The sequence below is a fragment of the Nyctereutes procyonoides genome, unplaced genomic scaffold (genome assembly GCF_905146905.1).
Source record: "Nyctereutes procyonoides isolate TBG_1078 unplaced genomic scaffold, NYPRO_anot_genome, whole genome shotgun sequence".
Classification (NCBI taxonomy): domain Eukaryota; kingdom Metazoa; phylum Chordata; class Mammalia; order Carnivora; family Canidae; genus Nyctereutes; species Nyctereutes procyonoides.
Window position 1 is genome coordinate 25,385,605 of NW_026575121.1, and position 72,089 is coordinate 25,457,693.

Below are 72,089 nucleotides of genomic sequence, written 5' to 3' on the forward strand. Positions count from 1 at the left end.
CATCCTTTACGTGATAATAGGAGGAAATTCACAACCACCTACCCACCCACACACACCCTGATCCTCAAAGATAATCCTCATTAAAGACACTAAACATTATATTATATGGACACAATGGACACAATCCATTATATTAATGGATTCCAAAGTGTAGTATGTAGACTTCACGCACATTGATTTTGGACTTGGACATGTAACTTGCTTTGATCAATGAGGTATTACAATTGTGATACGATCAGACACTTGACAAGTACTTGTATGTTGGGCCTTGTGTCCTTTCCTTCCTACTGGGGACTTCTCTGTCATAGTTTAAAACAAAAAAGGGTTATGTCAGAGGATCAAGAGGATGTATGTAGAAAGATCCCAGACATCTCCGAGCAAGCAGAGGCCTCAATTGGTGAACCACAGAATCATGAGCAAATAAGTCCTTGTTTTTCAAGCTGCTGAGTTAAATAATATATTATACTAGAGTAGATCAGACCACATACTGAGTGACAAAAGCAACAGCAGTGCACACAGGAGGATTCCTTTGCTATTCGACCAATATTTGGGGGTGCTAGAGGTACCTTAAGGGGTGCTAGGAAATGACAGTTAAAAATAATTTCAAAAATGCTAAAAGAGGGGGAGCCCGGGGGGCTCAGCGGTTTAGCGCTGCCTTCAGCCTAGGATCTGATCCTGGGGACCCGGGATAGAGTCCCACATCAGGCTCCCTGCATGGAGCCTGCTTCTCCCTCTGCCTGTGTCTCTGCCTCTCTCTTTCTCTGTGTCTCTCATGAATAAATAAATAAAATCTTTAAAAAATGCTAAAAGAATTCAGATTATTTGCCTAATCAATTTTTTTAATTTATTATATTTTATTATTATTCTGAGAGAAAGCACGAGCAGTCAGGAAGGGAGTAGGAGGAAAGAACAGAGGGAGAGGGAGAAGCAGACTGACCACTGAGCAGGAAGCCCAGTACAGGGCTTGATCCCAGGACCCTGAGATCATGACCTAAGCCGAAGATGTTTAACCCACTGAGCAACCCAGGCACCCCTATTTCCCTATTCAACCTATAGAGATATTGACATTAGAAGCTTTTTTTTATCCCAGAAGTCAGTTATGACTTTTTGCTTTTCAGTGATTTAGGTTAGCTTTGATAGCCTCAGGTTTATTTATTTTTTTAATTTTTATTTATTTATGATAGTCAGAGAGAGAGAGAGAGAGAGAGAGAGAGAGAGGCAGAGACACAGGCAGAGGGAGAAGCAGGCTCCATGCACCAGGAGCCGGACGTGGGATTTGATCCCGGGTCTCCAGGATCGTACCCTAGGCCAAAGGCAGGCGCTAAACTGCTGCGCCACCCAGGGGTCCCTAGCCTCAGGTTTAAAACCTGGGAGAATCCAGTCAACTATTCCATTTTGAAATTGCATGTAGCTTGTACTTCCATGTACTACTCTTTGAAGATGTCCTCATCGCCCATGTGTGCCACCTGAGCTTGCTTCCATCTAGATGCAAAATCTAGTCCCTTCTTTTTTATCTGTACAAAGTCCACATATTCCAACCATTATCTAATTTTAATATCTTTAGTAAATACCTGGGGGTCATAGGGAAAAATTATACTTAGGAGAACAAAATCTTTAAGAATCAAGGTGGTTCCACTGCTTCATTTCATTTCCCCTCTTTTTCCCATTCTTTCTCTCTTTTTTTCCTGGTAAGTACCAAATACCTCTCTTCCTCTAATCCCCCAGGATCTCACTTTCAGTTGCCAAACACTTATAAACCTTCTGTAACCATATTATCCTTATACAAGAAATCCAGTGACAGTTATTATTATGAACATTTTCTTTCTTATTTCATAAGCCCAGAAACTAGTTTAAAACTATTCTTGTCACCTCAAACTAAAAATAGCTGTTGCTAGAGAAAATCATTTAGCAAAGGAAAATAAATAAAAAGACTGGGGTAAAGATATGAATCCCAGAGGCCAGAGTCATAGATGCTCAAAGAAAGAAAATGGAAAAAAAAAAAAAACAAGATCTATGTTTATCTCCCTTCTAGATATGAGTTACCTAAATGTATGGATATGGGTCTGTACTGGACAGAAGTACATTAAAATTTCGTCAACTCGGCTTTTTAAAATCTCTATTCTTCTGGTTCATTTATAGAAGTCCTTGATGCTCCTATGTGTTTTTATTAGGACAGTCAATCAAGGCAAATAACACATGGACAAATAATCCAGACTGAGCCAATCAGAGATTTCCCTGGGATAAGAGACCCAGGCTGAGCTAATCAGAACTCCCTGGAGCTCTTCTCTAAAGCCAGCCAGTAAGACTGTCCCTTAATTTGAGAAGGTGAACTTAACATGCATAAGTTTGGGCTCTGCAGCCATCTTTTACATTCCATGGTGATGGACTTACTTTGGCAAGGAAGAATGAGGCCAGCATGCAAAGAGCAGAAATAAGGAAAGCTGAAATTTAGAAAAGCAACAAAGTACAAGTGTGTTGGGGCGGCAGGGACAGGGGCTGGTCGTGATTTGTGTATTTGGATTTCCTAAGTGTGTAATCCAGTGGAATGTCTTTTGTAAAGACTAGAAAAGTTTGTTTCTATAACTTACTGACAAAAGAGTACTGACTCTTATGGCCATAAACAGTTCATGTTTAACGAACTGAATCAAGGAGAGAGTCTCTGAGCAAGGAAAAAGAAATTTAAAAGGTCTTTCTACTGAGTGCAGTACCTAGGAAACAGACTTCCAATATATATGGAGCACTCCAGGCTTAGAAAACACGACCTGATGATTTATGTAACACTAGTCGTTTGTAAACTCACATACACCTCAAGGCAGAATTTGTGTAACTGGTGCTGCTTCCAAGTCACCCAGTATCAGGCAGGTTCGCCCTCATTTAGAACTACAGGTCTCCACCGAATTTTCTAAAAACAAATTTAGGAAACAACGCTGTGGCATCAGGCTTGGGTTAATTAATATTTGAATGAAAACTAGGAGGGTAGCCCTGGTGGCTCAGTGATATAGCACTGCCTTCAGCCCAGGGCGTGATCCTGGAGACCTGGGATCGAGTCCCACGTTGGGCTCCCTGCATGGAGCCTGCTTCTCCCTCTGCCTGTGTCTCTGCCTCTGTGTGTGTGTGTGTGTGTGTGTGTGTGTGTGTATCTCTCATGAATAAATAAATAAAATCTTAAAAGAAAAAAACTAGGAGCAGTAACTTTTGATAGTTTTAAAAATCAGTATGTTTCCGGGTGCCTGGGGGGCTCAGTCAATTAAGCATTTGCCTTCCACTCAGGTAGTTATTTTGGGGTCCCTGCCAGTGAGGAATCTGGGGCTCCCTGCCAGTGGGGAATCTGTTTTCCTCTCTCTCTCCTCTGCCCCATCTCCTTCTTGTACTTTTTCTTTCTCTGAAATAAATAAAATCTCTAAAAAAATAAAAATAATGTCTCTCTATTGAACCCTATTCCCAACCCATTTTTCCCTAATTTTGTAAAACCTTATTTTCCTGTATCGACTGCTAACATTTACAGAAATCGCCACATGAAATAGCATTTGCTGTACCAACAAACAATCCCAACTTTTCAGTGGCTTGTAACAGCAAACATTCACTTTTTGCTCATGTCACACTAGAGCTGTGCTTTTTAGGAGACTGGATAGCTGCTGTTGGGTTTGGATGGGCTCCACCAGGCTTGACTGGACTTGGCTGGATGTGGCTGTACTCTCCTGAGCTCTCCTGGTCTTGGTTTGGCTTCATATCTGTTCACATTCCATTAGCCAAGGCAAATCAGATGACCAAGCCCAGTGCCAGTGGGATAGCATTCTGTGCCTTGAGGTAAGGCACTGCTAAGTTTCATGGCAAAGAGTGTGAGTATATAAACCTCTTCCAAAGAGGAACAGAAATGATTGGAACAATAATCTAATCGATAACATAAATTGAAAGTTTTCAGGAATTGAGACTTTACAACCACTTTTACAGACCTAAGGGTTATATCAAGAGTTGGCAACTAGAATTCTAACCAAATTTTTGATATACAGATAGAGCAAAGGAATGGGGAAGTATGAAGTAAATATGAAATAGCCGTGACATTTTAACTGGAAGATTAGACCCCATGTTCTCCGAGTCCAGGATATTCCAGATTAGTCACCAAGAGGAAATCTTTAGTTGCATTAATTCATCCATGTTTATAATCCTACGTATGCTTATAATCTGCCTTTCCCCCTACACTCTTCAATGTCTTAAACAAATCACTCTGCTCCCCTGCTATTCACTTAACACTACTGTCAGGTTCAATACAACAGTGGATTGTAAGCACAGTAAAATAAACATTTAGGAAAGCAGACATTTTAAAGCAGACAAATCACCTTCTGTGGAATCAGAACAGCCATTTTTTGCTTTGCTTGATTTTTTAAAGTGTGTTAAAATTCTTTGGAAAGAACATCAAATATTTCAAAATTTTCACTTTTGAAAGAAAGAAAAAAGTTCCTTCTAGGGATTTGAATAATTTTGAGACTTATACAAAGAGTTTTATTCACTAAATTTTCTTTTCTTCTTCTAAATTCAGATTTACTTTTAAGTGCCTGTAGGAAATGTCATAATAGTCTTCAAGTTCACTCAGATGAAACATGCAAATAAAGGCTTCCTTTCTCTCCTGATCTTATATCCCAGCCCTACTTTATTCTTCTCTTTTCTATCATTGACTCAGACTTCAATGGACAAGTTCATCAAGGATCAAACAATCCAGCTGTTGTTTTCAACTTTTGCTATTTTAATGTTTATTTTCCAAATCGTTCCCTATTTTTCTACTAAAAATATACTGCCAAATCATTATTTTTTTTGGAGCAACTCTAATGCTTTCTGTTGCTAGATATCTGATCCAAATCCAATATTTTTCTTGGCAGTTGGTGAACATAATAATAAGTAGAGATGTTTTTTTCTTTCTACACTTAGGGCTGGGAAAAAAAAAGACACAATTCAAAATTAAAACAAATTTGAATATTGAGGTAAATTTTCACCTTAACAAAAATGCACAAACATTGCTTGGATGGAGAACATCATGTTAAAAGGAGTTTGTATGCTCTTGATGTGTATTTGCCTTGAGGTTTCTATTCAATGCATATTTTTTAATATATATATATTTTTTTAATATATATTGCAAGTGTGATTTCGGTAATGTTGTGCTTTCCACAGCTTTTTTTCTTCATCTTCAAGATATTTGTTAAAATGATAGCATGAATGTAGAAAACAAAAAGTTGAGAAGTGCTAGTAATGAAAATAAAAAGAAAATTATTTTGTTCCACTCTGCCATTTAAATCTTTGAACCTATGTTTTAATGACTCCTCATTTAATTTTCTTGGTTTTAATAATAATATTATACAATATTCTTATAGAAACTATTCATTGACTTATCAAGTTTATATCATATTTACGGCTTAAACAAGGGAAGATTTAGATCACTTAAACTATCTCCACCATCTTCTTCTACTTTCTGACAAATTTATTAATATTTTTTGGTTTCTCTGAAATGTTGATTTTTTTAAGACTTAAAAATTTTATTGTGTTCTTTCCAAAATAAAATCTCTTATCTCACTCAAGTTAAATATCTTAAAGATAGTTATAATCCTACCCTTCCTTCAATCTTTTCTCTCTTCTACTATTTCCAAACTTCTGTCCATAACCATTTGCATCTATAATATCAAGACTGGTATTGTCATTTTACTTCTTATCTATAATCAACTCTCAAGCTTTGTTTGTGACAGTGTGTCTAAAAAAGACAAGATAATCTTATTTTTAAAGAATATGTCAGTTCTATTTTCAAAGAACATGTTCAGTATACTGACATTCAACAGGTGGGCATTTTTTCTAGTGAAGTATCTGCATCTAAAGCAATGGCTCCCATTGTTAACTACTAAAAGCTCAAGAGGTTAGGAAATGCAGGACAATATTTTCGTCTGTAATTTTATTTTGAAATTAACAATAATTGCATTTTTTCATCACTGTCTTAAACATAAAGCTACTAATTAACCTGAAAATTTTAGATGAGTTTGTTATTTGGAGCCCAATACTTATTAGCTGCCTTAAATCACAAATCCTGACAATTATTGATTAGTTTTAGAAAAGTGCATTCAAAACAAACCCATGAAACATAAAGCCCTATTGCAAAATCAAGAGTTAATTGAAATTGATAGAAAATATATATTTTTGTAATATGTGAACAATGACTTGTCAGAGAGAACCAGAGCTACTGAAATGTAGTTTTCTGCCAAATTGGAAAGATAGTTTATTCTAAGTCCAAATATAAGTTGATTGTCCATATCAAAACACAATCATGATAGAGAATGCAAATATATGTTTAAGTAAACAGAGATAAATAATTCCTAGATTAACATATCAATTTTAGTAGGTATTTTTGAGCACATAAAAAGAAACAAATCTCTAAAGATATTAAAAAGCAAAGATTTTATAAAGGGAAATAAACACTGAACAGCTATTTTAGCCACAAATGTGAATAATCTGCAAGTAATAATAAAACTCATAAACCAGAGATTGATATTCAATCATTCACTCCTTCAACAAATATTCACCCCAAAAATAAAAAGTACCAATCTCTGCCGTCATGTACTTTATACTTAGTGAAGCAAAACAACTAACTATGAAATAAATAAGTAAAATATATAGTGTGTCAGGTGTAATGAAGGTTATAGAGAAAATATAAAGTGAGGAAATGAGTAGGGAGTTTTGGAGAAAGGGATGCCCTTTGAATAAGGTACTCGGAGAAGGTATTAATTAGGAAGAGACACTTGAAAAAAAAATCTTTCATGAAATGAGACACTGAATTAAGGCAGGTGAGGGAAATGCATTCAAGACAAAGGGAACAGCCAGTGTAAAGTCACTGAAGTAGATGCACATCAAACCCACTTAGAGGCAAGATTGGGATGGTGGGAATAGGGCAAGGAGAACAGCCAAATGCATACTGTGGCAGATTAGGATTTTCTCTTATTACTTCCCCAATATCTCTCATCATATTAATGTGGGCACAGTACAATCAAGAGCAATCAGAGGACATCGTAAGGATTTGATTTTCATTCTAAACAAGATAGAAAGCTCTTGGCAGTTTTGGGCAAAGGAGAAACCTGGTCTGCCTTACATATCAAAAGGTTTGCTTTGGAAGCTCTATAGAAAATAGGTAATAGGGCAAGAGAAGAACAGCATCAACAATTGGAAGATCATTGCAGTAGTCAAGTTGAGTGTTGATAACTCGCATCAGAGGAGCAGTATTCAAGGTGGTGATATGTGGTTGAATTCTGCATATATTTTGAGGTTGGAACAGCATGATTTCCTAACTGATTAAATGTGGGTTGGAAAGGAAAGCCCCAAGATGACTAAATTCATTGGAGTAGGCAGCTGTAAGAAAGGAGTTACCATATCCTTAGATGTGGGAATTTGTGGAAGAGACCTTTCATCCCTAGATCAGGTGTTATACTTTGGTTGTGTTAATACAGAGTTATCTTCTAGTAAAAAACATAGCAATAGCATGTGAGAAATTAGATATATAATTCTAGAGCTCAGGGGAGTAGTCTAGGTTGTGAGTATCAGTGTGTGAAGAGTACTTAAACTGTGAGAAATAATGAGATCACCAAGGAAATACATCTAAATAAAGGAGAAGAATATCTGAGTCATGTCATATATTCAAGGTCAGAGAAGAGTGGTTAGTAGGGAAGAATAAATGAGGAATGTGTTATATCTGGGAAACCATGGGAGTGAAAAATGTATCATGAGGAAGGAACAATCAACTCTGTCAAATACAGTTTGACTTATGGTCAGTAATATAAATTTGACCACTGGATTTAGCACCAGCATGGTTACCATGATGAGTATTTTCAGTTGAGTAGCTGGGATAAAAAAAACTTGTTTGGGATGGGTTTAAAAAGAAAATATAACAAAGGAGATTGGTTACTGAAATTATAAACATTTTTTTTGGAGAGACTTTCTTATAAAGAAGAGCAGAGAAATAGGATAGTAGCTGGGGCTAGATGGAGGGGTCAAAGATTTTGGTTTGGGGTTGAAATTTCAGTGCATTTTAATTCTGTTTGGGTCACCCAATAGAGAGGGAAAATGTAGGATGACTCAAGATCAAGATGAGAATGGATATGTCCCTAGGAAAGTCAGGAGATTGTGGGATTTGCTGCATCCGGGACACTTTCATGTGAAGGAATACTATCAAACACACAGATGAAGAATAACAGAGCTTGAACTATGAAGGGTCCAGACCTGAAGGATCCAGGTCTCTTCCACAAACTCCCACATCTAAGGAAATGGCTCATCAGAGAATTAGGTGACTCTTCAGTTCACCATAACGGTTTAGGTTCTCCTTTATAATACAGAGTGAACATATAACAAAACCCACCTTCTTATATTACTTCTAGTTGAACTTCTCATGGTTAGGTTAATATGCTAAAAAATAGGTATCCCATTGTCAATGCAAGATGTAAGTGTGGTCCTCTTAATTGATCCTCTATAAACTTATAAAACTCAACTTGTAAATGATTCTTTAAAAACTATTTTGTGTACAGTTAAATGTGTCTCATGAAATACAATAAAAGTTTGTAATCTGTGACACGACAAAAGTCATTACAGTGACATACTAGCCATGCTGTTATCATGTAACTAATGGGCTTTCTGTCCACTGATGGTCCACATAATTGAATGTTGGACAAGGAAATGAGTTTCAGCACAAGCAAATCAAGACAATTATTCCAAAGAGTGCATGTATGTGCAAAGACATGTGCATTTATGCTATTCTAGGTATTAACATGCAGAAGGCAAAAGATTCTTCTCCCAACTTTTCCCAACTTTTTGTAGTGAGGAGATATTCTAAAGATTGGAACTTTCACAGAATTGTCAGAAGAATGAAGAAACTTTCATATACATTCTCTGTGTCACTGACTGAATGGAGAATTATCTCAGAGTCAGGCAAATAGATTCTCCCTCTATGTGTGTGAATGGATTTCAATGCATACAGACAAGGACAAGTTTCCTGAATTGTAGAAGTTAGGGAAATCTCAAATTAGTACATTTTATGAGAGAATGCTGAACAGTTTTTGAAATATAAACGTAGTCTGCATTAAGAAGTTTCCAGGAAAATTTTCTTCTTTTTTTTTTAAATTTTATTTATTTATTTATTTATGAGAGACACAGGGAGAGAGGCAGAGACATAGGCAGAGGGAGAAGCACACTCCATGCAGGGAGCCCCACATGGGACTTGATCCTGAGTCTCCAGGATCAGGCCCTGGGCTGAAGGGGATGCTAAACCACTGAGCCACCTGGGCTGCCCCAGGAAAATTTTCTTACTAGGTTACTTTACCAACAAAAATCTAATTCAAGCAGGAAGACCCTGAATTATTGTCAAAATAAGCCAGTGGTGCTTTAATTATACAATTCGCCTTTCTTCTTTTTCTGCTAATTCTTAGTTAAACTCAGTATTTCATCAAACACTTGTGGAAACTTTATCTTGTGTCACATCCTGGAAATAGAAGGAATTGCTATTATTAAGCCATCTACATTTCAGGGAGGAAAGTGTGTAAATGGACTCACACTTGTGGGTGACTAACATAGTTGGGCAAAGTAGATGCTTAGAACCAGGAAGAAACAGAAAACTCTATGATCAACTAATCGACAAGGCAGGAAAGAATATACAATGGAAAAAAGACAGTCTCTTCAACAAATGGTACTGGGAAAATAGGATAGCCACATACACAAGAATTAAACTGAACCATTTTTTGTATACCATACATAAAAATAGACTCAAATGGATGAAAGACCTAAATGTGAGACAGGAATCCATCAAAATCCTAGAGGAGAACACAGGCAGCCACCTCTTTGACACTGGCCACAGCAACTTCTTGCTAGACACATCTCCAAAGGCAGGGGAAACAAAGGCAAAAGTGAACTACTGGGACCTCATCAAGATAAAAATCTTCTGCACAGCAAAGGAAAGAGTCAACAAAACCAAAAGACAAGAGACAGAATAGAAGATATTTGTAAACGTCTTATCAGATAAAGGGCTAGTATCCAAAATCTATAAAGAACTTATCAAACTCAACACCCAAAGAACAAACTATCCAGTCAAGAAATGGGAAGAAGACACAAACAGACATTCCTCCAAAGAAGACATACAAATCGCCAACAGACAAATGAAAAAATACTTCACATCACTTGGCATTAGGGAAATACAAATCAAAACCCACTTGGGATACCACCTCACATCAGTCAGAATGGCTAAAATTAACAGGTCAGGAAATGACAGATATTGGTGAGGATGTAGAGAAGGGAAACCCTCTTACACTGTTGGGAATGCAAGCTGGTGCAGCTATTCTGGAAAATAGTCTGGAGCGTTACTCAAAAACATGAAAATAGAGCTACCCTAACACCCAGCAATTGCACTACTGGGTATTCACCTCAAAGATACAAATGCAGTGATCTGAAGGGCCATCTGCATCCCCATGTTCACAGTAGCAATGTCCAGAATAGCCAAACTGTGGTAAGAGCCCAGATGTCCATCAACAGATGAATGGATAAAGTCATGGCATATATGTACACAATGGATACTACTCAGGCATCAAAAAAATGAAATCTTGCCATTTGCAACAACATGGATGGAACTAGAGGGTATTATGCTAAGCGAAATAAGTCAATCAGAGAAAGACAATTATCTCATCCATAGATCATAGGGGAAGGAAGGGATAAATAAAACAAGATGAAACCAGAGAGGGAGACAAATCATAAGAGACTCTTTTTTTTTATTTGTCTATTTATGATAGTCACACACACACACAGAGAGAGAGAGAGAGAGAGAGAGGCAGAGACACAGGCAGAGGGAGAAGCAGGCTCCATGCACCAAGAGCCCGACATGGGATTTGATCTGGTGTCTCCAGGATGGCGCCCCGGGCCAAAGGCAGGCGCCAAACCGCTGCGCCACCCGGGGATCCCTCATAAGAGACTCTTAATCACAGGAAACAAACTGAGGGTTGCTGGAGGGACAAGGAGTGGGGGGATGTGGTAACTGGGTGATGGAAGACAAGATCACATGTCAAGAAGGACATGTGATATGATGTAATGAGCACTGGGTATTATATAAGACTGATGAATCACTGAACTCTACCACTGAAACTAATAATACATTATGTTAATTAGTTGAATTTAAACATAAAAAAAGAGGAAGCAGAAAAATAAGTGTGACCTTTGAAAAACTTATGATCCGAATGAATTGCAAGTCTTGCTTTGAGAAATGCCCCAATCTTTTCCACTTCCCACTTCCAAAAAAAGCAAGGCAGGGGTGTAATCAGGTATTACTGCAGAGAACATTGCATGTATTCAAAGGAGCACCAGAATGGAAGCAGCTGATAGTGGCTTTCCATTTCTCTCATGGATACAAACCAAACTCCTGCAGTGGCTCTCCAAAGTGCCTTGGGATCTGATGTCAATTCATCTCTGACCTAAACTCCTCTCAGCCTCATTCACTCTGCTTTAGTCACTCTGGCTTCTTCCTGCCAAGTCTACCAAACACATTCCTTGGTTAGAGCCCTTGGCAATCTGCTCCTTTTTCCTGGAAGGCTCCTGTCTCAGATAATCAACATGACTCCCTTCCTCATCTGCCCCAAGGCATTGTTCAAATACCTTCTCGAAGAGTCCTTTCTGACTAGCTTTCTTTAAAGTGCAGTCTTCCCCCACCACGCTCTGGAACCCCTTACTCTATTTACATTTTAACCTACTATATCATCTTTAATATCTAAATGACTTAACCTATTATACCACTTTCTAAATTATACTTGCATTTGATGTGTTCCCTCTCATTAGACTATAAGCTCCACAAGAATAGGGCTTTCTCTTTTGCTTCTATGTTGGTGTACCAAGTGCATAGAGCAGTGCCAAACCCAGAACAGGACACAATATATTTGTTAAATAAATACCATACAAACGTTTCTTCTGCAGTCTGATGTTGGTTGGTGAGAAACACATGCTTCTCTTAGGTATGCAACCAATGCTGCTGTGAGGTGTTGTTATTTCAATCATGGTACATTTAAAAATGGTGTCAACCATGCAATACCCAGAAGTAAGGAGTCTGCCTCCAAACCTTAGCATCCTGCTATGGAAAATATGTTTTTAATACTGGTGACTAATAGTTACTCTGTTACAACAGTCAGTACCAAAGTTCATTTTTTATATTTACTATAAATATTTCCTGTCTTTGCATTAACCCATAACGGGTTTTAGGGGAGAAGACTCCCAGAAGAGCCACAGTATAATTCATACATTAAGCAGCTTTTTGAGTATCAAGTAGGTACCAAGCACCGTTTTGACGTAAGCGATAGAGTGGTGAGTAAAAAATACCTGTAAAGATCATGTTATCATGGCCTTTACATCCTGAGGGTTCTATGTTCTTTTTTGCTCTGGATTATTATATAAAAGAGATTGTCGTGCCAATATTCAAGGACAGATCTGAGATCATGCATTTGGACAGCTATGCAAAAGACAATGCATAGCAAAACCACAAGGGGGGTGAGTAATAAGCAATATAGTATTTAGTAAAAAATGAAACAATGTTTTGAGCTCAGGATTTCCTTCCATACCTGCTATTCACATCAGTACTGATCTAAGAACAGGACTTGAGCCTATAAGACAAAGGAAAGTAGAGACACCTGCTGGAGTGACAGGGTGAGGAAACAGGAAGGAGACGATGACAAAGACTATGGCATTTCGTCTAAGGTCACAGAGAGAAAACGATCAGCGATGTGAATAGACAAGAAAGTTCTGACTGCTAATCAAGTGCTTTAATAAGTGGATATTTCTAGTCCTTTTATTATAAAATATAAAAGGGTATTCAAGAACAATTTAATATTTGGAGTATTTAATTCAAAATTAGTAAGTGCTAATTGAAAATCCATTATTTTTAGCTACTAATAATTAAAGTAATTATAGGAGAGTTCAATCTCCATTACAACATATTTTTGAGGTAAAATACACTGAGAAGTTATTTTCCTCTTTCAAGAAATTAAATATCTTATATGAATTAGAAAACAAATATTTGGGCTCAAGAATCCCTATCATTTTGGATATGCTGAATTTATTTATTTTCCAGGAGATGTAACAATTAGATAAATCTATGAGGAATGGAGGATGAGGCCCCTGAGGTCATGGTGGATGTGTTTTCTCAGTTTGCCCATGCTGTGCTAAAAAGCTGTTGTCTAAGGCAAAGGCAGCAGAAGAAAATGCATTAAAAAAAAAAAAAGAAAGAAAAGGGCTCCTGTGAATTTATGAGAAGTGCATCACAAAGACAAATATTTCAGCCATGCAATTCCATTCGGCCTTTTCAGCTGTGTGTCCATAGCAAGTCAACGGCTAAATTGAAAAATCAATTCCAATTTAAATTATTGGAATAAAGAACACCAGGAGTCAGAGATAAAATGGCTTTGTTCTCTGAGATCCTTTTTAATTGGAAAGTTATTTCTTCAGGGTATTCTAATGGTTCTGAGGGAAGATTGCAAAATAAAGTTGATCGGCTGGGGGAAGGTTAATAGCTAATGTGCTTTCCTTGCTGCTCAGCAGCCTCCTGTCTTTATGACATCCCCCATCATATCTGGAAGGACTGAAGATTCTAAATCATTTGATACATGCAAGGACTGTATTTTCTCTTAGTCTTTCAAAAATCATCCTGAGGCTTGAACCTTGGCAGAGCCTTATTGCTTTTTGTAGCCTTTCCAACTGGACTCACTTTTGCTAACAAATTTCACAGGACCCATTTCTTCTTTCTTTTCTGTCATTCTTTCTTCTTCTTTTTTTTTTCTTCTTCTTTTCTATTTTTTTAAAAAATTTTCTTGATGGGGATATTTCTCTAACAATGAAATGGTAATTAATGGAAATAAAAGATACCTGAAGAAGATGCTAGCAAAGCTCTGCTTTTTAATGACAGAAAAAGAAAGAAAAAACTTTGCTGGCTTGTATTAAAGAGAAGGGAAAAGATAGTCTTAATTGATGGAGGACAAAGATAGGACAAAGGAAAAAATATAGAATATACAGAAAATGTTAATCAATACTATTATCAAAAAGGTAATATTGATTACAGTGAGAAACCAAAAGTCACATTTAGAAAGCCTCAGCCCAAAGTTTAAAAACTAAAGTTTAATTAAACATATAATAACCTTTGCTCCGCCTGTAGAAAATTGTTTGGGGCAGCTGTTGATTAAAAACCTTAAATGAGCATTTAATTTGAAATTAATAAAACAGTTATGGTATGTGTTAGGAAAAGTTACTGAGGTTTGCTTAGTATATTTAATTACTATAAAAGAGATAAATCTCGTTGCCATGTAATGAACTCAGAAGTGCAGATACAGTAAATATGTACTTACGTTCTTGTTATTAATGCATTAAATTTGTAAGAATATTTAGGAATTTAATTAGCATTTAATAAGATAGCTATAGCAAATTACAGTAGTTAGATGTTAAATGTAAATTAATATTTTTAGTATTTAATTGATATTAACTAATTAATTACTGTTTATTACATGGTGGCTAGATTTATCTTTTATGGAGTTATTAAATCTCAATTAAAATGCTCTTTTAAGAGGGCACATTCAATTAAAAATAATATTCTGTAAGAATTTCATAACTCCCTTCTCCTCAGGACTTGAAGTACATAAGTGCATCAAATCAAATAACCAAGGTGGCTTAGAAAGGAACTCAATTGGGATTATGCTTGAGTTGTTCAAGCAATTCCAGAGTTGTCCCAAGTAAGGACTTACTTATTGAAAGTCATATTTTTCTTCTATTAAAGTTTCAAGCATATATAGGCTTAGAAAGTTCCTGACTCAAAACTCTCCACAGTTGATGACACTAGGTTCAGGAATTATGCTTTGAGAAATGTGACTATGGGCTATTAAAATAAAAATGATATTTATTATTTGTTATTTCCCTCTTGGTACAACTTAATATTTCAGATACATATGGCAATTAATTGAGATCAAATTTTGCTAGAGGGAGGTTTAGTGAGATCATGAATTTAGTAAGGGGACAATAATCAAATATATTATACTTCTTCAAGAGGAAGAAAAGAAAGAGAAGGAAATTACATAAGTTGTAATTTTACCAACTTCTAGAATGTAGTATATGCTCAATAATAAATATCATCTCAATAGAATGTATTAAATCTCCCATATCTGACACCAAATACTTCCTGCAGCTACTCATATTTCTTTTGAAATCTAATCTGACACAGTATAGAGGTTAATTATCTCCACAATGGAGTAGACCTGACTCATTTTAAGCCCTGACTCTACCTTGTTCAAGGAGTGTCGCCCTTAAAACGTCCTATTACCATGCCTATAATATTAGTATTTTGTGCCTTAGTGTCTTCTGTAATTACAGATGACAGTAACCATCTGATGATTATCCTGAGTTAATAAATGTTAATTAAGTTAATAAATATAAGCCATTTTAGAACAACACCTAGCACATAGGAAGATCTCAACAAATGCTTATGTTTTTATAATCTCCAATTTCAAAGTAATAGTATTCTCTACAATTTGGAGCAGGGCAAGATACATTTTGCCCTGGCACACTAAAAAACAATTAGAAAACAAATTAGCCTATTTTTATTTAGTTTTATCTCCTTAAATAATTAATCTTAGTCATTCATTGTAAATATTTATCATCAACCATGAGTCATTTTTTGGCAAAGCTATAAGTACTATGCGATTTTAATCTTTTTTCATGAATCCATGCTTGAAAATCCTTTGTCATTTTCGTTCCTCCAATTTTCAAGTGTAATGAAGATATTAAATAAAACCTAACTTACACTGATTCTTGCCTCACTCTACTAGATATCTGGCATCTCAGCTCAATAAATAGCCATTCATCATTATTTTTTTTAGTCACTCTTAGGTCTTATGGGAATAATCTTACCTCAACTAAATGAAATTAATTTTCAGTTAATATTGCCTGACATAATTTTTGAAACACCAGCATCCCACTTCATATTGCTATATCATGTTTACCTCTAGTATGTGAGATTAGTTCATAAAATTTATTTATTCAAAAATTAACTATATCCATATATAATTATATATAATATATATTAATAATATAATGATATAATAGATATAATAGATATATATTAATAATATATATTATATATCTATACACACATAAAGTGTACGTATACACATTCATTTTCTGTTGTTAACTTTGTGAAGTAAGAAGCTTAAATTGAGGAGAAACAGATACTCATATTAGCCACATGGGGCATACCATTTACATTAGCTTAGCTTACTTTTTCTTGTTTGTAAGAAAGGCTTTAATAGAATAATCTAAAAAAAAAACAAGTTCTATATCTAGTATGCTATTGAATTATACTCAACCGAACAACAAAATTCTCTATTACTTGTGTTTGGCTTTTTTTTTTTCTATTACTTGTATTTCTCTTTTGCTTAGCGCTTCATAAAACTTTTTTTCCCCTGAAATAACAAGTAAAAGGAATAAACTTTTAATGTCAAACCATTAGCCAAAAATCTAAAGTAAATGGACGATGCTGTTTTCTGTAAGAAATAGTAATAAAGGATATTAGTATACTCACGTTTAACAGAATAAAAAGCAGTAAAGACAATGGAAGGAAAAGACAAGTCCATGGAAGTATGGTGTCTTGTTTCTTTGATTCTTCCACAGTCTCAGCTGATTCAACCTTGGTCTTTAGATGTGTAAGACTAAGCTCTGTGGCAGGAAAGAACTAAAGGAGAAATGACAGAGCATTTGACAGATGTGCAGAAAAAAATTATTTACTCAAGAGGAAAAAGAATAAAGATGAGAAGGGGGAAAAAAGCAAACATTTGATCAGAGAAGTTACTAGAGGGAAAAAAGAGGGGGAGAAATGGATACAGGATTACAAGAGTACTTTGGATGTTGAGATGTGGGTTTGAAATGGAGTGAAAGTCACAAGGGGAGAAAATTGATTTCCATCACTAATCTTTTGAATGGATCAAACCATTCAAGTTTGACAGAAAAAAAAAAACAGAACAAAAAAACAATGAGCTTGTTGCTTTGAAAATCACCTAAAGTGTCTGCAAGGAAAAGGGATTAGTAGAAAAGGAGAAACTGAAGTTACCAGTAATGACAGAAATTTCTGAAAGGGGACAAAATTGAATGTCTACTTAACATGACTTCTTGACTACATGTTCTTACTCCCATAGAATAGGAAGTAAACAGCTGCTCCTATATCTACTTCAGCTCACAGAACAGTTTGTCAACATATTATTGGATACATTCCTCAAATCTGTTCATTCTGCTCTTGCCTTTGGTAGGTATCCATTCCTCTGTTTCTATCCTCATTCTTTCCGGTATGTACAATGCATAATACTGTTATAACTGCTTCAACCTCAAATTCTCTCAATATTCTAGATCTTCACCTTAGCTCTGTTGGTTCAGTGACCCTCAAATGATATCCTCCAATTTTTAATTCAATTCTTGGATTCTGCTCATGCAAACACATCTGAGAGAATTATAAAAACACTTTCATTATGCCTTGATTTGCCAGCCACAGAAAGACTTCCATACACCATCTAACACCAGTGGTGTCAGTATCATAGAAGGAAAATGCTAGAGTAAAAAAATCCATGGCATTATTCAATCAATACCTATCACAGAGTAGCACACAATATATCATATTCATAACTGAAGATTAAAGTCTGAGTGGGTTCTCAGAAATATATTTCAGGAGGAACTGCAGAGTGCCCTTTCAATGGTACACAAAACCAGCTGCTGCCTTACTGCTTTCCCAGTGCTAACTACATGTTGCAGTACCTTGGTACCAGTTCCGCATGATTGGCATGCAACATTCATTACTGGACTCGTATTAACAAGCGGTACAGATGCACCTTTTCTCCAGGCCCCATTCTCAGAATATTGACATAATTCTAGTAGATGGAAGAGCCATCTTCTAAGTCATCAAAGAGCATGAGTCTCTCATGCTCAGTTAAACAGATTTTTAAACTAAGAAAAATATCATTTTCCCACTTTGCATTTGAATGGGATTTCCAGTCACTTATTCATTCTTATTTTGAGATTGCAACAAGGGACCAAGAGATTTCAGAGAGACAGCATTGCCCAGTGCAATGTGAAATCAGTGAGCATAGCTCAGAAAAATAGAGAATGAGTTGGACACAGCACTGGCTAAGCATACTACAAAACTATGGGGAACAAAGAACACGCCACATGGATAAGATAGAGCTGCATCTCAGATACTGAGTTTGCTGTGAGGGTTGAGAGTAGATATAAGATCTCTGACTGAATAAATAAACAATAGATAGACAGATAGATAGATGATAGATAGATAGATAGATAGATAGATAGATCGATAGATAGATAGATAAATGGCTGCTAAAACTCTGTACTTCAAGTATACATAATACCTTTCCAAGCATTTGGAGACACTGGGGAAGAGTTTTAACCTCTCTCAAATCTGAACACCCATGACAGTCTGAACAGATCACTCATTAAAGGGAAATAATTATTAAAAACCACCTTCCTTCTCACTGAGACACTAACTAGCAGGAGACAGAAAATGAGAACTTAAGGGAACTTCAATTTGAAATCTAAATTAAGCCTTAAATATCTATTTATACAATTTAAGGAAAGATGATATTTTTACCAAATCCACCTACTTTATAACTTTCCAATAACCCAATGGTTGTACAGTTTATAACTATAAAAAGGCACTGGGCAACAGTGGAGGATGAGATCTAGGTAACATCTCCATCACCAAGATCTAAAGCCTAGCCCGAGGACAATATACACAGCAGGGTAAAGAGTGGAGGTTGTTTCCCTGGATGTCTTCCTCTATTCTAAATTCTAACACACCGCAGATTATATAGAATGCATAACTGATTTGAAAATACTTGGGACAGAGGAAGAAAATGGAAAAGGTGTTTCTCTGAATTTTGTTTATAATAATGTACACTTTCAACCCAACATTTATGCAATTATTCACTCTGTTGGACTATCATTTTGTTTGGAAACCAAGTATCCAGGTACATGAATATATATCATGCTTCACTGCAGTTGTGAGGTATCAGGTAACACAAACCATCATATTAACTCTAACTAGGATAGTTATAACATTTAAAAATGTCCTTCTCAAAACTGTAAATGTCTAAGGTATAATTTTAAAATTTTTTAATTTATGTATTTATTTATTTTAATGAAGTAGAATTAAGTACAGTGTTATATCATTTTCAGGTGTAAAACATAATGATTCAACAATTCTCAGTGCTCATCATGGTAAGTGTACTCTTAATCCCCTTCATCTATTTCATCTGTCCCCCATCCACTTCCCCTCTGGCAACCACTAGCTTGTTCTCTGTATTTAAGAGTCTGTTTTTTAATTCTTTTTTTTTCTTAGGTATGATCATCTTTAATAACTTATATACTAAAATTCTGCCAGGCCATTTCATCTTTTAATCCTCTTTTAAAAATCAGTGATAAATCTTTAATATCATCTGTAAAAGATTTTCTCTAAACATGACACATACATGTAATTCATGCATTAACATTACTGAAAAACTATATGCATTCATCGATAGAATGAAATTCTTTGTCTCATATTTTCAAATACAGGATTATCACTTCTGGGGATGTATTTGATCAGAGCAGAAAAGCAGCCTGATGAGTAACATTTTGATTGATAATACATTGCAATTCATAATTGATATAATCTTAGATCTGTCAGCTCAACAAAAGGTCACTTCAAAATTTGATGGGGGCTGGAGCTCGGGATACGTTAGAAATGATATTGTATCGTGTAAAGAAGGAAGATACTGACACAAATCTACTAATTCATATTAAATTAAGAATATCTTGGAAAGCATAGTAATTAACAGCAAGTTCCTAGAACTTGACATTCTACACAAATGTCACTCCCCGGGGTATGACACAGGAATTAGAGTGTCCTTTCACTGTCAGACTGATATATACCACTGAAGGAGTGCTGGAGAAAAAGTCAGATCTTGGTGACATTTGGGATTTAAATAGTAGATTATCCCATTTATTTCTGTTTCTGTCTTAGGAAAATAATTCTAAATTTTATGCTCTTCTTTTTATATCTTGAAGATATTATGGACTCATGTATATTCCTTTGCATTAAAAAGAAACTAAAGTATTGGAAAACAGCTGAAAGTGTTTTTGCAAAGCTCTCTGGGAAATGAGGGGGAGTTAACATGGTATTTTTATCCTATTTGATTGCAATATTTCATCTTGTGGGAAGGAAAAAATTTTCCCCCTGAATTAGCACCAACACTGTCCAAATAAGCCTTCAACCTTTTTCCAATATAAAACTACATCCACTTGAATATAGAAAGAGCATCAATCATCAGCCAGCCCCAATAGTCACATCAAAAACCAGCCTCGAAAATGAAGGTTGGATCTGTTACAACTAGCTGTTAATACCTAAATTCCGGTGATCATACTCAATGTTTATCATTCTCAATCTTCTTTCTCTCACACATATACTATTAGTGAAGAACTCTTGACTACACACACACACACACACACACACAAATACATACATACATACATACACTGTGTTTGAAGCAAACATGAAGATAAGGAAGTCATTGCTCTAAGAGATTATCTCCACTGAATTTATTGGGACTCACACACCATATTTGCACTGCTCACTGCCAAAACAAGGGCCTCTCTATAATCCCTAACTCATAATCCATCCCATAATTCTTTGTGCATCTGTTTCTTTGGCCTAAGCTCTCCATGCTCACCTCCCTCTTGAATACTCCTACTATATTTCTTGACCTCTAGATCTGTGTGCTTCATACTCTTCCCCACTTTAAAACTCTTCTCTGAACACTGTTGTGTTATCAAAAATAAAACTGGCTTTACTGCATGCTTCTTAAATGAAAGTTTTCTTTACATTTGTTCTGAAAGTGGCATTAGTGACATTTTTTTCTATTCATTGTCCCAGACCACTAAGTCTCAAGTTTTGTGAAAATTCTTGTTCTTTTGAAATTTATTAGGCACTTCACAGTATCCCTCTTCTTGCTGCTATCATCTATGGACTATGTTATTTACTTCTAATTCACTGAAGATAATTATAGTTGTTTTCTCCTACCCTTGATACCACTAAAAATGTCTTCCAGAGACTTTGCTTCCATTCCACCTATTTACTCCTAAGAATTCATTTACCATTATGACTCATTAATGCAGTCTTAAGTTCTCTTTATACTACCAGTCCCTATTCCTTTCATCCCACTCACTATCTCTTTCACTGAGGAGCTAGCAGAAGGGAAGTCCCCCATCTTATCACTAGTAATCTACAAAGCCACCTACAATCGCACTAGTTTTCTATGCCTTAGCTCCCCCTTTTTTTTTTTCAACATAAGAACTATTCCTCTTCCTAACAAAGGTAAGACCCTTCATATTTGTTCTGGATGCCAGAACTTCCCATCTCCTGAAGGCACTATGTTCTTCTTATCTCTTTGCTCTTCTACATTTTCAACTTCTCATTTATTTTGGATCCTTCCCAATAGCACTTATACATCCTGTATACCCCACATAAAACTCTTACCACTGCTCTACCTCTTTTATAAAATCCAACCAGTTGTTGACTATCTACACTGCCTTCTCTTCCTTATCTCTCACTTATTCTTCAACAAACTTTTCTCTCAATTTGACTGCCAACATATCATTAAAACCTTCTGAGGCTAAGGTTCTTATAGACTTTTTTTAATACTATGATCAATGAACAATATTTTTATATCTCATTTAACCTGACTACTCAGGAATATTCTGTATAGTTAATTCTCACTTTTTTGTGAATATTCATATCTTGACTTCCATGATACATTATTCTTTTAATTTACCATTTGCCCTGCCCTACCTTTGTCAGTCTCCTTCATTAATCATTTTCTTTTGCCTATTCTCTTAAAATTACTCAGGTCTGATCCCATCACTTTCTTCCTTCTTAGTTTTAATAATAAACTTCAATCTTCATTTCTCCATCTTCTTTACTACCAACTTTAATCTACATTTCTCTCTTAATGCTTCTAATATATACAACTACCTAATTTAGCATATAGTTCTAACCATACATCTGTATATACAACTCTACTTGTACATATATAAAGTGAAAATATAATTGTGCCATTTACTAATTCACAAACTGAACTTTCTCATTTGATAAACATATCAAGGAAACAAATATTACCAATTTGTGGGACAGCCTCTTTGAGTTAGCTTTCAGCCACCATACTCTAACATACTTCTAACAGCATGAAATAATCTTGCCTACTTTATCCTTTGCCATTTTATGTATATAGTAATTAATTGCTATACATGTAGTCCTTTTCCCTCAAAATGAAATTTCAAAATCTAAAGTTTTTAATTTCTGAAATAAAAACCCAAGGATACAACTTATAAATGCTCTCCACCATCACATATTTCTTTTTTTTCCATCACAAATTTCTATTTATGAATAAAGAAATATAAACCAATGAGTGAGAGTGAGAAGTAAACAAAATAAAAACAGAAAATAAGCCAGAATAATGGTTAAATAACTGAAAAGCCCTTCTTATACATAAAACTTTAAGTCTTATTAAGCCTCACTTGCTTCCTGTTTGTCATTTATTATATTAAATTTTAAAGCAGAGAGTAAAAATCAATTTCTCCCATGTCATCTACATTTACTATCATCTTCATATTAATTTAATTTGTAAACATATTTCAGTTTTTTTTATCATAGTGACAATTTAAAAAGTTATATATAGAGTAGTTTTGAAAGAAGAGATTGGATACATGTCCCAGTTAGAACATTTCTGGGACAGTGAGACAAACAAAAATGATGACAGAGCCTATATAGAGAACTACTGTGGGCCACCTACAGATTTCCTGTCTACTTCCTTACATACTTGTACATTTATACCTATTGACTCAAAATCCTTATTCTATGGGATGATTTAACATATTTTCCAATGACAAAATTGTTTAGGGTCATTTGAAGTTATACTTGAAACCTAGAGTAGACTATAAATATCTATTTACACAATTTAGGAGCCAGAGCTTTTCATTGATACAAAATTTATCCAATTCAGGATAATTTTACTTTATTAAGTCTTTACTAACCAAATGTTGTTTTAGTTTAGCCCAGCAAGAAAGTTTGGGCAAAAAGGAGAGTCAGACCAGAAATTCAGTTAACATAGCATTATCAGCCCAAACCCTGGTTGAACACGGATGTGTATTTGCAAATTGTCCTGCAATAAGTAACTGCTGAAAAACCAAATGAAATGAGCAGTCTCAGTTTCTGCCTACTGCTAAGAAGACAGATTTGGGAATGTGAGCCTACCCAGGTTGTCTGTTTTTACAAAACAGAGAAGAGAAAGTCTTCTTCAGTGTACTGAAGTGTATTCCTTCTACATTTTCTAAAGTGTATCATTTTCTTCTGCCTTTTCTCTTAGAATTACTTGGGTGTGATCCCATGACTCTCTTCCTTTTCTTGCTCTTCCTCTTCCTATCCTCCTTTTCTTCCTCCTTCTCCTCCTTCTCCTTCCTCCTCCTCCTTCTTCTCTTTCTCCTCCCTCACCCACTCCTCCCCTTCCTCCTCCTCCTTCTCCCTTTTTAATAGGATATTATTAGCTTCAGAGTTAGAATTCAGTGATTCATCAGTTGCATATAACACTCAGTGCTCATTACATTAGGTGTCCTCCTCAATGCCCATCAACCAATTATCCCATCCTCCCACCTGCCACCCCTCCATCAATTCTGTTCCTTATAGTTAAGAGTCTCTATGGTTTGCCTTCCTCTGCCTCTTATCTTATTTTATTAGATTTTCTATAGTGTATCATTTAGAGTGCCCAAGATATATTTTAAAAATTACCAAAGACTTGAAAAAATGGGAAAATGTGATCCAAAGGCAAGAAAAAAGTAGAGAAAACAATCCAAAGGTGACCCTGGTATGAGGTTTCATGTAAAAGATGTTGTCTATTTACCATATGTAATAGCATAAGGGAAAACTTGACAAGAATCAATGAATGCATGAAACTCTCAGCCTAAAAATAGATCACTAAAAACAAACCAAATAGGAATTCTAAAACAAAACAATAAAATATTTGAAATTAAATATTAACTAATGGACATCATGAGAAAATAAAAACAAATGCTCAAATGAACCTAAAATAGATCAAAGGAAATTATCTAATCTGTAGGATAGAAAGGAAACACATTCAGAAAAAATGAAAGAACCTCACTGGGGAATCAAGCAGTCTATAAAATAGATGTAATTAAAGTCGCAGAAAGAGAAATGGAGAGAAAAAAAGAGCAGAAAAAATTTAAAAATCATGATGAAAATTTCCTAAAAATCATGAAATTATAAACTGATGAAGCTCAGTGAACTCCAAGCCAGGTAAGTACAAAGAAAACTATACTAAGTACATTCTAAAACATTTAAAAACCAACGCTAAAAAGAAAGCAGCAATTTAGAAGAATAAAATATCACATAATGGAAGTATATAATATCTGATACATTAAGTAGATTTAGTTGTTTATTAAATCCTTTTCATAAAGAAAACTCCAAAACTAGATTGTTGTACTTGAGAATTATATCAAACATTCAAAGAAAAAAGGCATCAATATTTCAGAGTTTTTATTTTCCCCAGAACATATTGTATGAGGCCACTATAATCGTAAGGCTAAAATCTAAAAGTAATGTTGTAAAAATATATGCATAGTCATCTCTCATGAACACAGAAGCAAAAATCTTTAACAAAACATCAACAAACTGAATCCAGCAATATACAAAAAGAATAATATTTGATACTCCACTGGGATTTACTCTAATAATGAAAAATTGGGTTATATTTTGAAATCTAATCAATATAAATCATCATATCAACAAATCAGAAAACCCAAGTAATCATTTTAATAGATAAAAAAGCATTTTTATAAAATGCATTCATGATAAAAGTTCTCAGTAATCTAGTATTATCAAGAATCTCCATCAATTTAATAAACAGTATCTACAAAAATCTGAGGTAAATGTCACAATTATATAATGCTGGATGCTCCTCTCTTAAGACTAGGAACACTGAAATAATGCTCTCCCAACTCTTTTATTCAATATGATAGTGAAGGATCTAGCCATTACAATAAGGCCCAGAAGAGAAGTAAAACCATGAAGATTAGAAAGTGAGAAGTCAAACTTTCTCATTTTGGAGATAACATGAATGCCTACACAGAAAATTCTAAGACGTCTACAAAAGAATTATTAATACTAAGAAGAGTAGTTAGCAAGATTGTAGGACTCAAGATTACAAAATCCAGTTTTGTACAATCAAAAATGCAATACACAAAAATTTAAAAATTATATTGTTACATCAAAATATAAATGATTAGAAATAATTTAACAAAAGATGTGCAAGAACTCTACATCAAAAACTATAATATGTTGTTGATGTTAATTAAAGAAAGACTAAATAAATGTAGATATATAGCATACTCGTGAATTAGGAGACTTTATATTATTAAGAAATAAATTCTCCACCAACTGATACATAAATTCAATTTTATCTCAATCATAACCTGAGCAGACATGTTTGGAGAAATAGACCAGCTGATTCTAAAATTTATATGCAATTCTAAGAACATAGAGTATAGAGAGCCATTTTAGTAAAATAGTAAAGATGTGATATTACACTGCCCATCTACTATGACACCATACTAATCGAGACTATATAACATTGGCATAAAAAATGACCAGTAGATCACTGGAATGAGGGGTGCCTGCGTGGCTTGGGCCACCTGAATGGCTCAGTCAGCTAAGCATCTACCTTCAGCTCAGGTCATGATCCTAGAATCCTGGGATTAAGCCCCACATCGGGCTCCCTGCTTAGGGACAGACTGCTTCTCCCTCTCCCTCTGCCTGTGTCTCTGTCTGTCTGTCTGTCTGTCTCTCTCTCTGTGTCATAAATAAATAAATAAATAAATAAATAAATGTAGAAAAACCCCAAGTATGTATCAACAACAGGTGAAGTGATGGACAAAATGTCTTATATACAATACAATGGAATATTAGTCATAGAAAAGATTGAAGTACTGAGGCATGCAACATCATTGATGAAATGCAAAGATATGCTAAGTAAAAGAAGCCAAACGCAAAGAGAAAAATATTGCATTATTCTTTTTATATTAAATATCCATAATGGATAAATCCATGAAGACAAAGAGCAGATTAGTGGTTGCCATGAGCTACAGAGGGTAAGAAATAGGGGGTAACTGTTTAATGGGCATGGGTTTTCTTTTGGAATGATAAAAATGTTTTGGAACTAGATAGAAGCATAACATTGTGAATGTACTGGATACCACCCAATTGTGACCTTTAAAATAGATAATTTTATGTTATGTAAACCTCATCTCAGTTAAAAAAAATGTGAAAAAAAAGTTCTGCTCATCATGATGACATTATTTAGAAAATCAAAACACAAGTCATGGTATTTCTATCCTAGAAATATAAAGAATTTCTACAACAATTATAGTTATTGTTATAAGAAGAAATACAACCCCCCAAAAAACTGGTAAAGTATGTGAATAGACACTTCATAAAAGGAAATGTACAATAGCCAAAAATTGCATGAAGAAATGGTCAAATGATCACTCACCAGAGAACTGCAAATTCAAATCACAGTGAGTTACAACATGTCAGTAAGTATGCCCAGAATTAAAAAAAAAAGAAAAAGAAAACGCCAAATATTGGTAAGAACATAGAGTAATGTAACTTCTCATACACTCTCGATAAAACTAAAAATGAACTAATACTTGCAAAATAACTGGCAGCTATTTTATAAAAAAAAATATATAAATATACCAAATATACCCTATGGCTCACCCATTCCATTCCTAGGTCTCAATCCAAGATAACTCAATGTAGCACACATAAAAAATGAGCAAACAACAACAACAAAAAAATGCTTGACCAAGAATGTTCATAGCAATGTTATTCATAATGTCCCCAAATTGAAAAGAGTCCTGATGCCTCTTCAGAAGAGAATGGATAACCAAATATAAATATTGCATATTCATGAAATGGAATTATACCGAGCAATAAAAATAACCAGTCTCTTGGGACGCCTGGGTGGCTCCATGGTTTAGCGCCTGCCTTCAGCCCAGGGCGTGATCCTGGAGTCCCAGGATTGAGTCCCACATTGGGCTCCCTGCATGGAGCCTGCTTTTCCCTCTGCCTGTGTCTCTGCCTTTCTCTGTGTCTCTCATGAATAAATAAATAAAATCTAAATAAATAAATAAATAAATAACCAGTCTCCTAATACAATATAATAACATGGATGAATCACCAAATGATACATGTAAAAGAAAAAAAAACTTTACCTAAGACAAGATATACCATAGAATTCCACTTATATGAATTACTATAGCAGACACAACTACTCTATGGCACAGAAAAATCACAGCAATGGATGCCTCTGTGAGGGCGGAGGTAACTGAGAAGAGGCAAGAGGGAACTTTCTGGAGTAATAATAAGAGTTTGTACTTAGAAGAGGTTTGGGTTACACAGGTTTATGCATTTGTTAACCTGAGAACTCAAAGCTAGTAATAATTCAAACTGTCATAAACACTTTAAGATCCACATATCCACTATTTCATAGTAGTGAAGAAATGTGTATGCTATCATCCACTAACTGCATTCCCAAATATGTAACCATAATAAATACATGTTATATGCACTAGGATATACACGTAAGAATATTCAAAGAAGCGTTGTTTACAATGGCTTTAAACTGGAAACAACCTAAAAGGCCATCAGTAGTGGAAAAGACAAATAAATTGTGGCACACGGTGAAATACATAACAATGTAAATGAATCAACTAGAGCTACACCCAACAATGTTGATAAGTCTTACAAATATAATTTCGAAAGGGAAAAGCAAGACACAAAATCCAATTACAGTGTGATTCCATTTTTACAAGTCCTGAAAACAAGCAAAACTAAACCATATTATTTGAAGATATATCCATAAATGCTCAAATTACCTCAAAGAAAGCAAGAACATCAATTTGTAAAAATCAACACATTGGTGGTAGGAGATTGAGAAACAATATGGATTGTGGAGTACTGAACTGCAAGTAATGTCTTAATTATTCATCTTCTTGATATTTACTTTGGATTGGTGGTATGTGTATAAAATTTTAATCTATACTACTCATTTTACAGTGAAATTCCTTGTAAAATCTCTTATTATACCCTTACATTACTTCCACAAATTCCTATTAACTTACTGCCTAATGGAAATTGAATGTCAACATGTTTATTTTTTAAAAGCATAATTAAATAATAACAGTAAACAGTTATACCTACATTTTATGTATATATGTATATATATGCATATCTATATATTCCAATGATCTATATCAATTTCTGAAATGCATATCACCAAATAAACTTTAGACTAATACTTAAGCAAAAAATCAAATAAATATTTTACTATTCAGTGTACTAATCTACAAGTCTTCCATGGATGAGATGGATAGGTATTTTTGCTTTCTCAGCAAATTTGTTTTCTCAGGTTATATACTTGTTTCACCTTATTCAAAATTAGTTGATAATTTTTAACACATGTTTATGTATCAAAGCTCCTTTTCATATAGCTTCTTTTGCCTCATTTTGTATATACGGGTCAGATAAAGTACTTTTAAACGTTAAATGGAAGAAATCAAGTATGCTTTGAATGCTTCCAACATCAATGCTAAAATTGTAAAGGGAGTGGACCTGGGAGTTCTATCCACTGTTGTTCTCCTTTCATAGAAAGAGGGCCTGCAAATAAACTACTTTCATATCTACTAGTTTGGCACCTCAATTCTATTCTTGAACTGATGGCTGTTTGACATTCCATGATGAATGGTATGTGGTCAGCTATTTCAGATTTTTCCGTTACTAGAATTACATTTCTAATGTAAGGATGGGTTATTATTAGCTAAAGCTTTTATTTCCTGGGATTAGGTAAAATGAAAAGGGTTATTTCTGTTGATACACCCCATTTCACATTGCAATGCAACTATTCAACTGAAAACGTCCTTAGATTTCTATTTGAATGGTCAAGGAATGGCTGATTATGTGTTATTGGCCTTTAAAGGGCCAGTGTCACCAGTAGTCAAAACAAAGTTATTCGCTAAATAACTCTAGAGTCTTAAGAGGTATTTAAATTTTCTTTTTTTTTCAAAATTTCCCTGCAGGAGTACTGAAAGATTCCAAGGCATTTTTTTTTAATGTGTGAAATAGAAACACTATATTATCTTTGGATCATGTCACATGAAATTTTATATTCATATGTAAAAATGATACTTGCTTACACTATTGGCTAGTTGTATTTTTTAAATAATCATTTAGAAATCACCTATAATAAAAAAATATTTATAAGCATTCTTCCTCATTCACATGTATTACCTTATATAATGGCATGTGGCTTGCCACTGTTTGAGAAAGGATACAATTGATGCAGGAAGGAGCAAGGGATTTTTCATAGGAGTAAAAAGGTATCAGCATAGTTTACAGTGAAGATGGTTTATGAGAACAAGAGTTATTCCTCTGTGACTGAACAATACTTTAGTTCTACAACTGCCATACTTAGCACAGATAATAGGGCCCGCTTAATGCCAATACTATTAAAAATCATCATGTGCCTCCTGTTGTAAATAGTATTGTATGTGAAATAAAAAAGGAGTTTCTGAAAAAATGCTATAATCTCTCTGATTCGTAAGGATATATAGAACATGGACATAAAAACATGGATATATAGAAATCACTACTGAATCTAGCACTTCTAAAGGAAGCAGTTATGTCATTTGATGAAATGATAACCGTGAATAACATTTAAACAGATTAAAAACATCAAGTATGAAGAACATAATCATAGTCATATATGTCATTGCTTTGAATATATGTTATATTCTTATATTTAAAATTAAATATTTTTAAAAGTTGGGAAAATATATGAATGTAGCTAGAATATATAATATCCATAAACTATTAAATAATCCTAAATTTTCTGACAATAGCAATAAATTATTCAATAATAGCTAATCTGCATGTATAATGAATATAAAATAAAGCTCAATTGCTGCATTACTTCTCACAAAGTCATTAAAGATTAAATCAGGAAATATGCATCAATAATAGAAATTTAATGTGATGATATAAAAGTAATTTTTTAAACATCATCCTAAATAACTATAAGAGAAAATGAGGAAACCAAGCCTTCACAAGTACATGAACCATCTCATGACTCTTCCCTTTTTTCTGTTTTAATGTTAATCTGGCTTCTGAAAGTGAGAGTTTAACATGAAAACAAGAGGGTGAAGCCTTCACAAGGACAAGAACAACTATATTTCTAACGTGCCTACGTGGTGCACTATGTATCCGCCCCGTCCCGTAGATAACATGTGCTAGTTTCATGCAGCTATTTTGCAGAGTGCTCTTTTAGCTCATGCAGAGGAAGAATGAAAAAGATTCCCTTTTTAAGATATGCCAACACCTCAGTCACCTTAGTTAGTCTAAGTCATTAACATGACTCCTCTGTTTTCCTTTTCAATTTCTCCATATGAGCATGGCAACTCCAGAAATCTGGAGAGGGTTTAGGTGTCAGCTAACCCATTGCAGACAAGTGAGTGACACAGCATGCTCTTTCTAAAATCTTTCTTCTCACTCCCCTCCCAACCAACCTCTCTTGCTCTCGGCCTCTCTCATTTCCTTTCTGAGTATAAATTTGCTGGCCCGAGATTTTAAATTCAGAAATGAGCATTTTTACAATACGAATTTTATGTTTCCTGGTGTTTTTTAATGATATGCTAATTTGAGGCTCCTGTATTGCTTTGAAGAAGAGGCTATAGCTTTAATGCTGACCCCTATTCTTCTAATCTGTTCTTTAATTGAAGCTAAGACCAAAAAAAAAACCTACATAGATGCCGAGGCAGCCCAGGAAAGGGAATTTTTCCTTTCCTTACATGGTGTTAATTTATTCATAGATTTAGACAGGACCCAGTCAATAAGCACATATGGGCTACTATTTGAACAGTATTTGATAGTCTCTGGGGCTGATGAAGACTCCCCACCCCAGAAAAAAATTAAGAACACCATCTCTACTTGCCTTGACAATGACATGGGAACAAAGCCAGATAACAACTTTAAATATGCCTCCTTAGAACAAAAAATGAAGATATTCCAGGAATGGAGAAAAACAGAAGGGTGTAAAGGGGTGCAGATGCGATAATTCTATCTTTCTTAATGTCTTTTTAACGTCTCCTTACTTTTTAAATAAGATAATGTAAAGATATAGCAATGGTCAAGAGTTCTGCACCTAACTGGCCCTCTCCATGGCTGACTGTACCCCCAATGACTATGCCATTATTCATCACTTTGCCTCAAGTATTATAAAAGAGATACTTTCCCCTATAATTATTACTCCACAACGTCATGCTATCAAAAGTAAATAGTAAACTAAATGGGTTATATGAAATTAAAACAGTTTCAAACTATGTTCAATATTGTTCTATTTGATTATATATTAAGACTCCTACTCTTCTCGGAGCTACTTTAGGAAGAGGAAGGGCAATTTAAATGCAAAATGCTTTTTTTTTCCAAAGAGGGTGTAAACCTATAAATGCATCATTGCACATGTGGATGAACCTTTCATAAAAATGGAAAGTGAGTAATGAGGTGCATCTATCTCCCCAATATGATTACTTATGAAATTCTATAGTAGGCACATTCCTCTATGATTAAATAATTCTCAACAGTTCTCTGCCAAATTTTTAAAAAATTTACGCTTCGCTTTTATTTGTGAATGTTTTTATACCAAATTCCATGAATTCAAACATTCCTCTTATCTTTCCCATGAATGAACTAAAAATATTTCTCTTATCACTTCTTACTATTTACTTCTATAAACAGTAACTAATTTGGAGGCTGACGGTGCTCAGAAACGCTGGCTTATTTTGAAAGAGGGGTAAGGGGTCAGCATTAAATGATTTTTAACATCCCTATCCCAAAACCAATTTATCGTTTGAGATAACAATATTCTTAAAATGTATATATGTTATACCTAACATCTTTATTTAACCAGACAGATCAATCTATACTCAGTTCATGGGGACATTCTTTCCTCTTGAGGCATAGACTGGGCATGGATATAGCAAAGTGTCCACTAGGGAGAGCTGCCTTACAGCAGACCACAGTTACCAGCACTGCCACACTTGCTAGTTCTCCATCATCAGTAACAGTAATGGAAAACACAACGGTAGATTTCCCAACTACGTAAATTTAGTAATAGCATCTTCCCAATACCCAATATCATTATGTGATTATGTTTGTGATTCACAGGTATCTGGAACTGCATAAATCATCAGTTTGGACTCTACTACCGTTTCAGGATGGAACGAGCCATGTTCCAAACCATTTTTACTTTCCAATTTTTCATTCCTCTTGAGCTGTAAAAGCACCTTTATAATAATTGTATCTTTGATTATAAGGAAGAAAATCACTGTGTGCATGCATCACATTAAATATTGTAAAAAAAAAGTTGAGCTACTTAAGAAGAAACTAGAATTTTTAGGAAAAGAAATAATTTTAAAGGCAGTCTTAAACAATTAAGTATCTGTTGATGAAAAGACAACTCCAAAACTACACCGCTTTAATTATGGAACAAGGTATATAAACTCTGCCACAATTTTTAAGAAAAGAGGGCATGTATTTCAAAGATTATAATATAATCTTTATAATCAAGATTGACACTTTAAAATCACCGTGTCCATGTTAAAGAAGAGAGAAAGTTTGTATTGGATTTTGCATTTTAGGATCATTTTAAGCACAAGTTGTTTTATCTCAAAAAAGGAAGAACTAAGCCAAATCACTGTTTGGCTAGCAAAATAAAATTCTTCACCTAATATGCAGAATTTAGAAATACCTCATAAGACTGGCTGTGTTTAAAAACATAGCATCACTGATTTTATCATATCAAACTTTCTGAATTATGACATTTAAAAATATTCCAACTTGAAATTATTTTGGTTGAATATATTTACATTATTGGCTTCACTGACATGTGCCTGTTGATTTGTGTACAACATTTACTAGTTTTTTTCTCTCTTTTCCTTTTCTCTGGTTTTACTTATTACCCTTCCACATCATTTAGCTTTGGTTCTAGCCTGACAATTTTTCTATTTTGCAGTCGAGTTTAAAGAGAAATGTTATTAAATCAGGGAATTCCATAAATATTGGTTAAAAGTTATAAATAGGCTGTCTTCGGTATTTGTCAACATCGAGTTCTTTCAATTAAAATATTTCCTGGCTACCACAGCGTGGAAGCTGCGGAAATTGGCTCCACATCCAGCTGGCTGATTCAGTAAGAAATCAGCTGGCCTCAATTTAGATTTCTTTTCTTTTAAAGCAGTGCCAAATTGAGGATTAGTACATTGTGGAGAGGGAGGCGGGCAGCTCCACCCCTGATCGGCCATTCTTCATTCCCTAGAATGGGCTTGCCTTCCCAGCCCCAGCTGTGCACTGAATTAATCTACACAGGGAGCTTCTCTATCTACACCGTTTTCAACATGCTCATCAAGGTCCTGCATCACTTCTGACAAAAGTAAAATGTGGCTCTGCTGCCTTGATTTGGGAGACTTTACTCAGGCTTAAATGTAAACAGCCACACATGCGCGTGTCCACGCACACACAGACACACACACACTTGTAATTGCCTATTATGAAGATAGTCAACAGTTGACGCCAAATCTTAAGAAAATTGAGTAAGAGGATAATAGACAAGAGCAGTTCTGTCCATCTCAGGCAATGAGTGTGATTTTACTTCTCCAGAAATCATTCTTTCAAACTAAGTGTGTAATAATAGTTCTGTTAGCAGCTTGCCTGAGAAAGGACACTTATTCTTTCCGTGGTCATATGCAAATATTTATGTTAGTACCCCTTCACTGCACTCTTCTTACGGTAGCTTACACTCAAATTACCCAGGCCAGTGTCTAGCACAGTAACATTTTCATGTTCTGCTTTGCAGCTTCTCAGAGCCCACGAATCAACTAAGTGGCTTTTTGAACTAATCTCACTTTTACACCAATAAGGATGATCACAGGTGTACAGTTTTCTTGTGTGTTATTGTTCCTATAAACTGTGACATTTTGTACAAAACTCTTAGTTCTTATTTTTGAAGTATTATTGATGATAATGTCTAACAAAATTGTTATGCCCTTACTCAAACTGTGAGCAAGGTAACCCATTTTTGCTTAAGTTCTGTACTGTTTTATATAACCACCTATCTGTAGAACCTGAAAGTAATTCACTGTCTCTATTTTTATAAATATCCACAAAAGACATTATATTCATATGAATTAAAAGATTTTTAAAGAAAAAGACAATACAAAAATAATTTTAGCAGAGAGTATCTTTATTTCAGCTCATTTTCCTGAGAGTTTAGGATTTACTTTTTCATTTGTGTGAATAGAAACATCTACATCTAGAGGAGCTCTTGATTAGTCATCCTATGAGGACCTACATACTAGCGGAATTAATATCCTGATAAAAACATATTTTTACAAAAAGATATTAATAATGAAAAATATTTCTAAGTATTTTCAGGCCTTGGTCATATATGCCTAGCTATGAATACATTTCATATGTTTCTTCAGTTCAATTTCTTAATAGCCACTGGTTCTTAAACCTGTTCCAAGGACCAAGGTCAACAGCTACTGCTCTTTACCAGGAAAGCTAAGTCACCGAAAGTTGTTTTCAGGTTTTCCTTGTGATTTCTATAAGCTTTGTAAGAGTAGGCCATAAAGTTATCAAAACTGCATCTATGAAAAACTTATCTAAAATGGTTGAAAAACCAGGAGACATGTGAAAATGACACGTTATGTGTATTGACATAAAATAAGAATTACATAAAGAAATCAAAAGCACAACGCCAGTCACATTGTTGGTTTCTGCTTATCATTCCTGGCTGAAATAGGAACTTCAATAAAAGAATTGACTTGTAAATGTGAATGTTAACCCAGTTTATACAAAAAGCACATTTTCCTCCCCTCTTTTCAGAGGTGAATTCTAAAATCTGTATTTGTGTTTGGAGAGAAACAAAAACAACAGCAAGAAGAAAACAAGGAAATAAATGTATCTATGGATCAAAAAGCAATTTAGATTGCAGTTGCTTCTGTGGAGATGAAATAGTTTCTGGTGCCAGACTAATAGTAGAAAAAAGTCATTTGGATTCTTTGCCACTGTGGTGTTGTATGTGATCCCATAGGAAAACAAAGGGAAGTGCTTTTCATTTTTGGCCAGAGTGCCTGAAAATATACAAGGAATGAGGAGGAAAACAGGGTGACATCAATGGTCATAAAAATGTGACCTTCATCTTGATAGAATAAGACAAATATAAAAGGTTTCCACAGCACCTGGCATTTAAACATTAAAGGAAGTTGTAAGGACAGCCTACTGTTTTACAATGGGCCGAAGTATTATTGTGTGTTATCAAACACTCCTGATGTTCACATTTTTGAGTCACTGAAAACTTAGTATGCTACCCCAGAGAAAGACAAAACCCTCGCAAGCTATACCGAACATAAGTCATTTACGCCACTTTGTGCCGAAGAACTCTCTCTTCCAGTGGTAAATCTGGTCCTTCTGCCAATCCAAGTGCCTGTCCCCACCCAAAAGGGGTGCTTAACAAACTAGCTCTCTGCCTGGAACTGAAACTTCCACGTGGATTAAAAGACTGGAGGGCAGCCCGGGTGGCTCAGCGGTTTAGCACCACCTTCAGCCCAGGGCCTGATCCTGGAGACCCGGGATCAAGTCCCATGTAGGGCTCCCGGCATGGAGCCTGGTTCTCCCTCGCCTGTGTCTCTGCCTTTCTCTCTCTCTGTGCCTCTCATGAATAAGTAAATAAAATATTAAAAAAAAAAAAAACCTGGAGATCCTTTGATCTTAAGAGATTGTCCTTCAGTTTCTGCTACCTAGGACTTGGGAAGTATACAGCTGATAGTCCTGATTTTGGTGCTTTTCAAACCATTTTCCTTAGCTATCCCCTCACTCATGTTCATAACTTTCCCATAAGTTTATCTGTTTACTTAAGTCATCCAGAGTTAACTTCTAACACCAAAGAAGGAAAAGTGACATGAAGTAGTTAACTTTGTATGCCTTGATAATATTACAATGACAGCCTTATTAAATCAAAGAATAATGTGTTAACACTACTATGGATTGAATGCATTGATTCTATTTGAACTTAGTGCTCTCTTGACAAATTAATAATAATAATAATAATCACAAAAATTAAAAAACTAACGTGTCCCTTCTTACGTGATCCCACTTTGGATAAACACTTACCTAATTATGTCCTCCTGACCTCCTACACAGAACAAGGTTTTGCTGGAGAAATTAAGAGCTAGTAGCTTTCAAGGAAAGATGTCTTTATATGGACATAGAATAGCCCCCAGAGATTTTTTTTTTTATCAAAACTAGTCTCCTGGGGGGCCTGGGTGGCTCATTGGTTGAACGTCTGCCTTTGTCTCAGGGTGTGATCCCGGGGTCCTGGGATCGAATCCTACATCAGGCTCCTTGCGGGGAGCCTGCTTCTCCTTCTGCCTATGTCTCTCCCCCTGTCTCTGTGTCTCTCATGAATAAATAAATAAAATATTTTAAAAATAAATGAATAAACAAAAAATACAAGTGGTCTCATTATAATCTTTTCTTTACACTATATTTGAAATATGAGAAAATATAAAAATGGTTGGATCTTGCTTATAGGAGAAAAAAGGTATGCAACATAGAAGTATACATACATACATACATATGTACATATTTACGTATAATTTTAAAAATAAAGTTTCTGTAAGTTTAGTCATTGGGAACAGTGTTAGTTACATTCAAGATAAAAAATTTACTTCTTCTTCTTTACCCACATAGTTTTTTGGGGGTGAGTACATAGCAATATGCCCACCGAAAAACTTCATTTGACATCCCATCGTTATAGATGGAATGGCCACATGACCAACTTCTTGCTTGCTATGATGTCGGCAGAGGTTTTAACTGGGACTTCCAAGATAATTGCTTAAAGGAATCTGATTCAATTGGTAGGTAGCTTTAGCCCATCAACTCCTACTTTTGTTTTTGATCCTTCTTATTGTCTGGACTAAGGATGTAATTGCTTGACTCCAGCAGTCATCTTACAACCACCGATTGAGTATGAAAGTTTTAAGCACGAAGCATGCCAGGCTTCAAGCATGCTGGAGCTGAGAACATTCATGAGGCTCACACAGAAAAGCTCCATATACATTCTGGATTGTCTACCTCTGTGCTTACTTTGTAAAAGGAAAAACAAAACAACAATGGTCTATCTTGTTTAAGTCACTATTTTTCAAATCTCATATTTGTAGCTGATCCAATTTCTAGGAGATAGAGTCAGAACGTGTTTTGTTCATTTTTAATACTTTAGAAATAACTTCCCCCTGAAATACCTTTTCATAGCACTATTTAAAAAAATTTTAGATGTGTTTTGGTAGCCACAGCTGTAGAAATATAGCTAAGAAGTTGGATTTCACATCAAACATTACAGGTTGATACTCCAGCTCTGTTACTAATTCTGCATTACACAAATTTTTTAATTTTCTTAACCTCAGTTTCTTCTTCTGCAAATTGAAAAAAAAAATTATATTATCTATACCAGAAAATATTTTGAGAATCAAAACTACTTTACCCAATGCCTGACATATTGTAATTACCTAATGGATGATACTTATTATAATCAATTATATATATGCAAATGGTAGTACTGCCTCATAATGAAGGAAATGAAATCTCAACTTTTCAGAAAAGGATGCTGGATTGTATTTATCTAAATTTGCTTCATGATCTAATCACTCTTGGTCTAATCAATATTTACAACATTTTAGACATAAATAGGTATAATCAATAGTCAACCAGCAAAAAATTAAAATTGTATGGTAATCAAAGTCATGGTTTTGGCCTTTATAATGTTGTATTCTAATCAAATGAGAGGGAATAAAAACATAACACCCTCAAAATCATGAAAACTGTGAATTGTGTCTCTTTCAAAGTTCAAATCTGTTTCATCTCTCAGGATCTATTTGCCCACAAAAATAAAGATTAATAATGATGCCAACTGAGCAATAACAATTATCATGCAGCTCTAAGAAAAACAATACATGTATTTCCATAAATTATATGTATAAATATTTTTTTCAGATATGTGTTTCTACTTCAGTCCTTTCTAAAAATTAACTCCTAGTATATATGCCCACTTGTATCTAATTGACAAATAAGATCTTTTAAAACACCTTTTGAACTGTTTTTCAATTCTATTATTTACTTTCAAATCTCCCTATTCTTTGCTTTGAAGAGATCAATCATATGTACTCATTTGCATGTTATGGTGGTTCTCACAACCATCACTGACTTCACTTACCATGTCTGTGTAATAAGGTCTTAAGAAAATAGGACTTCATAATAGAATTCCAGATAGCCAGGTATGTGAGCTGTGAGTTCAGCATCATTTCCTGTGTAACTACCATTTATATAAAATTAATAATTAATTTATTTGATATTACCAAGGCAAAATATTGCTACATGTTTGATTAGGAAAATTTGTTGTGTTTTATTACATCTAGAATGATTTGGAGCTACCATTTCAATTGTATTTCTCAGCCCCCAACATGGGGTAGGCTAGTAAACTAATTTTCTTAAATTCTGTTTTCAAGTATCTTGTTTTTCTTCTCCGCTGGGATTCTGTAAGATAGGTATACCATTAAGAAGTCCAGGAGCAACAGTGATCTTCCTACTCCCTTTTTAAACAGACATCTATAGAAGTAAGAAATTATCAACATTAGAGAGTCAGACTCTGCAGTTCACAGTTATTCACATGTGAACCCTGCTAAGGTGGAAGTATTCCAAGAGAGTCTAAAGTAAACAAAAATTTAGATTGGGAAAGGAAAATGAATGAAAATTCTACTTTGGGGAAGACAAGGGAAAACAGGATTTAGTGCACCATATTAGTGTGAGGTTTGTTTATTTAAATAGCTTATTATATTTGCATTTTGATGACTCTTATTTCCACACTCTGCTTTCCTAACACTTTCCTACAAATAAGAAAGTGTGTTTTTCTGCACCTCTACACTAATGATTCCTCACTCAGCAAGGCTTGCATTTATTAAAGCTTTTTATTGCCACTTTGCTTAAAGAGGTGTTTGAACTCTAGCAGGTAGGCAAATCCAGAGGGGAAATTCATTTGAAAGTATTCATAATGGAATACAAAAATGAAAAACAAAATTATTGCTGTGGACTACAGTTTCTTTTTGTCTCTGCAGATACATCAGATTTTTGCACTTTGACTCAAGAAGATGAACTAGATCTTCTCTAAGTTTTAAATAATCTAACAGCATGAGAAATTCCTTCTCATTCATCATGGTGTAAACATAAAAATTAAGCTGCATTAGGATATAATTGACCTATTGAAAACAGAGCAACATAGACTCATAATTTCTTTCTCTTCAATAAGAAAGCATTCTCAAGAAAATGCATGGTGCTAGTACCAATCGATAAATGGTTTAACCCATCTTGAATGATACTGTTTTTTTTCATAATTCTTTCTTTTTTTAAAATGTTTATTTATTTATTCATGAGAGACACAGAGAGAGAGAGAGGCAGAGACATAGAAAGAGGGAGGGAGAAGCAGGCTTCCTGCAGGAAGCCCAATGTGGGACTCAATCCCAGATCCTGGGATCTTGGCCTGAGCCGAAGGCAGAAACTGAACCGCTAAGCCACCCAGATGCCCCTTTTTTTCATAATTATTTCTTATTGAAAAGTATTTTTCTTTTTATTTTCTATTGTTTTCTTGATGAAACTTAGTGAACTAATAGAAATAATAGTGGACATCCTCACATTTTACTGAATGTCTTCCTCTTAGAAATGTTGACCCTGGGCAGCCCCAGTGGCTCAGTGGTTTAGTGGCACCTTCAGCCTCAGGCGTGATCCTGGAGACCCAGGATCGAGTCCCACGTCAGGCTCCCTGCATGGAGCCTGCTTCTACCTCTGCCTGTGTCTGCCTCTGTGTGTGTGTGTGTCTCTCATGAATAAATAAATAAAATCTTAAAAAAAAAAATGTTGACGACCCTTCCCTGTCTTTGATGCCCTCATAGATGAACAAATATATTTAGATCTTTATATGAATGATGACAACTCAATTGTATTTTAAGATGAGTCAACTCTTCAAAAATCTTTGCATTATCTAAGCAGAAGAAATCATGAGCCTCAAAATTCCTTTTATGGCCTGGCTTCCTTAGTTTTAGCATTCAATAATCATGTATCATATGCCTCTTTTAAATGATAAAATGTTCTGGTACCCTAAGGTGAAGAAAGCATGTGTGAAACCCTGTAGGACCATAGATACCACTAACCTGGACAAGAAGTGATAGTGTTGCATTTTCAGGAAGAAGAAAGTACAGAAAGAGTTTCCAGTTTGAGAAATGGTACTAAGAAAGTCTTCACCAGGGACATTTTCAAGATGAGCAGGAGCTGGCAAAAAAGCACTCAGTTCAAGAATGTGCAGAAAGAGATGGCTCAAATTACATTCTTTGTTCAGGAAATCATGAGCCAGCCATCCTTTTTAGCAATAAGCTAAGTTAGGAGGTGATGATGAAGCAAAGAAGAAATAATAGAAGTTTATGAACAAGTTGTAAGTTTTTCTAAATCACTGTTACAAAGTTTTGACTTTTTTTATTTGTGTGTTTGGTTTGTATTTTAATCAATGCACATTACAGTGAAGCTCAGCTCAGGCAGTATTACAAAACCATTTCTCTATTTTAAGAGACAGATTCTATTTCTCCTTGTTTTATCTAAGGCACAGGAATATTTTCCACTCAAACAGGCTATCATCTGCTCAACGTCACTCATCATCAGGGAACTGTAAACCAAAACCACAATGAGATAGCACCTCACATCTAACAGAATGACTAGTATCAAAAGGACAAGAAATAAGAGGTGTTGGCAAAAATGTAGACAAAAGGGAACCCTCATGATCTGTTGGTGGGAATGTAAAATGGTGCAGTCACTGTGAAGAACAGTATGGAGGCTCCTCAAAAAGTGAAAAATAGCATTGCCATATGAGCTAATAATTTCACTACTGGGTGTTTACCCAAAGAAAATGAAAGCACTAGTTCAAAAAGATAAATGCATACCTATGTTTATTGCAGCATTATTTACAATAGCCAAGATATGGAAGTCACTCAAGTGTCCATCGATAGATGAATGGATAAAGAAGCTGTGTTACAACACACACACACACACACGGGAACATTGCTCATCCAAAGAAAAAGGATGAGATTTTGCCATTTGACACAACATGGATGGACCTAGAGAATATGATGCTAAGTGAAATAAGTCAAAGAAAGACAAATACCACATGATTTCACTTATATGTACAATCTAAGAAACAAAACAAAAAACAAATGAAAAGCAGAAAAAGACACATAAATACAGAGAACAAACTAATGCTTGCCAGAGAGGAAGGGGATAGGAGGATGGCAAATGGGTGAAGGGGAGTGGGAGGCATGGGTTTCCAGTTGTGGTATAAATATGTCACAGGGATAAGAGGGAATATAATCAGTGATATTGTAATAGTGTAATATGGTGACAGATGGCAGCTATACTTACGGTGAGCACAGCATAACCTTTGGACTTGTTGAATCCATATGTTATACACCTAAAACCAATGTTATTTTGTGTGTCAACTACACTACAATCTAAAAAAATGAGCTATTAGCTCCTTCTTATATTGTATCAAGTGCGGCACCTCATCTCTGGGTGGGAAGCTTTTACTTCAGGATATTCTAATGCCTGAAATTTTGGAGTAGCAGGTGGCTATTTAGTCATTGGCTAAATATCCAAAGTCCGTACAGGATTCATTTATTTATTTATTTATTTATTTATTTACTTATTTTCATACAGGATTTTATATGTCAATCGACATGTGCAAATACATGTGGAATTGTCTAGGAAAGACATGTTAATACAACCTGTCTCTTTTTTGAGCTCAAAAACCAAGTAGGCATCTAAGTTCTTTGGATCTCTGAGATCAGAATGATGCAGAATCTCTGCCATTTGAGTTCTACTAGACCCCTTGGGGACTCAGAGTTATCTTTACTTCATGGAGTAAAATGTTTTTGTTGCTTTTATTTCCACGCTGCTTTCCTTGCACTTCAGCCCTAGTAAATAGCTTACAACACGAAAAAAAAAAAAAAAAAAAAAGCTAACATCTTCTCCTCCAAGAGAAAAGGAATTTTATCCCATCTCTACACCACCTCCACCTTGCCCTGAAGTCTTAAATCTGGCTGATTTATTCGTGGGGAACCAAATGGTGAGAATTATAACTAATTCTCCCTTTTTAGGCTTCAGTTGCTACTGAAGCCTTCTTAATACGTTCTTCTAAGCATTACTACCAATATTTTAGGTCCCTGGTAACTCCTGGTTATTATGCTATAGATGCTATTATGAATTCCCCTTCTCTCATGTAATAGTAAACATTTGTTCTCCATTGTTTCCTGTAAACATTCTGAATTGCTCTTTTCTCCTGCTGGCCCATCTAGGTGATTTCCAATGCTAAAATAAACATGAATGCTTCCCTCTCTTCCCAGAAAGCAAGACTACATTCTCCAAGCCTCATTTAGAGCTTTTTTCTCTGCAGTAACCTACCATGTGCCGCATGGAATCATATGGGCTCCTTAATCATAGAGGCAATCATTATTTATTTATTTTTAAAGACTTTATTTATTAGAGATAGCACGAGTAGAGGGGAGGGGCAGACTTTATTTATGGTGGGGGCAGAGGGAGAGGGAGAAGCAGACTCCCCTTTGAGCAGAGACCCAGGTGAGGGGCTCTATCCTATGATCACAACCTAAGTTAAAGGCAGACACTGAACCTACTGAACCAGCCAAGGCTCCTCAGTAATGCTTATTTAAATGTATATTCCCAACACTCACATAATATCGAATGCTTAATAAATGCCCAGTAAATGCTTGCTGATTCAGCAGAATGAAGAAAGAAAGGAAGACGGGCAGAGAAGATGGAAAGGAAGAGAGAAAGGAAGAAAGGACAGACAGGCATAGGGATCCAACTATATTTTTAGTGTGTAAGGGAAAGGTTTAATAGGTTTTCTGTTTTTCCCATAATGCCCTATAGTCAATCTATTCTTAATAAATTTATACCCAACCTAGAAAATATAGGATATAACATAGAATATATTTTATAATAATATTTTCAAGAAAAAATGGAATGTTTTTAATGCATTCCATTTCAGGGATTTACCTAAGTTTTTCTAAAACAAAGAAATTTTTCACATCTAAGATTGGAATAAATACCGATGTTGTCTGAATTTTAGATTATTTTCTTATATTTCCTAAGATTAGGAAATTAAAATATCAGAAAATGAATTTTCTTTTCATGGAAGAAAAGAAGTGTTGAAGTCATTGAATATTACTTTTACTACTGTAATTAGTGAAAGGAATTTAGATCTATTACTTGACTTCTTGTTTGAAAATGTTTCTGGAAACAGAGTTGTTATTTTTGTAGACCGAAGATACAAAATTCAATTCATGAACTGTTGTTCTTTCCACACTATTACACTAGACATGCCTGTTATTCTCTGGAAGGCTTGTCACTCTTAAGACTATTTAGAAACACTTTGTTTGAGGTCAAAGAAAGAGGTTGCATTTTGATGATTGTTTTGCCTCCTGTGGCTTCCTCCATATTCTTGAAATATATTCCTTTTAACAACAATGCCATCATCAGAAGGGGCATTTTCATGATGACAAAGAGGATAAAATGACGAAATAACTGTTGGATTCGTCATATTCATAAAGACAATTATAAGTTTGCCATTAATTGCAGCCCATCAGTGGCTTTTTCCTCATGCCCTTGCCAATAGGCCCTAAATCCAGGCTTCAATTTCTTTTGCATTAACTCTGCCTCGAATATAATGATTACCATTTAACTAGGTGGTTACATAATCCTAGTGAAATTTTAATGTGGACATCTTGCATTAACTTTCTTTCCTTTAACAACAACAAAAAGGAAAAGGTGGCCCCTAAATAAATGAAACTCAATTTCACGGCACATTATCTCTCTCAATTCTTTCCTCACAGCTTTCATTTTCATTAAAATCACAGACAACCATAAATTAATAATTACTTCAGGTTGACTAAATGCAGGCCATACTACTTAGCTCTTGCTTTCCTACAGTGGCCCTTCTTGTTCGTGCTGGAAAAATGTTAATTTAGATAATGTGACTTAGCCCTTGTCTTATAATTCTGTTTTGCAGTTTCACTGATCTATAATAGTCTGTTCTTATTAGATAGTATTAACTTTATCTTTTGTTCAATCAAGCTTTACACTTTGCTTGGAAGATAACTATTGCAAACTCACAGTTGAAATGTGTCATTATCTGCATATCTATTATATTTCAATTCTTCTCAAAATGCTTTCTGTATTTACTAACTTACTTGTGATTCCGTGCATTCATAAATGCATTGTCCATTAGCTTAAAGTGTGTCTTAGAAACACTTTAATGGAGAATAAAGAGAAACACACAAACTGCTAACGTTTTATAATTATGAGAATTTCAAATCAGCTATATTATTTTACATTTCAAAAGATTCAGGCTATCATTATTTCATTTAACAAAATAGTAACTAAAAATTCAATCCAGCTGCTTCTCTCGTTTCCCTGATATTTGAAAACTCTGATTAGCCTTAAGACAAGTTATTATATTGTTTACTTAAAACTCTACTTCCTTAGACAGCTTTTTAAGATATGCATCTATTTTTATAGAGGTTCCAGAGGGAAAGCAGTTACACAATTGTACTCCAGCACACTGAGAACAATAAAATACAGGAGCTGCCAGCTGAAATGGAAGTTAACAGTTTAGTCTCTGGCAATAGTATTTTTGAGCATGCTTTCACTTTCTTAAGTTTAGGTAAAGCTAGTGGTTGATTTGAACACAGTAGAATTCCCTCAATACTTTGAGCTCAAGCCACAGTGAATGCTGGTTTCACAGAAGTTAAATAAGCTTACCAAACTTTAACAAGTTTAAGTTAGGCTATTGTGAAAACTAAAAACCCTTGGTTAAAAATATGCTATTTCTCACTTTGTTTCAACCTTTGGGAACATTAATTAATTGGTCGAAGATGTGATAGAGGGATCTTCTCTTTAGCCAGAAGTATAAATCCTTTACATCATCACAGAACGGTGCTCTCAATGACATCTTTAAATAAACATTCCCACCTTCTGCCCTATAGGGCAAATTTTTCTTCTCTCCTTTGGATTGTTATAAATCAAGTCCTTATTTCTATTACTTAAATTGAAAGCCACATACTGCATGAGTGGAAGACATACTTAGTTACCGAAGTATACAATTTTTAAAAACAAATTATTTCTCAAGGAATATACCACCACAATTGATCTCTAGGCTAAACACATTCAATAAGTACATTTTGACTCCAAGTTATGGCAATTTTAAAAATAATAGCCTGCGTTGACTTTCTTCAGTGTTAATCTGCATATGTAATTGCCACCAAATTATCTAATTTGTACTGACTTTATTAAGTTATAGAGAAACATGGCATTTTCATTATTTGATTTTCCAATGAATATTTTCCTTAACTAATGATAAATCACAGAAGCCATGTTTACTAATGATTATATCCTGAAAACGTCCATGTGTATTGAAGGCATAATTGCCCTGAACCCCACAGTCTAAAAAGTCCCAGAGGAGGCATTTGAAATGACTCAAACAATACAATAGTTTGAAATTGATCTGGGAATCTCATTTCCCTCTTTGTACCAAAGCTCAACTCTGTTTGCTATAAATATTATGATACTATTTTGCACGTATTAACATCACTCAGTGCTTTAGCTAAAACATAGCTTGCCTAATAATACAAATTAACTTTACAGGCATTGTACTTTTAACCCCCATATTCTGAAATTTATTTTTTTAGTGGGAGTCATAGAAGAATCTAAATGTATTCTGATTTTTAAACTATTAATCTTTTGATATATTTCAATGTCTAAAGAAAAATGAATTAAATATATTAGAGTTTCATCATTAAAGACAACTAAAATAAATGAAGTATTGGAATATTAACATGCTTTTCTCTTCTTATTTTATTTTTATTATTTTTACATTTTTTAAAAAGATCTTATTTATTCATGAAAGACACACAGAGAGAGGCAGAGACATAGGCAGAGGGAGAAGCAGGCTCCCTGCGGGAGGCCCAATGAGCAACTCGATCCCAGGACCTCAAGATCATGACCATGAGCCAAAGGCAGATGCTCAACCACTGAGCCACCCAGGTGCCCCTGTTTTTCTCTTTTTAGTCTCTGGCTAAAGGTTTACATGTACATTTTGAATAACTCCCTCCTCTAGTGTAGAAATAACATTCTCTCATCATTTCTTGCTGAGTTTATTTTGTAGTCATATATATATTTTATATTGTAATATATAACATCCATGTAAATCTTAAAAAAAAAACAAGAGGGGGATCCCTGGGTGGCGCAGCGGTTTGGCGCCTGCCTTTGGCCCAGGGCGCGATCCTGGAGACCCGGGATCGAATCCCACGTCGGGCTCCCGGTGCATGGAGCCTGCTTCTCCCTCTGCCTGTGTCTCTGCCTCTCTCTCTCTCATTCTATGTGACTATCATAAATAAATAAAAATTTAAAAAAAATTAAAAAAAGAGATGTTTTGTTTGAAGTGTTCATTTATTAATTGCTTATGTGAACCTGAATGAATAGAATTCCATTGTCCAGTAGACTATATCCCTGATCCATCATGTAGCCTTTCTCAGTGTTTGGCAAACTACTAATATACTTTGAAACTCATTTATTTGACAAAATGAGAGTAGACTTGATTCAAGAATTCTTGTGAAGATAAAAGGATGAAATATTTTAAAGTACATCTATGGAGATGACAACTTATCATTGGAAGTTGGTGAAATAAAACCTCTAAATAATATTTACTAGTCCCTTTATTTTACTTTTCAAAATTATCAGCTACTTGGAATGTAAATTTTAAATTAAGATTGAATAGCAGTCAATTACTTTGAAAATAGCGTAATACATATATTTTTTTTTTCAGTATGGAAGGGCTATTTGTATCTTTTCTCAAGATTACCATAAAAGAAAAAAATATTATGCTATAATGTAGAGTTGTAAGGAGTGGCTTAATGCCTGTCAGTCTGTGGCTATTGTAAATACATTTCAAGCAACTATATCAATATCTATTAAGAAGAACAGCAAGAGCTGAAGGACAGAAGAGTGGCTTGGAAAAGTAACTGATTCCTCTAAACTGAAAAGGAAGAAGGTCTCTATTGGTCTTCAAGAACAGAGAACAGCTTCATGGAAATGATGCTGTAACTCTGATGCCTATGAGTGAAGGGGAAACTGGAAAGTCCCCATATCCATGGGAAATCTCCACTAGAGCCACTTAGTCACAATAGATCATAGAGACCTAGGCATGGAGCACGGGTAAACCATTAAACATAAACTGAAAAACTTACATTCAAGATGCTCCCAAAAATCTTTTGAGATTAGTTTAAGAGAATCAAAGTCTTTCTTCTACTCCAAAGCTCACAAAATAACAGAAAATATATTTTAAAGAAGAATTCATCTGTACTGACTGAGAAAAATTAGTGAATTTTCGGTGGTCCACAAATCTTGAGGAATTCTGAAGGTTAGAAAATACATGGACACAAATATGGAAAGAAATAAAACTGGAGGATACTTGAACCCTAAATACATGCAGGCCAAAATATGCCAGAAGTAGAAACATTCAGGGTGGATCAGGTCTTAAGTCAATCTGCAGTGTCATTGCTTTGGGGAGGTGACTAAGAGGGAGATGCATATGATGCAGCTAAGTGGGCCAGGCTCTCCCTCTTTCTCAGATTGACCTAAACATTCACTATAGCAATATTTATAGTGAAACTATAGTAGTGAATCTAGTGCTTGGAGAGAGAAAGGTAGGGCCATATCTTAGGTAGCCACTAATCCCTGGGAAAGATAATTCACATATCTGCATTGGAGACTACTGGCCCATATTAAGAATCTCCAAAATTTCAGAAAACCAACCAACAACAATAACAGTTAACAAATATCAAAAACCTACGTGACAGGCACCATTCTAAAACCTTATGCATTATCTGATTTAATCTCTAAAATAATTGATAATAAATATTTGTAGTTCAATTTTATTCTAACTGGTGAGAAATTTTCTGCTTAAAAGACTAAATGATAATCCTCAGAGAGAAGAGAACTAACTGCTATCAGATCTGCCCCCAGAGGTGCACCTGGGTTGGTTTAGTCAGTTAAGCGTCTGCATTCAGCTCAGATCATGATCCCAGGGTCCAGGGATCAAGCCCTGCATTGGGCTCCCTGCTCAGCAGACAGCCTGATTCTTCCTCTTTCTGTGCTGCTCCCCCTGCTGTGCTCTCTATCTGTCAAAATAAATAAATAAAATCTTAAAAAAAAAAAATCTGTCCCCAGAGTTGTGTTCTTAGCAGTCATGCATGATGGCATATCCGAATTCTGTATCAGCTCAGAATGATTCTGAAAGATGAATAGAAGGACAGCATGAGAAGCCATTTAATCTAATATTTACCTCATAAAAGTTCCAAGGGAACTCTCACTGTACAGGAGCACTTGGGTGGCTCAATGGGTTAAGCATCTGATTCTCAAGTTCAGCTCAAGTCATGATCCCAGGGTCATGGGATTGAGCCAGGCATTGGGCACAATGTTAGGCTCTGTGCTCAGTGGGGAGTTTGCTTGAGATTCTCTCTGTCTCTCACTTTGCCCCTCCCCCTTCTCATGCTTACTCTCCTCTCTCTCTAAAATAAATAAATAAACCTTAAGAGAAAAAAAAAAAACCTCTTACTATACAATTTAGCAATTACCCAGACATTCTGAGGAATTTCTAATTTTTTATTCATATTTTCTAAAATATTTTAGAAGCACCTGGTGAATCAGTCAGTTAAGCATATGACTCTTGATTGTGGCTCAAGTCAGAATCTTAAGGTCATGAGATCAAGCAGCATGAATGTGATGGGCTCCATGCTCAGCAAAGAGTCTGCTTAAGATTCTCTCCCTCTGCCTCTCTCTCTCTCTCTCTAAAATGCATACATAAATAAAATTAAGGACAGCTCCGGTGGTGCAGCAGTTTAGTGCCGCCTGCAGCTTGAGGTGTGATCCTGGAGACCAGGGATCAAGTCCCACATCAGATTGATCAAGTCCACATGGGGCTTCCTGCATGGAACCTGTTTCTCCCTCTGCCTGTGTCTCTGCCTCTCTCTCTCTCTCTCTCTCTGAATAAATACATAAATCTAAATAAACAAATAAATAAATAAAATTAAATAAAAATAAACAGTTCCAAAAGCAGATAAAAGAGAGTAGAAATAATCAAGGAAGTAATAGAAGAAAATATTCAGAACTGAAAACATAAAGCTTTAGATTCAAGGATGTGCTAAATACAGGATTAACAGAAAAGGCACAAAGCTAGACACAAATCATGACATTTTAGTATCAAAAGGATAGAGAAGGTCCTAAAATATTGTAGAGTGAATAAAACTTTAAAAAAATCATGAAATTTTTTAAAAAAGCACTTAACAAATTTGTAAGAAATGTTTAATCTATGTTTTATTAATCACTTAAACTCTCATTTATATTTGAAAACAAGAAGATAAAGACATTTCAGATGAAAAAATACTCAAGGATAATATTCCATACAATACTTTAAACATTATTATAATTCTGTCACTATCTCCCTAGATGATCTAAAGGTGAGCGGTGCTTGAGAAAGGATATAGACGGAAGGTCTAGAGAAAAGATTAATAGCAAATGACTGGCAGACTATAAATAGGATATATATCCCCCAAGCCACTAGGGGAAAAAAAAGGAAGAAAGAAAATGATAAAATTAAAAACCTTAGGGGTTTTAGTAAAGGGTAAAAATCAAGAAAATATAATGAAATGACAGTATAGTATGTTAACAGATCCAAATTTGTGATCCAATGTTCTAACACATAAAAGCACATAGGTACCCCATCCTTACCTCAAACTGAATATATCCAATATAAAGATATCATCTTCTCAAAACCATTTATCTTTTTTTTCTTTTCCCTCATAGGCACCTCTGCACTTACAGCCCCAAGTTTATTATTTAATTAATGTTTCACCTATTCTATCTACAAAATACACTTTACAACTTTTAAAGTCCCAGAGCTTCTACCTCCCCTAAAACTCCTCACATCTGTCTGCTTGTTAGTATACTCCTGTCTCAACTCTTACAATAGTATTCTATATAGATTTGTTCCCCCAAGTCTCTTTCTTCTCCATTTATATTTTACCTAAGAAATTATGATTTACTTTGATTAACAACGATGACTTCATTCTTCCAACCAATGAACTACAGTGGATATCACCTATCTGATGAATGACAAACTCCTCAACCTCAACTTCTTTTCTTTTCTACTCTTTCTACATGGCTACCCCACTGTGAACAGCCTACAACTCCAGCATTTGCAGTTCCTTGAACAAATCTATAGCTTTTCAATTTCCAGGTTCTAGCTTATTCTCAACTTTCTATAAATAGTGCCCTCTCCTTCATGCCAAAGAAATCCTGCCAGTATCAAGTACTACCACTTCCATGACCTACTTGAGATCAAACAAGTAGATTTGGTTTTTTTCCCCCTCAATTCTTGTGGCATTTTGTGTGCAACTATAATGGCAAGCCTCCCAAAATACTGTCTGAGGCTCCATAGTGTTTCATAGGTTTCAGACATGAATTTGAATTCTGAAACTAGTTTGGAAAATTACTAAAGCTTTTTGAAGGTTTCTGCAAAATGACTAAATTCAACTCTGTATCTTTGTATTGTGGAGAAAATACCTCACATAAAACAGCATAACAACTTAGACTGCAGAAATAGGACCAAGCACATATAGTAAGTTCTCAATAAATAGTAATTTTCTTATATAGCCACTAGTGATTAAAAATATTCTCTAAAATTATAAGTTTCTTGAGCACAAGGATATCAATTTACTATTCCTACATATCTCTTGTCTTTGTAGTCTCTGTGTAGGTCCTTTCACAGAGTTGGCATTTAATAGAATTTATTAAATTAAATTATTTAAATAATCATAACAATGTCATAAATTCAAACAAATCCTTAAACATGTCTTTTTTTTTTCACAAGAAGTTAATAGAACTTAAGTCAAGCTCTGATTTTGACTGGTATTCATGACATGAGAGGATAGGAATGCCTGACCTGTCAGTTCTGAGGTTAACATTGTACATGAGAACTACTGTTCATGGAAAAGTGCATGATTTTTCATGAATACAATTCCAGGAAATATACTGCTATATAGATTGGGTTATATCCATCCAGAATAGTATTGAATGTCTGCTATATCCATTGCTTTGTCCAAATTTAGATTATGAGTAATAGAGTCATACAAAGTTTACTAACAGGAAAAAGTAATTGTTTAGACAATGTTCCTCCTCATTGTATCAAAATATTTCACACATAGTTACAAAGTGGAGGTAGAATAAAGAAAGGGTGATTTTCAAGGCATCTTTCAGAATGCTAATATGCACCAGAAAAATTTTGCAATACAACTTTAATTTACTTAAAAATTTTCTCTTAAAATGTGTTTATTTTGCTTTGTGCTATATAGTTTTTGTGCCATAAAACATAATCATATTTTAAGGAAATATTAGAAAGTTAACATGAGTATGAAGTAAGTGTAAAAATGGTCAAGTTGGGTAAATATTTTATCAAAAGGAAGAATCTAATATGCTGATACCACTGCTGTTTCTCCAATGAAGTTACAAGGTTATTTTTAACTCTAGAAACTAAATTTTGAGAAGTCAAAGTTGGAAAACCATATTACTTATGTCAGTTCAGCATCGAAATGCGATTAACAAGAAATGTGAGATACAGGTACAATGCCATCATTTTACTAGCCAAAAGCAGATAGCACAAATTAGTGCAACCCTAGTGACTGATTGCCTAATTCACACATTGTCCCTGCAAAGTGGGTATAAAATAATTTAAATATAGGTTACGTCTAGAGTAAAGTAAAATCTGTATTAATTTTCCTAATAATTTTCTTCTCTACTACCCAAATCTCTTAAATTCCCTTTTCTTCACTGAAGACCAAAAAATATGCTTGGCAAGTTATATGCCAATAATGTAACCCAAAAGATAGCATGTCAAATAAATCATCAATGATAAAATATTAAAACTTAGTAAGAGTTTCAAGGATGACCAAGATGGAATAAACTCATTAGAGCCTATCTTCCCTTATATTGCAATAGAAACCTCTGGACAGAATACAAAGAGTGACTACATTACATGGAGAGTAAATAATAGCAGATGATTTGGGAGGGAAGTCAAACATGAAAAAGAAAGAAAATGCCATGACTCTACTTTTTTTGTCCACTCCCTCCTTTATCTTCTGGCATTTACCCAAGAGTGTAAGAAGAGTAGACAATGAAAATTGGAAGGAAACTTATATTTTTCAAGGCAGAAGACAGAATAACAGGACATCTATCAACCAGAGAATGGATTGGGAAGATCTGTTTTTCTTTTGCTATTTCACCCCTATCCCAAGAAAGCTCCAGTCATAAAGTTTCTCTGCTCCCATGACAGGGTATCTAAAATCTCAGGAAACTCCCTCCCTGTGGAATCAAGAAAGGGACTCCAATATCCCAAAGAGTGGGAGGGAGATAAATGTTATTTTGTCTTTTTTCTCTCTTAGCTTTGTCTGAGAGTGGCTACACTATTGCAAAATTGCATAACAGCACAAAAGGCTAAATCATGAGAGAAGCTCTGGTTTACCCACCAGAAGACTGGAAAGGGGCCACATGGAGCCAAAAAGTGGCTGAAAGATTGAGGAGGTGAGAGAGAAAGGGATATCTAAAAACTGTATCTGAACTGACAAAAACTGAGTCTCACCCCAATCTGTGCACTAATAAAACTGACACTGATAAGCATACCAAAAGCTTTGAGAACTGGATTACTGTTGACACCACCACCTAAGTCCTAAACAAATCCTTGAATTAACAGGTACACAGAAACTCAAGTAGCAGAGTACAGACTTTGAAATCTGAACTGAGTTTGGAAGTACCACCTACACAAGGCAAATTAAACCTTTGATCTGAACCTGACTGTGTCAATTGCCCGCTAAGATAAATAAGAGAGAAGAAAATGTACATAAAATCTTCAAAGAATTTTAACAGGACTCAGATTTTTACAAGGTAATATTAAAAATGTCCAAGAAATCCAAAATCACTTGACACTGAAAGAACTGGGAAAATCTGCCCAACGTTAGGAAAAAATAGTAATAAAAAAAGTTAATCTCCAAATGACTCAGATGTTCATATCATCTGACAGACTTTAAAGCCATTCATCATCAAGTTCCATAAGTCAAAGTTATCACTCTCAAAATTAATAGAAAGATTCACAGAGAAACAGAAAGTGTATTATAGAATCAGATGCCACATGGAAAGAAATATAACTGAGAAATATAACATCTGAGTTAAAAAATTTCACTGTGTGACCTTAATTGTAAATGTGTGAATGGAACAGAAGAGACTCAGTGAACATAAAGATAGATCAGTAGAAATTTTCCAAACCTGACGAAAAAAGAAATTGAAAATACAAACAGAGCTTAGGCGCTATGTGACAATATCAGAAGATCTAATAATCATTTCATTAGCATTCTAGAAAGATAAACTAAAGTGATTGGTGCAGAATGAGAAAATATTTGAAGAAATAATGGTCTAAAAACTATCTCCCAAAATTTTAACAGAGTTTGATTCTTCTTTTCATTTCAGGTAAAAGTTGGCTAGTATTCCAAAGTCCAGTCTTTCCTTAGGAACAGAACTCAAATATTATATCTGACTAAAGTGAAGAAATTCTTTATCAGTTTCATTTGTACCAGATGTGACTATGTGCTGGCCAATGGGGTGTCAATAGACACGATTTGATTTACTTGTAGGTGATGTCCTGACAATACCATGACATGTGTTTCCTTTCTCCTTTTCTCTTTCTCTTTGCCTGAAATATGAACCTTTTACATCTAATATTGAATTCTTATTGACATGCAAATTAAGACAATATCCTGGGGCTGGGGTAGGGGATGGAGAAAAGCCAAAATGTAGGGGAAAAAAATGGAACTCAACCACATGGACTGAGAATCCAAAGACTGTTACATGACTGAGAAAAAATGGTTTAAAATTCAGTTATTATAGGAGCTGTACATTTATCCTAAATTATATAAGATCTTAGCTCAATACAATTCAGACATTCTCTATCAAAAATTGCCCTTCCTACACATTTCCTATTACATTATTTTACTTTATTATCTTCATAGAACTGTTAGCATCTCAATTACTTTTTAATATATTTACCTGTAGATTATTTTTTCTGTTTAGTATTTGGTTTTTCCCAAGCATGTATGTATGAATTTCTTTTACTAATTTTAAAATATTGAAGACTAAATAAATCAGCATGATTTTAAAGTTTTCCTTCAGTGGAACTAATCTATTGGCTTGCTACAATATTAAATCCAAAGAAATGATGAAGGTATCTGAACTCAAACATTAGTCAGCTCTTTTATTAATTAAGAGGTTAATTAGCTTAATACATTTAAAAAATTAAAACACAACACTTAATTTAAATGTTGAAATTTGCTAAAAATAAACACATGAGTCAAAGACCAAAAAGTCACAATATTTAACTCAGAGAAAAGTCTAAGTATTTGCATTTACCACTTCTACACAGCATAATGGACAACAGCTCATATTTTATTTAGTTTTCCAACAGATGGAAGAAAATTAGTGTCACTAACTGAGAGGTGGGAGACATTCCAAAATTAACCACAGAGAATATAAGCAGTTCATTCCATGACTTTCCCACCTTAAAAAAAAATCAACAACAAATTTGTATTTTATGAAACTGTAAGTTAAAATGAGTATAGCCTGGTGTAAATTAGCAATTTGAGGAGTCACTATGGATGTTGAAAATTGAGCTACTGGTTCTTTGTACTTCATTTAAATATTGGTTTTTGTTACTTTTAAATTTTATTTTAAATTTAAAATTCTATTAGGACAGTGATGTTAATTGTTCTTTTTATTACTGATGCTTTCTTATTTGCTTTCTTTTGTGTTTGTTTTTCAAAGGCAAATATGCTTTAGTTTGCCTAAATTACCAGCTTTACATAAACAAATCACTTGCTAACTCTAAAACCACTTTTTATCTCTTACTCTTATATAAAAGTTTAGAGGAATGTGAGTCTTTTAAAGCAATCATATTTTATAAATAATCTTCAATCATTCCTCATGTATAAAACTATTCTTTAAAACTTAGGTATTTTAATTACTAGGAGTAACAAAAGCATGATGAGCCACTTCACATAAAAGTGGAACACCAATACACCAAGATACCTATTTAGCACGAATAAAATAACTAAGCATTCGCCAATAAGTACACTTACTGAGATAATTCTTATGGGTGGGAGAAGAGGTCTGCAGTGAATAATAGATAATTGCCCCTATTATGACTTCATTAACTACATGAAATGGTACACCAGACCATGTTAAACCAACAAGTAGTCTTAGCACTACTACATGACAAGAAGTCCAAAAAGTGGTGTCAAAGAATGCTAATTAATTTAATGGTGTCAAACACATCCATATTTGCATATTTCTATGTCACTTATTTTAGCTTGTGATATTCATTCTCAAGTTTTTCTCAAAGTGTAGCTTAAGCCATTATAAAAACATGATTGCTCAATATTCCAGACATCATGACAATATCTTAAGCAAGAAGGGAAGTATACAAGAAGGTGGCGGCAAAATCTTTTCTAGAAATGTATCAAAGAACCAGTTCTGTCATTAAGGAAAGTTGGGAAATGTAATTACTTGGCTAGTTACATTGCACAAAAAAACAACACGAAACTTTTATTTTTAATGAGGAAAATTGAAAAGGAAAATTTCATGTTATCTGAGCAACTAAATCATAATTATATTTTTCAAATGTCTTTTCCATGTGGAAAACAAGCCTGTATAAAGTCAGATAATTTGGGGAACACACTCAGCCACTTACACAAGTCCTCTTCCTTAGAAACAAAATACTGAAAGCTAAAAGCATACATTCTAATGCCTCATTCCCCAATGTTTTGCTGACTGCGTAAAGATAGCTTCCATATTGCCCAGGCTACGGACTACAGGATCAAGAAATTGCAAACATTAAACAAGTTTACCAGACCTGAGGACCTGTTTTTAAGCTATAGCAATAAAGACAGCTTGGTATTGCACCAGGATAAACAGATCAGCATAACAGAATAGTGTAGGAACAGATCCATATACTTATGGCCACTAGTTTAACTCAAATATGCAAAATATAATGTTATGAAGAAATCATGGACTTTTCTAATAAATGAGACTGTTGATTGAACATACATACTGAAAAAAAAGGTGAATCTCAACCCCCCCATCATCCATAAAAGTCAATCCCAGGTGGTTTATAGATTTGAACAGCAAAAGGTAACATAATATACAGTAAGAAAAAAATAGTATATGTCCAAGGCCATGGGCTTAAAAGTGATTTCTTAAATAATATACAAAATGTGCTAATCATAAAGAAACAAAGCATTAACAAAATTAACTTCATTAAAGCATTTTGTTCCTTAAACACCCTGTTGAAAACATTGGGTTAATGAAAAAAAAGCAAACTGCACTAAAGGAAAAATACTTGATTACATATCTGAGAGAACACTTATATCCAATATATAAATTAATCCTATAAACCAATAAGAAAAAGAAAGGCATAATGAAGTCAGTGAAATTTCTGGATACAAAATCAACATACAAAAATCAGTTGCATTTCTACAAACTAACAACAAACTATCTGAAAAAGAAATTAAGAGCACAATCACATTTATAATAGCATCAAAAAGAATACTTAGGAATAAATTTAACCAAGGAGGTGAAACCTCTGATGCTAAAAACTATATGACCCTGAAGAAAGAAGGTGAAGGACAACAATAAGGGCAATGATGCCTGCATTTATAGTTTGAAAGAATCAAAATTATTAGAAGTACAAACCACCCAAAGAAAATTACAAATTTGATGAAATTGTTTTCAAAATTCTAGTGGCATTTTTTCACAGGAATAGAAAAAAACCTAAAAGTTTTATGAAACCACAATGACTCCAAATAGCCAAAGTAATCCTGAGTACAAAGATGGAGGCATCATGCATCCTGATTTCAAACTGTATTTCAAAGCAATACTAACTAAAATAGTGTGGTATTGGTATAAAAACAGACACATAGACCAATGGAGTAGAGTAGAGAGCCCAGAAATAAACCCACACATATGTGGCCAACTAATCTCTGACAAGGGAGCCAAGAAAACACGATAGGGAAAGGACAGTCTCTTTAATAAATGGTGCTGGGAAAACTGGATATTTTCAGAAAAAAAGATAAAATTATACTCTTGTCTCATACCATATGCAAATATCATTCAAAAGAGATTAAAGATTTATACATATGACCTGAAACCATAAAACTCCTAGAGGAAAAAGCTCCTTGACATTGACTTTGGCAATGATTCTTTGTATATAATCCCCAAAGCTTAGGTAACAAAAGCAAAGTAAATGAGTGGGGCTATATCAAACCAAAGAGCTTCCACATAGCAAAAGGAATAATAAATGAAAAGGCAACCTATGAAATGGAAGAAAATATTTGCAAATCATATATATCTGATACCACATTAACATCCAGAATATATAACAAAACCATTCAACTCAATAGCAAAACCACAAATAACCCAGTTTAAAAATAGGCAAAGAAACAGAATAAATGTTGCCAGAGAAGATCTACAAAGACCAACAAGTACATGAAAAGGTGCTCAGTATGACTAACCACAAAAATGGAAATCACAACCGAGTGTGATACCACCTGATACTTGTTAGGCAGGCATTATTAGGTTATTATCAAAAAGACAAAGAGATAACAAATGCTGGCAAGAATGCAAAGAGAAGGAAATAGTTGTGCACTGTATATAGATAGATAGATGATAGATAGGTAGATGATAGATATGGTATATATGTGTGTACATACGCACTGCACTTATATATCTATACACATATACATATAGGAATAAACATATATATATGGTAAAGTATTATTCAGTCATGATAAAGAATGGAAACCTGCCATTTGCAATGAAATGGATGAATCTGAAGGGCATTATATTAATGAGTTAAGCCAGACAGAGGATGAGTACTATATGATCATATATATATATATATATATATATATATATATATATAATCTAAATAGGTTGAACTTACAGAACAAGAGAGTACCACAGGGGTAACCAGGGGCTGGGGGTTTGGGGAAATGGAGAGATTTTAGTCCAAAGGTATAAATTTCCAGTTATAAGATCATTAACTTCTGAGAATATAAGGTACATCTGGGTGATTATAGTTAAGAATAATGTATTTAATACTTGAATTTTGTTAAGAGTCACTCTTAAGTGTACTCACCACATGCACACACATATCCACACAAAAGGTTCACTTTTTGAGATGAGCAACGTGTTAATTAATTTGATTGTGGTAATCATTTCAAAATGTATACATATATCAAACCATCATGTCATATATCTCACATATATAATTTTATTAGTGAATTATATATGTATTCCTCCTTATAGCTGGGAAAATAAATGAGAAAGAGAGGTATCAAAATAGAATGTGGGCCAAAGGACTTGAACACATACTTCAAGAAGTGGTTATCTAAATGAACAAAAAGGTGCTTGTCTTTTTTTTTGTCGTAGGGGAAATGAAAGTTGAACCCACAATGAAATATTACTACATAAATACTCAAATTGCTAAAATGAAAAAGACAAAAAACATACCAAATATTGGAAAGAATGTACACCAACTATACTCCCATATGTTGCCAATAGGTGTTAACTACTTTAAAAACTGTTTGCTAAGATCTATAAAAGCTGAGCAAATGCATACCTTATAACCCAGCAATTGCACTCTCAGGTATATAGCCAACAGAAATATGTGCATATGTTCAGTAAAAGAAACATGCAGAATGTTCACAGCAGCTCTCTTTGCAATAGCAGAAACTGGAAACAATCCAAATGTCCTTTAGCAGTTGAATGGATAATGCACAGCATTTTTACAAAACTGAATATTATACATGAGGACTAAATAAAATTTTGCTAAAAACTCAAATATGCAATAACACAAAGAGCTAAATCAGGCACACATACTGAAACATCTCATTTACAGAAGTTCAAAATCAGCCAAAAGTTCAAAATCAGGAACTGCAAAATCAGGAAAAAAGTGGTATTAAAGATCAGGATAGTGGTTACCATGGGAGGTAATGTCTAGGAGGGGGCCTAAAAGAGGCTTCTGGGGTGCTGGTAATGTTCTATTTTTTTAAGATTTTATTTTTTTAAATTTTTTATTGGAGTTAAATTTGCCAACATATAGCATAACACCCAGTGCTCATCCTGCCAAGTGCCCCCCTCAGTGCCCATCACCCAGTCACCGCAACCACCCGCACACTTCCCCTTCCACTACCCCTTGTTCATTTCCCAGAGTTAGGAGTCTCTCATGTTTTGTCACCCTCACTGATATTTTTACTCATTTTCTCTCCTTTCCCTTTATTCCCTTTCACTTATTTATTTATTCATGAGAGATACAGAAAGAGAAGCAGAGACATAGGAAGACAGAGAAGCAAGTTCCCTGCAGGGAGCCTGATGCAGGACTTGATCCCCAGACAATGGGATCACTATCTGAGCGGAAGGCAGATGCTCAATCTCTGAGCCACCCAGGTGTCCCTATGTTCCAATTCTTGATCCAGGTACTGGATAGATGAGCATATTCATGCTTTGTGCAAATTCAAGCTAAAAACTTATAGTTCCTGCACTTTTATGTATGTAAGCTACAATTTAATGAAAAATTTAAAAACTAGATTATATAATTGGTAAATTTATCATTAAAATAAATGTAACAGACCATAAGCTTGTTAAGTCAAAATAAAAATTTCTCAGCAAATCCTTCTCACACTTTAATACTCCCCATTTTAAAAGCAATCATTTTAACAATATGCTGTGGAAGTCACTATTATCTTTGTAGATATAAGTGTATGTAGAGATCTCTATACTGGAGATATTTTTACATCAATATTTAACAAATCTACTTTGACCAGTTTAGCATCCACATAACTTTCCACGGTATGGTTACAATTACTCATTTTTCATTTTTACATCCTGAATTTGTTTCCTACTCTGCTATTTTACACAAGGAGTCAGGTGTATTTATGTATAAGTGTGCAGGTACTCTTGCAAAAAGATTGTCTAGGTTTAGAATTTCTACTCTGATAGATGAATATATTTTACATATTTAAATGTGCTACCAAATTGCTCCCTATATGTATAAAGTACACATTTTATGGTATTTAGGTAAAATTACATTGTGCCTTTCACTATAGAAAATTATCACATTAACGAGTGATAAAATTTCAAATATTGTTCACCGTTATAGCATTAACCCATTTATGGACACAAAAGTTATTTAATCTATGAAAGCAAAAATCAGCCTCATTCAAAGATGCCAAAAAAGAAAGTTTGAATCATAAAACATCTAATCATTTATGCAGTATATGGGGATGTTAGCAAGGATTCTCCAAATAAAATATGGTATTCCTGATCAATGTACTTAGGAAGAATGAAAATGTAAGAGATCATTAATAAAAATTCCTGCAAGATGTTGATTTTCTTGAGTGTCATCCAACAACTGATGTATTCAACATTCTTCCCTGAGAAGGAAGTTCTCATATTTCCTGAAGAGAGCAAGACGGCCAGATCCCACAGTCCTCATAGACATTTCCCACTTGTACAAACTACAGTTAGAGTCAAACTACAGTTCAAAGTGTTTTGTAAAAAAGGTTCTCTCTGATTGGAACTATGGAGATTGATGAAACTATTGTCTCTCAAATGGAACTGCCATCTAGACAAGAGAGTTAACTGCTATAATGGGAACAAACACCAAGATACATGGAGATGGATAAAGGGAGAGAATGTAGCTGAGTCTCTATTAATGATGGAGGACCAGAGACGGACCAAAGGACAATGGCTTCTTGAAGGAAGCATTACTATCTTCCTGGTTTATTCACTTGAGTTGATGACAGATTCTTAATATAATAGAGGTCATGAATAAAGTTCTAGGCAGCATTATGTTTGGCTGAGATGGCTGTCATCTTTATATCTTCTCATACACTTATATATAAAACTACTTATTAAGGCTCTAAAGTAACACTGAATTTAAGTTCAGAAATATGTAAACATTTCCTGGCTAAAATACACACTGTTGGTAATTAAAGAGTTTCTGAAACAACTGAAAAGTAGTCACAGTGATGAGAATGTTACTATTGGGAGAAATAATTAGAAAGTGATTTGAAGCAAAACATTTAACCCAAATGAGTTAAATTCTCTGATGAAGGAGACAACAGAAGGCAAGTAAACTGTATGACACCTGTAAAATGGCAATGTTATTTTTTTCTCTAATATTTAAAACAAAAAATAGGAAACATATTTTTGTTGTTATTGCATAGACAAAGGATACCAGCCTGCAGATAACAGAGTTTGAAGAAGAAAACAAGTATGATGGTTACTTATATCACAAAGTGAAGGGGCAAGAAACTGTGAATTGATGCAGCTTTAACATATATTGTAATAGCTGGAGTATTAGTTATATGTAACAATTCTCACAATTCTCTTTTAATGTTTATTTTTACAAATAATTTTTTAATAGATTGCCTATTTTTCAAGAGATGCTACTGGAGTATAATAATGTATTAATTACAGAGATTGAAAGCTTCACAATATTGTTTATTAAAATCTTCTATATTATAGTTCCTTGGTAGAATTTTTAAAAGTATTCCTTAAATAGAACTTATACATTTCTTATAATTTTTTATTTTTCTGAGATGTTGTACATATCTTTGAATCCTATCCTGTGAATAAAAACTTTTCTTATGCTGTAGCTGATTTGGGGTGTATATATGACTGCCTTTTAACTAGCCACCATATTTATTTCTCTTTCTGTCTCTGTCTTTAGTTAAAAGTATAAAATATAATTATCACCAAAATCTTGCCTGATATTTTAACATTTTTATATATTTTTTAATGTTTGTGAACTAAATGCATTGATTCTTCCTAACTTCAGAACAATGTTAAGTAATGATGATTAGAGTGGGCCTCTGTCATGATCTGGACTTCAGATGGACAATTTCAAGCTGTCTTCCTATGAGACATTTTATGTCATGTTATAGAGGCAACAATCTAGTCTACTTTTAAGATTCATTCAATAATCACATATTGATCTTAAATTTTATCAAATGTTTTATTGACATCTATAGAAATAGATCTTGTAAAGAAATAGATCTTGTTTCTTTGTCATATTGACATGTTAAATTGTATCTTGATAGATTTTCTAATTTTGAATTACACTTCTGTCCCTTGTAAAAACACTTTGTTTACATTAACATTCTTTGGAGTCTATTCATAAGTATCTTCTTAAAGATTCTAGCTTATATATGTATAACTGAGATAGGCCTATTTTGTATTTTTAGGATTGCTAGTTATGGATGTCAATAGTATACTGTGCTTGTAAAAGTCTTTAGAGAGTCTTTTTTCCTTCATTCTCTGTATATTTAAAATTTCCAATATGAAGTTCTGCTGTCATATATGTTTATTAAATCAATATATAAAAATGCTTGCTTCCAGAGTACTTTTGCAGCTAGCTACTTTAAAATGTATCCATTTTTTTCTTGAGTAATGAATTTGCTCAGTTTTCTTTTTCATTTCCTTTGAATCAAATTTAAAATTTAAATTTTTAAAAATAAATCATGTATTTCCTAGAACTCCTTATATTTATTTGTCTGAAGTTAATTTAAGCAAATGAGCTCCTAAATCTAATAATAGTGATTTCATGTATTATTGTGTATATTTGTCAATAAATTATTAAATGACACCTGAAGTTTTTGACTATCTGTTGCTTTTGTTTTTCTAAAATATAGATTTATTAATATCTCTGCCTCTCTCTCTCTCTGTGTGTGTGTGTCTCTCATGAACAAGTGAATAAAATCTTTAAAAAAAAAAGAATTATATCACTGTGGCACACCTGCATGGCTCAGTGGTTGAGCACCTGCTTTTGGCTGAGGTTGTGATCCTGTGGTCCTGGGATAGAGTCCTACACCAGGCTCCCCACCAGAAGCTGGTTTCTCCCCCTGCCTATGTCTCTGTCTCTATATCTATGTCTCTCATGAATAAATAAATACATAAATCTTTTTTAAAAAGAATTATATAACTGCTTATGGCTTCCCTTCAATCCTTGTCCAGAGTTTTCCTCTATGGAGCAAACACAGTAGGACCCATTATAAGGTGTACATCTTAGAAAAATGTATTGGATTCTTACCCTAGGACCCTCGTGACCCTGGACAAATTGCTTAACCTCTCTGTCCTTCAGTTTTTCACCTTTAAAACAAGGTAAATAATGTACTGCCTGCCTTGTAATGTTGTTAGCAGTGTTTGGTAAATAATCCATCTTAAAAATCCTTTTATTTCTAAAAAAAAGATGGATCACAAACCTGTGCTTTAAAATTACTCTGTATTTCATATAACCTTATTTTTTTATGTTTAAACTTTACTGTCCTTGAGTTGACATTTATAGCAAAATCCACATTTAGATTTTAAAGAGCTTTAAATTAGAATTTTCATATCTAATCTAAAATACCAAGTATAAGATATATAAGTGTATATTATATTTCTATTACTTCATGTATTTTAATCTACTACTTTATTATTGAAATTAGGCCTATCATTTGATATTGTTTGTCAAGTACCCTTATGAATATTCAGTTTTTCTTTTCTCTTTAAAGTCTCTGTTTAAAAAAATAATAATAACTTTAGTCTTTTCCTGGTATTCTTTCCTTTGAACAAACACTTTATCTTTGTTCCAATCCAGTGTTCATTATCACATCAATAAGCCTGTTTGGTTTGCTTTCCATCTTAATATGACTGTTTATATATTTTTCTGTTGCTTTTACTAACTATTCTGCTTGCCAATTGTGCTCTGTTTGAAGTATACATATCCTCCATCTGCTGTAACATTTTGTACCCATGTCCCAGCTGTACTAATTCTATTAATTGCATACTATTTATTGAACTTTATTACCCAGAATTAATCTTATGTGTTAAAAAAAACCTGAATCACTTATGAACAAAATTGTTCTAGATTCAATATTTTGTTCTTAGAGTTCATTTGTAAAATAAAACATTTGTGCTTTTAGTTTTCTTTGAATTGTGGCCCTTAAGTAAATCTAATAAAATATTTGATCCATTCATCTTGCCACAAATGGGGTTTGTGTGTGTGTATGACAAAAATAAACTATCCTTTCACTCTCTTTGAAAACAGTGCATTGATGATGATTTTGAAGTGCCTCATATAGATTCTGGCAAAAGTATATTCCAGAATCTATAGCTAAGAGCTTTAGTTCACTATCTGCCTGTTAATAGATCGAAAAGCATTGGACATATTAAACCTCTCAAGTCTCAGTTTTCTACTTTGTAAATTTTAAATTTGGCATTTTAAAAATCTTTCACATAGGATGTCTTAAATAAGACTAAGTGGACTAAAATGCACGCAACAAATTCTTGTACAATGTCTGAAACTGTTTCTCCTTTCATAGAATAAAGAAATTAGACTAGAAGGCAATAGGTCCTTCTCTCTTGTTATCCTCACTGGTTCTGGTGTACATTACACATTTTATAATATGAATATATTTGTACTTTCCTGTCTATGCACTGTTTCTCCTGTCTCCCCAATACTTTGTTTTCCAGAGCTCCTTCTTTGTAGTTATTTCTACCTTTCAGTCACAAGTCCTCATAGCCTAATTAATATTGAGGACAAAACTGTGACTGAAACAGACAGAATCTATGATGTTTCTGATCTAGTTAAAAAAATTAATTAAGGAGCACCTGTGTGGCTCACTGATTGAGCATCTGCCTTTGGTTCAGGTCATGATCCCGGGGTCCCCACAGGGAGCCTGCTTCTCCCTCTATTTATGTCTCTGTCTCTGCCTCTGTGCCTCTCATGAATAAATAAAAATAAAATCTTAAAAAAATAAATCATTTCTTCATCTACCAAAAATGATGATGATTCTTGTAGAACACGGAGCTTTGGCATTTGAAGCCAGACTTGGGTTTGAATCCTGGATCTACTTAGCATTTCAGTAACCTAGGAAAAATCATTTAAACTCTCTGAAATGCTTTTATTTTCCCTGGAAAGAAAATAATATAATAGTTCTTTCCCTACCTTCCAGATACCTGTTAGAGTCAAATATAATAATGTTCTACATTTTGTACATTAAAAATACCAAGAAACTCTTGGTTGTATTTACTTTTATGGCATTATGAATAACTTGTTGATGGGCCAGGAGACAGATAGTGAAGATATAACTTCTCCAGCTTTCAGACTGAGAATGGCTGCTGTCTCCTACAGGACTACACACAATTGAGGACTGCCTAGAGGGGAGACTTTTTTACTAATAAAAGGATCCAAGAATGACAAATCCCACTCCACTGACCTAAATTATTGTCTCTCATGATCCAGTTGAAGCATGTGTATTCTAGGCAAAGTCTCTTAAACATTTTCTTAGAAATTACGATCAATAAATCAACAAAACCAGTGGAGCCATGTTATAAAGCACAGACATGCAGAAGTATATTTTGCCAGTACCATGGACAGGGGGATCTACAACCAGCTAAGTGACGGCCAAAGATGTGTTCAATCCCTTCTATACAGCACATAATGTGTATTCATCTTAGCACTCAGCTACAGGCAGCATAAGAGATTTGAGTCAGCTTTTGGGTAAAATTTTGTCTGTTTATAGATTCTTACCAGAAACCAAAATACCACTTGCTGGCTATCCAGTTAAATGCTGTGACAGGCACTATTATTTGTTTAGCCAAAAGCAATTCACAGCCCAACCCCTCTTCTTTGCTGCAGAATCTTACCTTTTCATTTAGAAACTAAAAGTGTCAAATACTCATTTCCCTTGTCTCCCTCTTTCATCTAGGGGATGGACAAATGACTCAATAGTTGCCACTAAAATTTCACAGTAAGTTACCCGGGTAGAATCCTGACAAAAAAGGAGGTGTCCAAGGGGGGTGGAATCTTCCTTTTAATTCTTTCTTCATATTATAATCTGAGGCTGTGCTATATAGATTTGCTATGGACATTCAAGTACCTTAAGAAGACGGTGAAGTTAATTTTAGAGAGGCAAACTCAGAAAACCTTGAAAACATGTCTCTCTGGAATGCTAGATATGTGAGAAAATCTGCCCAGTTTTTAAGCCTTTTTAAACAAGTTTTCTGTTATTGCAACCCAAAGCATACTAGCTGATAAGTAATGTGAGAATGGGAAGGAGGTGAGCATAATTAAGAGCCCCAAAAATAATGAATTGGTAGAGGATACTGTAGAGGATACCGAATCGAGAACTGAACCATCACAGGCTGGAAAATTGGCGGTCATCATGAAGCAGGAAACATGATTAAACAGTCTCCTATACACCATGGAATATTAAGTAGCCCTTGAATCTTTAATGTTATGGGAAATGGGAAAATTCAGAATATTGACATTCGTTGTTGATTACTTGTGGCTTTTTGTGAGGTCCTATAGAAAAGATAAACCTAGTCTAAAGTCAGCTGGTCTAGAAGAAAGCAAAGAAGAAAATACTGTCTTCTAATAGTGATGGTACCCATCTCATGCCTTTACTTCTGCTGTGCTAATGAGTCGAAGCCTATGTAAAGAACGGAGATTTAGGCTGGTTCCAATAGGGCAATGGTGCCCCGACTCTTTTCTAACTTACAGCTGGCCCCACTGGTTTTCAAAGCAATGCAGCATTCCAGACTATATTTGTAGTAGAGAAAACATTTATGCCTACCTTTTGGCGCTTCCTCAAGATACCTACATATTTTTTTCTTTGAGCGAACAACTTGAACTTATTATACAAGCATGCTCTGGGTTTAATATAAGTTAATCTATACACTGAGATTGCAAACAATTTATCACAATTATAAAAATGTATGGCTTTGGGGCACACGTGTGGCTCAGTCTATTAAGTGTCTGCCTTCTGCTCAGGTCATGATCCTAGGGTCCTGGGATTGAGCCCCACGTTGGGCTCCCTGCTCGTGGCTTCCCCCTCTCCTTCTGTCCCTGCCCCCTTTTCTTATTCACCCTCTCTCAAATAAATACAATCTTTTAAAAATGCATGGCTTTAACAAAGAATTCAAACATTGGGAGCATTAAATAGTAGTTCAAGTAAGAGTGTGCCTGACAACAAACCTGTGCAATATGAGATGATATATGTTTACATAAAAAATAAAATTCTAGGGGTGATTATGTACTAAATAGAGAATTTACCACTTACAAAAGAGGCTATACAACCTCCAAAGGACTTCTAAAATTTTGATATGACTTTTATAAATTTGAGCTGCATGTAATTTGTTATATATATATATATATATATATATATATATATATATATATACAAAGTAAGCTATTTCTGTGTGTTATTCTTCAAGTCTACAATTATTTAAACCAGACTAGAAAACTATGACCCTCAGACTAGATGTTTGTTTTGTAAATAAAGCTTGTTGTAACACAGCCACATCATTGGTTTATGTGGTTTTAAACTGTCTATGGCTACTTTGGGTTATAATGGAAGAGTTGAGTAGCTGAGACCAACACAACAGTATTTCTGCAAACCTGAAATAGTATTTTAAAGGGATAACCCTTTAAGAAGAAAATAATATGCCAATATGACAACCCCTGCTCTATTTTTTTTAAAGTAAATTGATACCTGTATTAAAATGTGAAAAAGGATGTTTCTACAGATCAACTAAAACCTGGACTTTAAGTCCTGTTGATCCCAATCTAAAGATTAGAATCACAAAACTTAAACTGTGATTTTATTTTATTTTTAAAAATATTGTATTTATTTATTCATGAGAGACACAGAGAGAGAGGCAGAGACATAGGTAGACGGAGAAGCAGGCTCCCTGTGGGAAGCCTGATGTGGGAATGGATCCCAGGACCCCAGAATCATGACCTGAGCCAAAGGCAGATGCTCAACCGCTGTGCCACCCAGGTGCCCCTAAACTGTGATTTTAAAGGAAGTTTAATAATTAGAGCTTTTAGCTTGCTCTCCACACAAACTGTAGTCCCCCATTTTCTTTCTCCAAACAATATGACAATATATATATGGATCTATCTATGGCCAGATGCACACCGGGGCTGGCATGGACAAGACCAGATTTTCCAGTCTCACAGTTAGTTTAGCACCATATGATTGGGTTTTGCCCAATAGAGTAAATAGAACCAATCTATGCCCTTCCAGATATATTCATAAAATGTCCTATGTAATCCCCTAGTCTCTCCTCCCATTCATATGGCTGGCCCAGACATTAATGGAAGGACCCTCAAGTCACTATGAGAGAGTCACCCAATATATCCTTCCAATCCACACCGAACTGTGGTGAAAGTAAAAAATAGAGGGTTTTCACAGATTTGAGCAAATAAAATGTGAAGTTATTTGTTAAAACAACTAATATACATTATCTTGAGTAATACAACACCATACAAAGGTTTTGTAATCCTCTTTTTAAATTTTTAAATAAAATTGATTATCCTCTGTCCATTTCCTGGTACCAATTCATTTCCAAGATGTTTATGAATGTCTAAGCACATGCAATCTTATGTGCATCTCTTGCTCTATTTCCTATTTTTGCTAAACTTTATCTGATTTCCATTTGCCTTTAGAAGATGTTCTTCTCTTTCTACCAGGATTTAGTTATGAAAAACAACCTGCTTTCCATAATTATTTGAGAAAATCACTCACATGACCTTTACTGAATGTTTTTAGAGAATGAATTCTATTATCCTGAAGTAAACACATAAATTATGAGCATTAGGCAAACTTGTGAAAAGTCCTTTAGTCTCTATCACTTCCAGAAATTTCTCCTTGATATATATTTCCCTCACCTGTTTCCACCTGTTCCTGCTTTTCCTCTTCTTTCTCTTATATTCTCTGCTCTTCCCAAGAAATGCCTTTTACCTTTTTCTGCAGACGTGTTTGCCTAGTTTTAGTTCACTGAAGATCATATTTATACTCAAGCACATCCATTAGGATGTAATCATTTTTAAGAAATTTATTCACTTAACAAAAATTCAGTAAATATCACTTAAAATAATCTTTTTCTCCTCACCATGAGGAAACCTCTCATATTTAAAGCCCCATTTCCCCCACGTCCCCACTCCTCATTCCCCATGATCAGAAGAGATTCTCCAAGGATATTCTGATCGAAGTTTTTAAGAACACGTTTTAGTACATAAGCCAGAAACCTGTGGTTAGGAAAATACTTAACTTCGGAATCTCTGCTTATCATGTGATCCTTCATTGAGGCAGTCATAGAAGGAATGGTGCTCTTCCCCACCGCCCCCCCAGCCCATCTCTCAGATTCTAAATGCAGTTTAATACCAGCTAATTCTTAAGGCCGAGCATATTAAGATCAAACCATGCCATTGAATTTCTCATGGCCGAATTCAGATCCCTGGATGACTAAAAATCAAACATGGAAAGCATGTCTTGATCAATAGTAGGAAACATCTCAGGTTTCTTCTGTATTACACAAAAACTGTGAGCTCTATCTATTAGAAACAGCAAGAAAAAAATATTAGAGAAGAGACAACAGAATGAAATCGGCCGAAGAGTGATTTTTGCAGCCAAGGCTTACAAAACAAAAAGAAAGCTAAACTGAAATAAACCCAAGCCTGAGAACTATTTGTTAGAGTGCAGTGGGCGGAGGCCTGTGTAAAAAGTGCTGACAGAGCCATATTATAGTTCTCTATCTGATTCTTATGCAGGCTGGAATAAAGCTACCATTAATTGCTTGAGGGCTATATAACCCTTTTTTATTGAGTTTATTGAAAAGAGTGTTTGAGAAATGCCTATCCAACTCTGGTGAGCTGAGTAGGTTAAATAAAGCTTAAACAAAGCTTTTTCCATTTCAAGCATCCAAGTTACTCGGCATTTTCGGAATCACAGTGAGACCCCAGAGACAAGAGTCGACAAAACCAGGCCATAAAATCAGGAAGGCATTGAATGTTTGGATTCAGGACTAGACACAGGGAAAATGAAAAGAATGCCTTTACAATGTGCACTCTCTGCAACAAAGCAAAACCAATTTACGAACATTTCTTTGAGACTGCAGAGGAGGGACACTGTTTTCAGAAAGTAAAACAACGTAAAGTATTTGTGAATCCTTTACAGTGCCTATATTTTCTAAGGGTTCCCACGCCTATTTCTAACGAATTGTTAACCTAAGTCTTAAATAATTTTGGGGATCCTCTTTAATCATGTGGCCACATGAAAACATTGTGAGGTTCCCAAGCGTCTTTGTCAGTGGGAGACCCAGAAGCTCCATCTTACTAACTTCATACCAAATTTACGTTTCTATTTCTTAGAAAGTTTCATTTTATTGACCGAGAGTTCTCCTATCCACAAGTTGGCAAGAAGTCAAATGTCAAGTTTGAAGTAAGCACATGTTTTTGTCCCATCTTCAGAAATTCATAATAAATATCTGATGCTGTCATTTCCAAATTCTTCTATTTGGGTCTATATTAAAACTGCACATCTATCTTATGTTCACTCTAAATATAACATTATACATATCACTTCCTGAAAGGCTCAAACTTTTTAATTCCAGATTTCTCTTTCGCTCCAGCTCTAACCTTCTATTTTCTTCTAATTTTGAAGCATCATCTCATATAAATATTACTCTAACTTGCATTATCTCTTTTTAAAATTATAATTTTCTGATCTGTATTGACAAGCTGATACTTTGTTAGCTTCATAGATAATAAATTTTATGCTTCAGAAACAATCTTGGAAGCCACATGTATACCAAGTATTCACTATTTTAAAAATATATCGTACTAGATTTTATAATGATTGCCACTTTTGCTTTCTTTTCCTCTTTGCCTTTCCCATTTCATGGACTTGAAAATATGAACTAGCTCTTCATCAATATGTAAAGTGAGTCTGAAACACTGATTTATTTAAATAGATTTTTCCCAACATCAACCAAAAACCATAAATGCACATAATCATGTACTCACACAAACTGATACATTAAAAAGCATTTTATTAGAAAAAGATTTTAATTCTTAAAATTTTAAAAATCAAATTCTTAAAAATTATACTGTAAGATTCTATATATTTTTCTCCCATATTTTCTTCTATAGGTGTTTTTATTTTTTTAAAAATTATTTTGTATATTTTAGTTTTAAGTCATGTTTAGTCCTATAATCAATTTTTAATTTTTGTTTTGGCTGCTGTGAATTAAGATCTTAATTTTCAAGGTAATATTTAGTTTTTCCAGCACCCTGGGATTAAAGTACTATCTTTCCCCATTGAATCAATTTGGCACTTTAGTTAAAAATCAATCAAACAGGGGCACTGGCTGGCTCAGTCACAGAGCATGCTACTCTTAATCTTAGGTTGGAAGTGCAACCTCCATGTTGGGTATGGAGTTAAAAAAAAAAATCAATTGAACATTTCCATGTGGGTCTATTTCTATTTAGTCTGTTTCTTCCATCTTGAGTCAGTTTAGGTAAGTTTCATGTTTTTAGGAATTTGTACCTTTTGTCTAGTTATCTAATTTATTGGTGTATAAATATTATGTTTTCTTCCAATCTTTTTATGTCTGTAAGTTCATTAGTAATGTCCCCACTTTCACTCCTGATTTTATTTGTGATTTCTCTCTTTTATTAGTTCATCTAACTAAAAAAAAAAATTCAATT